Here is a 70,990-nt window from a genome sequence, read left to right on the forward strand (position 1 = left end):
TGTCCTGGCCAAAATATTACCTGGTATAAACTGGCCAAAATATTACCTGGTATAAACTGGCCAAAATATTACCTGGTATAAAGTGGCCAAAATATTACCTGGTATAAACTGGCCAAAATATTACCTGGTATAAAGTGGCCAAAATATGACCTGGTATAAACTGGCCAAAATATTACCTGGTATAAAACTGGCCAAAATATTACCTGGTATAAACTGGACAAAATATTACCTGGTATAAAGTGGCCAAAATATTACCTGGTATAAACTGGCCAAAATATTACCTGGTATAAACTGGCCAAAATATTACCTGGTATAAAGTGGCCAAAATATTACCTGGTATAAACTGGCCAAAATATTACCTGGTATAAACTGGCCAAAATATTACCTGGTATAAACTGGCCAAAATATTACCTGGTATAAACTGGCCAAAATATTACCTGGTATAAAATGGCCATTGTCCTTGGTAAAGCCTGGCCTAATAGTCCCTGGTTATGGCCAATGTCCTGGTATATTGGCCACCAAACCTTTCTAGAATTTATTTTTTCTACAAAGATCTGTTACCTAATCGAAAGTAGCAATTATTATTAGTGTGTGCGTGTGTGCGTATTCCACAGCTTCTGTTAGTTGTGTGAAACGAATCAGCCACATCTAGCTTTAGACTATCACCTTACCTCGAACTAAACTTATTCCTGAAACTGCAAAAGATACCCCCAGAGTATCTTTCAGGCATTTCTTCGAGGTGGCACAAAAGCATATCTCCCCCCCCCCCCACCCATGGACAAAATATTTTTTTAAATACTTTACTTAGAAAATATATACTTCAAGCAGTCCCCACCACTGAAATTTAAGTGCGCCCCCCCCCCACGTAAGTTTAAGCGCCTCCACCACCACAGAAAAAAAGTCTGAAAGAAACCTTTGGTGTCCCCCCCTTTCTCACACAATAAGAATGCTACTGCCACTGCCACAGTTTGAGGGTCCCTGACATGACGTCCCGCCCATCTGTCAGTGTCAGAAGGACCCGCGAGTTTCCGCGTGCAAGACGTTTTATTCATGCAACCTCGTCACAACTAGACAACCAGGGTGCTATTTTTAGACCACCGCGGAACAATAATTACGGTCAGAAATGCTTTGAGTGAATAAACATACCTTCAGTGGCGTAGCTTGGGGGGGGGGGGGAGGTCTCGGGGTGGGCTCAGTATTTTGTCGACCTAAATATTTCCAAGTGGCTTTCGGGCATTTGTCGCATTCGGGCAAGTGTCCATTCGGGCATTTGTCGCATTCGGGCAAGTGTCCATTCGGGCATTTGTCGCATTCGGGCAAGTGTCCATTCGGGCATTTGTTACATTCGGGCAAGAGTCCATTCGGGAAATCGGCCTTCGGGCAAACGGCATTCGGGCATTTGTCGCATTCGGGCAAGTGTCCATTCGGGAAATCGGCCTTTGGGCAAACGGCATTCGGGCTAGTGCCTTTCGGTAGAACGCCCAGCTGCCATAAAATAAACCCCTCCCTAATAATTTTTGTAGGGGTAAAAGTAAAACAAATGCTGCTGATAAGCTTCTAGTTTAGACACCCCACTCCCACATACGTTACGCCCCTGCTTAAAAATTCGGTCAAGATTTGTGAATCAGCGTATTCATATTTATATATGTCGTCCCTTTAAATGTTGGTTTTTAACACATACCACATCCACCTTTATTTTATAATAGGGCTCTATGTTTTCACCAACATATTGTGTCTTCTATCACCAACTTACCTTGCCCGGTTTAACTAACTTCTCATTTACATTTTCAGTTATATTTAACCTTCCTTCGAGTGGAAGGCTGTCATATTCATAAGACGCACTAGTTAGAAATAAAACAAAAATAAAAAACCAACTTTTTAGCAACCAGCTTTTAAATGCACTGAAAATATGAAAATAAAACTAATCTGCCTTCTTATGTCGCTAAAATATGTAAAAGATCTCATGAGGGACCAAAGTTATATCATATTGAATGATAAAATTTTGTTTTCTTCCATTAGTTTAAACAGTTTAATTAATGTTTTAATGACTAATTAAACATTTTATTAAATTTAAAAAAATAGAAAGACGTGTGTTGTCATCGATGTGGAACGTATCTGGAAAGTTTGAACGAAATCGCTGCTTTAGAAGTGGGTCAAAATTGAGTTACAAGATTTGCCACAAACCCACAAACAAACAAACAAACAGATGCTGCGAACCAAATACAACCTTGTTATAAAAACGGGCCTGGAAGGCTCTGCCGAATTGTCATTATTTAGTAATGTACGCTAACATTTAATTATATGGAGAGTTTCGGGTTAACTGTCGTGCAGTCAATCACCCGACCACGTCGTCCATAACACACTTCTTCTAGTTTTTACAAATTATTTGAAATCTCAATCATTTTTATGGCAAACAAGAAATTCACTTTTCAAATTTATTTGAAACGTTATCGAACAACAGTTCAAATAATAAGGTATTTTGATATTTTGTCAAGATAATAGTATATGGTTCTTATTTCAAGTGCACCTAAGTAATTTGTAAGTAAAACTTTTAATCTGTTAACTTTCACTACACTTCCTTCATTTTTATCTGGCAACAATAACAGCAGCAATTTGTCTTCCACGCTCGCTTATCATTATATCAAGGCCATCTCGGGAGATGGTCGCAGGGACTTAAGGCACGGCACTAACAGAACTCGGTCAGGACAAAGCATATTCAGGTCTTTCGCCTGACTTAATTAATTAGACGCAGGGCCGTTTTGTGTGTGTGTGTGTGTGTATCTGTGTGTTTGTGTGTGGTGTGTGTGTGTCTGTGATGTGTGTGTGTTTTTTGTGTGTTTTTATGTGTGCGTGTGTGTGTGTGTGCGTGTGTGTTTATGTGTGTGTGTGTTTATGTGTGTGCGTGTGTCTGTGTGTGTCTCTGTGTGTGTGTCTGTGTGTTTGTGTGTGGTGGTGTGTGTATGTGTATGTGTGTGTGTGTGCATTACCAACATATAAACAAAGTTTATATCAAATGCGAACAAGAGTACAATATATATTTTGGTATTGATCGATGTACGCATAACGTGCGTTGATATTCTAGTGTACAAGGATATGAACTGTAATTAGATAACAATATTTACACATGTACACATTGGCGTATAGAACCTATTGATTGGGGAGCTGGCAGAGGCTAAAATTCTTTGCCTATATATATATATATATATATATATATATATATATATATATATATATATATATATATAGATATAGATATATATAGATATATATAGATATATATAGATATATGTCCAATGCCCCCATCATACACGTAATTTATGTACATGATTAATACATCAAGAGCCTGAATACCAGCATAAACATATCAAAGCCAAAAAACAGAGAACATAAAGGCCGTGCATAGAATAGCCAGCAGGGAACAGATGCACACAAAGATACAACACTGCCAGTTGACGGCCCTGTGGGACAACGCTGTAATTATGTAACGGTTTGTTTTGAGTCAGTCTAGTACCGTCTGAGTGGGACCATAGAGTCCGTGACTGATGTGACCATCGTTAGTGGGAGATAGAGAGAGTGTTGGGATACTGTTGGGATAGTGTTGCTAGAGGAGTGATAAGGCATGGATCGATGTTAAGAGATATACGCCAGCAGTGGATACGATAGGGAGAACGATACACACAGACAGGTAGGTGAAACATTGTTGGGCTCACATAGGATCATATATCAATTGAAGTGTCTAGTCTTAAAATGTTTTTACAACTTGTTTGGTGTGAATATATATATATATATATATATATATATATATATATATATATATATATATATATATATATATATATATATATATATATATATATATATATATATATATATATATATATATATATATATATATATATATATATATATATATATATATATATATATATATATATATATATATATATGTGTGTGTGTGTGTGTGTGTGTGTGTGTGTGTGTGTGTGAGTATATGTGAAAGCTGTCAAGGTCAGATTATTCAATCAATACATTTAAGACCAATGCACATTTCATAAAAGCTCTAAGGCACTAGCTAATCCATTTGGTAGGGCACATCTTGTCACCCCCCCCCCCACCCCACCCCACCCCACCCCTCTCACATAACGATTGAAGGGGAAATCGCTCACAAATCTCACTCTTGTGTTCACATTTTGTTGATTAAAAACTGCTTATCTTGCCAGTTAAAGCAAGTTGACATGTATTGGATGTAAGTCGCAGTACATGTCAAATGGTGACATCAGCTCACTAACCTAATTAGAGAGAATGTTAGACTGATTGTGTAACACTAGACTGGAAAGACGGCATCCTGGATAACAATCAATATAACAGACAAAATATAACAGACTGCATGGATAACAAAATATAACAGACTGTATGGATAACAAAATATAACAGACTGTATGGATAACAAAATATAACAGACTGCATGGATAACAAAATATAACAGACTGTATGGATAACAAAATATAACAGACTGCATGGATAACAAAATATAACAGACTGTATGGATAACAAAATATAACAGACTGCATGGATAACAAAATATAACAAACTGGATGGATAACAAACTGTCTAGTCTAGTGGTGACACACGTCCAGCTAGTGGAGAGTGTCTAGTGGTGACACACGTTCATCTAGGGGAGAGTGTCTAGTGGTGACACACGTTCATCTAGGGGAGAGTGTCTAGTCTAGTCTTGACAGGTGAGCAATCAGCATGCAGGTGAGCTGGTGACGTGTACGGGTGCAATTAGCATCAAGCGTGAGTCAAGCGAATTCAGGTGGCGTCACAAATGGAGGCACAAAGTGAACAGGTGCAGACACGTCAGCGGTTGCTGCTCATTTTCTTCAACGGCTAATAAATAGTCACGTGATCATCTAGCTCAGGGGTCTCCAAACTTTTCAATCCGAGGGCCGCATTAACTATCAAATTTCAGTTCGGGGGCCAGTTTCTTCCAGGTATGTCTTTGGTTTTTCTGGCCAAAGTTCCTCAGCTATCACCAACAAACGATATTTCCGTGGACAAAAAGATCTCCGCGGGCCGGATGAGAGGACTTCAAGGGCCGCATCCGGCCCGCGGGCCGTAGTTTGGAGACCCCTGATCTAGCTTTGTTATACTATCATCGTCATCAACCCCATTATCAGAATAATCCGGATACTTTTGTTTCAAGTTGGTTTACCACACAGCCAGTGCTAATTCCGCACTGTCCACGAAACGTCTCATTGTGGGGGGGTCGGCGTGGTCGAGTCGGTTGCTAAACCGAAAAGTCTCGAGTTCGAACCCTCGGGCAGTTGAGGCTCGTTAGCTGGGGACAGCCACTCTTCTAGGAGAGACAACTCCAAAATCAAACAACTGCTGCCTTGTAGTTTGTTCTTGGTTGGACAAAGGCTATGGAAGCAAATCCAAAAAGAAAAGCAGGCTGAAATCGGAGTCAATGGCATCAATGGCGCATAACAGTTGACACGTAATACTTAATTGTGATGGAAGCATGGTCGAGTCGGCAAAGCTCATGGTTGATAAATTCGAAAAAAAAAGTCTCGAGTTCAAACCCTCTGGCAGATAAGGCTCGATCCCTCCCAACACTAAAAATTAAGAACGAAGAAGAAGAAGAAGTCTCATTGTGGGACACTAAGGCTGTTGGTCTATACTCCATCTATAGTAAAGTCATGCTCATGCGCTTTGTTGTATACGTTCCGATGGCTTTTTATACTTTCTCGTATACGAAGTATTCAGAAATTATTGTAATCGTGCAAAAAAAAATATATAGACGTTTTACACCTCCCTGAGTCGGAAAAACATAGTTTTGCAATCTTGTCCGTATGTCTGTGTGTGTGTGTGTGTGTGTATATGTGTGTCTGTGAACATGATAACTTGAGTACCGTTACAGCTAGGTTGATGAAATTTCTATTACAAGTATATCAAATTTGTAGTTCAGTATCAACTTTTCAGCGATTTCCGATAAGTAAAAGTTCTAATTATATCTGTCTTCTTTCAAATTTTGAGTAATATCCGTTGACCAGAAATAGTAATTTAAGCTATTTCCGATTTCTCAAAAAACTCATGTGAATTTATAAAGTACTAATAATATTCCGCACTATTATACACAGATTTTTTGGCGTTCACTTGGTGCCCAATTTTTTTTTCTACGAGATTCTATTCTACTTGATATCCCGAGGTGCCATCCCCGTTGTGTTATATAAGAATATTCGAGAAAGTTTAAGGGAGATCACTCCCGGTTTATTTTATTTAGTTAAATGTTTGTTATAAAATTGGTAGTGGAGGGAAGGGGGAAGGAAGGGATGAGTCCGATCTGTGTGATGTTGTGAGCGATCAAAACAAAAAATCACAAAGACTCAGGGGTGGACTGTCCGCCGGTCTATCGAAAAAAACACACATTCTGTGGGTCTTAAAGAACGGTCATGTAATAGACCCATTAGTGTTTGTATTTGTAAAAATAAAAATGTTGAAAGTTTGAAACGATTGCCACTGCAAAATAATATTCCAACCAACATGCCCACATTCGAGTCATTCAAAAAACAACCGGATCGGATACACCCTAAGCACACGAGGCTCTTGGTAGACCTTGCCCTTAGATTTTGATAAGAAAAAAATACACAATGAAAATTCGAATCTCGGGTTTGGGCCCCCCTCTAAAAATTTCCCGGGCCCCTTAGACACAGCCAGTCCACCTCTGCGTGGCATTGTATGAAAACATTTAGAAAAACTATTTTAACATTGAGGGATGGCGCCATCGTTAGACCCTGTGTATTGTAATACACCGTTTAATCCTACCAGAAGAAACATTTTAACAATGACACGTTCTTTGTTTCAGCGATGGCGCTCAGGTTCGGCACCCAGCTCAACAAATCAGGTAGGTGGACAAGGCCGAGTTGCTAGCGTCTTAAGGATTGTGTGTTTAGTTAAGGGTTCAAGCTTTGATGAATTTGATTTTTTTTTGTGTTTATCATCGTCAGCTTTTCCCATTCTTGTTTAAGTCACATGGGGCAGATGAAGTAGAGTTCATCTGTTTCAGAGACCTCGGATTATGACGGGATAGCGTAGTCAACACTATGTCAGGGACGTTCTACTGACTTGAACCCGGATTCGAACTCGAGACTTTAGGGTTCGCAGCTATATACAAGATCAAATATATTGGGGAATATGTCTAGGATTTTTTTTTTTGTGTTCTCAATTTATTTTCCAAACTGATTCATGTGCCTCGCCAGCTGCCTGTTGCGTTTTGATCACACGACAGATGACCACTAGACAGATGACCACTAAACAAGCCACCGCGGCATTTGAAGACATTGAGCAGCCACAGATGCGTACATCGGTTCCAGGGCCGAAGACGAAGGAGCTTCAAGCTAGGCTTGGTCGTTACCAGGTTAGTGCTACTGCTAGGTTAGTGCTACTGCTAGGTTAGTGTCACTACCATCTTAATGCCACTACCAGCTTAGTGCCACTAGCATCTTAATGCTACTAACACCTTAGTGCCACTACCACCTTAGTGCCTCTACCATCTCGGTGCCACTACTATCTTAGTGCCACTACCATCTCGGTGCCACTACTATCTTAGTGCCACTACCATCTCAGTGCCACTACTATCTTAATGCCACTACTATCTTTATGCCACTACCATCTTGTGCCACTACCACCTTAGTGTCATACTTTAATACCACTACCATCTTAGTACCACTACCATCTTAGTACCACTACCACCTTAGTGCCACTACCATCTTAGTGCCACTACCATCTTAGTACCACTACTATCTTAGTGCCACTACCACCTTAGTGCCACTACCACCTTAGTGCCACTACCATCTTAGTGCCACTACCACCTTAGTGCCACTACCACCTTAGTGCCACTACCATCTTAGTGCCACTACCACCTTAGTGCCACTACCAACTTAGTGCCACTACCACCTTAGTACCACTACCACCTTAGTGCCACTACCATCTTAGTGCCTCTACCATCTCGGTGCCACTACTATCTTAGTGCCACTACCATCTCGGTGCCACTACTATCTTAGTGCCACTACCATCTCAGTGCCACTACTATCTTAGTGCCACTACCATCTTTATGCCACTACCATCTTGTGCCACTACCACCTTAGTGTCATACTTTAATACCACTACCATCTTAGTACCACTACCATCTTAGTACCACTACCACCTTAGTGCCACTACCATCTTAGTGCCACTACCACCTTAGTACCACCACCATCTTAGTGTCACTACCATCTTAGTGCCACTACCATCTTAGTACCACTACCATCTCGGTGCCACTACTATCTTAGTGCCACTACCATCTCAGTGCCACTACTATCTTAGTGTCATACTTCAATACCACTACCATCTTAGTACCACTACCATCTTAGTACCACTACCACCTTAGTGCCACTACCATCTTAGTGCCACTACCATCTTAGTACCACTACTATCTTAGTGCCACTACCACCTTAGTGCCACTACCACCTTAGTGCCACTACCACCTTAGTGCCACTACCATCTTAGTGCCACTACCACCTTAGTGCCACTACCACCTTAGTGCCACTACCATCTTAGTGCCACTACCACCTTAGTGCCACTACCACCTTAATGCCACTACCACCTTAGTGCTACTACCAGCTTGTGCCACTACCATGGCTAACACATATCTACCACCAGCCCTATCATACTTCCCCCACAGAATACCGACGCCATCCATTTTTTTGTCGACTACAACAAATCTCGCGGGAACTACATTGTTGATGTTGATGGCAACGTCATGTTGGATGTGTTCACCCAGATTGCCTCTCTACCGTTAGGTAATTAATTACTCTGCTAATGGATAAATCTTATTTTTACGTAGATTGGGGTTCGATGTTTAGGGAATTGTATTTTTGTATTTCTCTTTAACTCGATGACAAATAGCCAGCTGGAGTCACGTGATTTAGAATGTAAAACGTTCGCCATATTTCCCCCCAGGATACAATCACCCAGAACTGGCTTCAGCTATGACGGACCCCAAAAATTTGGTAAGTTCTGGCTGTAATGTTGGCTGCAGCTATGAGGGACCCCCAACATTCAGTACGTTCTGACTATAACTCATCTTGCCGCTTTCTTCTACATTTCGTTTTTTAATTTCACATAGATCTAGTTGGTATAAAAATGGAGTAAAATTTGAATTCAATGTTTCCTTATATTCCAGTCGACGTTTATAAATCGCCCGGCACTCGGGAGTTATCCCCCTTTAGATTTTGTTGATCAGCTCGAATCAAGTCTGTTGTCGGTAAGTTCTGAGCTTCAATGAAAACTCTCCTTACTGAATGCATAAAAAGTTTTTTTTTTAAACGTGGAACTTTTATGGTCAAGTACTGAACCAATTATGGATCTTGTCCAGGTGCACGGGCGAAAGTTAAAGTTAAGCCCCGCCACTTTTGACCTATTTTTGAAGTATAGACATTTGAATATTTAAATGCAAGCCGTAAAAACTTCTTATACGACCTTAGGGTTAGTGTTAAGGTTGGGGATCTGCTTGGGGTTTGGGTTGGGGTAAGGGTTGTGGTTAGGGTTAGGGTTGGGATTAGGGTTCAAGGTACCAAACTGCAGACCTTTTCGTGCAAATGATTAATGACATATCCCAATTCCATCCTCTTCAATAAAGTCTATAAGTTTCATATACATTTTTTTTTGTTGGTGTGGCCGGGATTAACTTTTTTGGCGGGGCTTATCTGGACAAGATCCCCAACTATTCTTCACAAGTTACCATTAACAGATACCATTAATTTTTTTTAACCTTTCACACATCTTACAAATGCGCATACTAGACTGTCATCAACTTTTCAAATCTCTTTGAATTACTCGTACACTTTTCAATACAATATGACAAAATTTCACTAGTTCCAACACGTAGCCAACTAGGCAGACGTAAGAATTGTACAATTTGTCGCTATCCAGGTGGCGCCACCAGGAATGTCACGCGTGCAGACGATGGGCTGTGGCACGTGCTCCATCGAGAGCGGGCAGAAGGCTGTCTTCATGGCATATCAGGTGAGGGTTAAGGTCAAGGTCGACTGCGTTGATGATGTCACCAGAGTGGACACAGCCCAAGGCATAAAGCATGTGTAGAGTCTATGCTATAATTGTTGGAATGGCCCACGTGATAGTTTATTGATTCTCGTAAAAATTGATCGAATATATTAGCTATCCAACATGGCGGACGTTTCTGACGTGTCTCTTGTTTTGTTCTAGCGGAAGTTGCGAGGTGGGCGTCAACCGACAGACGAGGAGAAGCAGTCCAGTCTGATGAACCAACTTCCGGGAAGTCCTAAAGTTTCCTTTCTGTCTTTCAAGAACAGTTTCCATGGTCGTTGTATGGGTCAGTATTCGTGGACGTTGTATGGGTCAGTATTCGTGGTCGTTGTATGGGTCAGTATTCGTGTTCGTTGTATGGGTCAGTATTCCAGGTCGTTGTATGGGTCATTCTGAATGGTCATAGTATGGGTCAGTATTCGCGTTCGCTGTATGGGTCATTATGCAAGTTCGTTGTATGGGTCATTATGCATGTTCGTTATATGGGTCAGTGGAGATATGGCTTGCTTTAACATCTGTATTAGATAATATCTAAGCCAGGTATTTGGTTTAACCCTCTAACAGTACTATTATCTGGCAAGTGACAGAGTCACTTTTGAGATACACACATTTCTGTAATGCCAGTTTGGCTTCTGCTACCTCAAATTTCATTGGAGATTCATATTCTTATTATTCATCACTACTAGAGATTCATAATTATTTTCAACGTTTTCTCATCTACTCTACTATATCTTTTGGCCAGGTGCCCTGGCGATGAGTCACGCCAAATGGTTTCACAAGTTAGACTTCCCTGTACCAGATTGGCCTATTGCTACATTTCCTCGACTCCGATATCCTCTGGAAGAATTTACACGGGAAAACCTGGCGGAAGAGAACAGATGTTTGTACGAGGTTTGTGTTCAAAGAGAATTAACAGAGGCAATGTCAGAGACACCAGAAACTCACTGGTGTTGGTAAACATCTCTTTGGTGGAGGCTAGCACGGTGGCCCTCGGGGAGGGTAGCACGGTGGCCCTCGGGGAGGGTAGCACGGTGGCCCCAGGAGAGTAGAGCAGTGGGCCCAGAGGAGAAAAGTACGGTTGCCCCATGGGAGAGAAGTACGGTGGCCCCATGGGAGAGTAGCACGGTGGCCCCAGGGTAGATAAGTACAGTGGCCCAATGAGAGGGTAGCACGGTGGCCCTAGGGGAGGCTGGCACGGTGGCCCTATGGGAGAGTAGCACGGTGGTCACATGGGAGGGTAGCACGGTGGCCCCAGTGGCCCCATAGTACGGTATCCCTAGGGAAGAATACCAAGGTCGACTCGGATGATACAACTATCATAGATTTCGTACTAGATTCCCAAAAAAAAAGTACATAGTGTATGTGATTTAACTTTTGTCCAGGTTTGTGATCTGATTGAAAAATTCAAAGCCCGCGGGGAGCCCGTGGTGGGGATTTGTGTGGAGCCAGTCCAGTCTGAGGGTGGGGACCATCACGCCAGTGCCGCGTTCTTTCAAGGCTTACAGGACATCTGTCAAAAGGTGAGTCTGTTGTCAACAGGTGAGTTTGTTTACATCTGTCAACAGGTGAGTTTGTTTACATCTGTCAAAAGGTGAGTTTGTTTACATCTGTCAAAAGGTGGGTTTGTTGTCAACAGGTGAGTTTGTTTACATCTGTCAACAGGTGAGTTTGTTTACATCTGTCAACAGGTGAGTTTGTTTACATCTGTCAAAAGGTGGGTTTGTTGTCAACAGGTGAGTTTGTTTACATCTGTCAACAGGTGAGTTTGTTTACATCTGTCAACAGGTGAGTTTGTTTACATCTGTCAACAGGTGAGTTTGTTTACATCTGTCAAAAGGTGGGTTTGTTGTCAACAGGTGAGTTTGTTTACATCTGTCAAAAGGTGGGTCTGTTGTCAACAGGTGAGTTTGTCAACAGGTGAGTTTGTTGTCAACAGGTGAGTTTGTTTACATCTGTCAACAGGTGAGTTTGTTTACATCTGTCAACAGGTGAGTTTGTTTACATCTGTCAAAAGGTGGGTTTGTTGTCAACAGGTGAGTCTGTTGTCTGACATCTGTCAATAGGTATGTTTTTTTTTTAAAGTACGTTTAGTTGGCGTCCACGCAATGATTTTAAAAAATATTGTTTGTGGCTAATTCATCATCATCATTATTCTTAAGCTCCTTGCAGAACATAGGGCCTCTGATAAAATTTTTCATGGTCTCCTGTCTTTATTTTTTTTTTTTAAAGTCTAGTTCTGTCCAATCCTTCTAGCTCCCCTCCCCAACATAGTTGCTGTTTGTTTGGGTCGTCGATTAATATATTTAAGTTCCCTGAATCAATTAATTAATTTTTGAACTCTAAATTTAATTCCCGAACCAGTTATAGCTGTTGGGGTATCATGTATTGCACATCTTTCATTCTAGTATGGCGCCTACCTGATGATAGACGAGGTACAGACCGGATGTGGCGCCAGCGGAAGATTCTGGGCCCACGATCATTTCAACCTGAGGAAATCACCAGACGTCGTCACGTTCTCTAAGAAGATGCTGTCGGGCGGCTTCTATTTCACGGAGGAGCTTGTGCCCACTGAGGTCCGTGTGTTATCTGTGCTATGGTATACTCATATCAACGGTTTTATGAAAAATATGTTGTCATGGGTTCCAGAAAAAATACGCAACGGAAAACTGCGCAAACACAAACATCCGCAAATGCAAACAAATTATACTAATACACTTTAATTGTATCATATTTCGAGGAACAGCCTTTTGTTATGCTAAGCAATGTACATGTAGTCACTACTTGTTAATGTCTAAAAATGCTCGATTTTAGAAAACAAAAATGCCCTTGCGCACTTTTTGTGCAAAGTTTTCCTTTGCGCATTGTTCCGTTGCGTGTTTAATTTAATTTTGTCAGTCACGACAGGATGACTTGGATTAACAGCGGTTATTAATTTAATGCAAATTTTTGAAAGGCTCGCGTACTTTTACAACTAATATTAAGATATGCTTCTTTAAGTAGCTAAATTTTGGTTGTGTTGATCTGGTATATTTTATTGTGTTGGCATAGTGTTTTCATTGAAAAAAGGGGGTGAGGCAAATACATGAAACTGCACATTTAGCGTAGGTTTACCGTTAAACATGTAGGTCTACATCTAGATTTATTATTTATTGGTTTCCTTTTAACAAGTATCACTTAGGTAGAGAATATTTGTTTACAGCCCATTTATTTCAAGTTTTGATACAATTTCAACATTGTCCGTATCTGTGCATGATTTTCCCATTCCTAGGCTTACAGAATCTATAACACTTGGCTGGGAGATAACTCTAAGCTAATCCTTCTTGAAAAAGTCATCGGGGAAATCAAACGAGACAATCTGGTAGCGAATGCTGCTAAAGTTGGACAAACACTTTTAGCTGGATTAAAAGAAATGCAGGTGAGTGCCCAGATTTTTTGCCCATTTTGCCCAAGCAGGCTACCACAGTGTTTCTTCCAGACTTTTTTCTCCGATGGTGTTTTTTTTGTGGTGGTGGGGGACGGACGCGAAAATTTATTTCGCTCGGGGGGGGGGGGGGGGGGGGGGGGCGGACACTGTTAAAAGCATATATAAGCGTATATAAATTTTATTTTGTTGGGGGGGGGGGGCTTGTAAATAACGCCACAAACATTAGGCTAAACATTTGACTTTGGATATCTCTTCAAACAACACTTGCTGAAATCATTTATCCTTAAAATACATTGAGTTCAACTGAGTAGGTGACGTCATCGTGGTTCCTTTTATAGCGGGTAGATCATTTTTTGAAATACAATATTATGGGGGTTGGGAAGCAGGGGCGTAGCGAGGTCGGGTGTCGCCCGGTGCGGCACTTAATGGTGTCAAACCCCCCCCCCCCCCCAGAGGCGTAGCGACCCTTCCCGGGGACAAACTTTCAAATTTTCGATTTACACCCCCCCCCCTCAAGTTTTTCTCTATATATTTTGCTATAATTTTGCCTTGGTGTCAGCCCCCTAAATGGTGTCACCCGGTGCGGTCCGCACCCCCCGCCCCTGATGGGGAGTAAAATTTGGCTTAAATCTCAACGTCAGTTATGATCCGTAAATTAACTTCTGCCTCCCTTAGTTAAGAAAATACTTTACCTTCTGTGAGTTAACCTTTTTTTAAAAAACCTCAATGAGTTAACCTCTGCCTTCTCCCACCAAGCAACTCTACCCGGCTCTACTGACCAACGCTCGTGGCCTGGGCACGCTCTGTGCGGTAGACGTCGCCACAGTCGAGTCACGTGACAAAATTATCCACACGTTGAGAAACAAAGGTGGGTCTAAGTCCAAGTGTGGAATGGATTTAATTAATCTTGTCTTAATAGGACCAGCTGAGTTTACGTGCAGCTTAAGTTATGCTATTTATAAACGGAGATTGTGTTTTTTAAAAGGGGAGGTGTTTTTATATGCGTTTTGTAAAGTTAATTTAGTGCTAATGTCTGCTGACTGTTACGTTTCTCTGGTAAGAATTTTGTTTATTTTAATTGATAAATATTGTGGTATCAGGATTTTTTAAGAAATGTTTTGAAAAGGTCCAGGTGTCAATGTAATTCAAGTCAGCCATTTTGTTTTATAACAGGTGTGAACATTGGAGGCTGTGGGACGTCCAGTCTACGCTTGAGACCAAGTTTGATTTTCAAAGAGAAACATGCCAGCATTTTCTTGGACAAACTGGCATCAGTCCTGTCTGAGATGGCCGTGTGACACTAAGGCGTGGCATATGACAGTGACATGACCAACATTGTCAGGGCTGTTACACGATCGTTACATGGCAGTGTGACTTTGTAGTGACTGTGACACATCACAACTGTGTTACAGCTGTATTACACACAGCAATGTGACTCTGCAACGACTGTGTAACAACACATGTCATGATTGTGATATATTCAGCTCCGGCCTGTTGTGACATCATGTCATGGCATGCACCTAAACGTAAACCACCAAGCTCCACACCAACACACAACACAGACGACCAAAATCAAGACAGCAGCATCAATAATTTAATTAACCAGAAAACTATCAAATATACAATATGTAAACATGTCACACATGAAACAAATCCACAAGTAAAACATGTTTTTTCTTCCAATCTTTGATCATTACCAGTGGGCTGGAATGGTATGGCAGTGACTACAACAAACGATGGAAATGAAATGACATAAACTGACAAATGACATTGACATGTAAAAGCAGTAAACCTATTCGCCTTTGTTCCTATGAGGACTGGAAAATATAGAAGACAGGTTGCCGAGGGTAACCAGAAAAACTGACGCCGCCAGGAAGGTGGGCAGGCGGTATAAAGATTCCATCCCATACAGGAGAGTCACTGTGGCCAGGACGAAGTACAACCAGCCAATCATAATGTTCTGGGACCTGGAGACAAAATAGCTACCACAGTTACAAGACTTCAGATTCAGCTAAAAAAAAGGACAGGTATTTGTTACTGTTTCAAGTGCACCCAGTTGCATGAAAAAATGGCTATTAATAATAGGAAGGTTAAGTAAAGCTGGCCATCTAGTTGTTGCTGTCCCTTACCCAAAAGCTGTTGGGTGAGTTTTATGACGCTGTGTAGCTGGGACAAATAAACTATCACAAATTCAACTCACGCACCACTAAAACAGGGTGGAATGTAAGGAATCCATTAATTAATAAAGTTCATGATTTGACCCCAATTGAATCAATACTCCCCTGTAGAACACTGTCCCTTACATTAAAAGATACCAAATTTAAAAAATAAATTGTGTTCCTTGACTTACCCAGTGAGAGAAAAATTTGAAGACAACAAAATGACAGTCAGACAGACGCAGACCACCAAAGCAGGGAGCTGGGATGGGTCAGGGCTAAGTTGGGGCGGGATTAATTGGCTGCTGAAAACAGAGAAGGCATTATCAAATAAATTAGATACCAAATTATACCAACTATATTTGGATACAACATTACAAAAAAAAAATAACTGCATTTAACTTTATAAAAAGAGGAACTGAATACAACTTCACAAAAACTAAAGGGATAAAATACTTCAAAGATAATTTCAACATTGTAAACACTAATAGGATATATTTGAAATTCTCCAATGGGATACATTTGAAACACTACAATATAATACATTAAAAATATGTTACAAAGTGGTAGAGATTGAAATGCAACAATGGAATACATTTGAAATGCTCCATATAGATAATAAGATGCAACATTTGAAACACTACAATATGATACATCATTTGTAAAGCTACATATAAATGCGACAGATGAAACTCTTCAAACATACACCAGCAGCTCTGGCCCAACCTACCTGATGCAGCGTTTGAGCCAGACAATGAAAGAGCCCAGGTTGAGCAGGGTCTGCAGGTTGACCAGCAACATCAGGTGGAAGAACATGAGCAGCTTCTGGTGTGTGTCTTGTGTGTCCATCTTGCTGGCCACAGTGTACAACAGCTGTAAGACCTGGGGGAAACATTTTATACAGTCACAGGCAAGTTAAAAACACAGTGTTGTAGGAACAAAACAAATCATGTTTAGATCTAACTGGGGAAACATTTTATACAGTCACAGGCAAGTTAAAAACATAGAGTAGTAGGAACAAAACAAATCATATTTAGATCTAACTGGGGAAACATTTTATACAGTCACAGGCAAGTTAAAAACATAGAGTAGTAGGAACAAAACAAATCATGTTGAGATCTAACTATGGAAACATTTTATACAGTCACAGGCAAGTTAAAAACACAGAGTTGTAGGAACAAAACAAATCATGTTGAGATCTAACTATGGAAACATTTTATACAGTCACAGGCAAGTTAAAAACACAGAGTTGTGGGAACAAAACAAATCATGTTGAGATCTAACTGGGGGAACATTTTATACAGTCACAGGCAAGTTAAAAACACAGAGTTGTGGGAACAAAACAAATCATGTTTAGATCTGACTGGGGGAACATTTTATACAATCACAGGCAAGTTAAAAACACAGAGTAGTAGGAACAAAACAAATCATGTTTAGATCTAACGGGGGAAACAAGATCAAGTATTTCATAAGTGTGTGGTGATATCTAGAGATGTAACTTCAAAGCTCCAAAGTTTTAACACTAAACTTAACTTAAGATCAAACACTTTTGGTTAACTAAAGATTAAACACTAAACTTAGCAAAAGACTTAACTAAAGGTTAAACAATAAACTTAATCATAGATTTAAATTAACACTAAACTTAACCAAACGTTTAACATTAAACTTAACCAAACATTTTAGCACTAAACCAATGATATAAAACAAAATGTAACCAATGATTTGAAAATAAAGCTAATCAAACACCTACCCTGAGAGTGAGTAAAGCTGAGAAAATAAAAAGACCCAAAGTTCCGCACCAGAAAGTGGACAAGATGGCCGCTACACTGACCAGCAGCTGTAGGTAACTGGCTTGTCTTGAGACAAATCCTGGAACTCTGGAACACACAAATTAATTAGGGTAAGTCCTGTGGTGAGTCCTATCTTTAGTTCTATCTTCAAGATTTAGAGGTGAAGCATTGAACAATTTTACTTATACAAAAACTGCATTAACATTTGTAATCAACTTTTTCCTTTGAAAATTTAACATGAAAAGGAAGACCAGTTTTATTTATGCGCACAACATCTGGCTAAGTAATGTTAAATATAGTAGGGCTAAAGGTTAAGTTACAGTTTGAAGCAGGTAGCTAAAGGTTAAGTAATTACCTGAATCAGTAGGCTAAAGTTAACTGACTATCTTAACCGGCTAACCCTACTTACATGGCACAGCACCTGGCTAAGTAACCTAACACACGCAGCAGCTGGTACACCAGCGCTGTCTGTATGTACGAGGCCAGGTATGCAGTGACGTACAAGAGAGCAGGCAGGAGAGAGAAGTAGACCCCATCTTGACTGAGTGAGACGCTGTCATCTTCAACCGCCAGCAGTTTCCCCACCAACTTTTTAATGATACCAACACTGGGAAACAGAAAAGGGGAAATAAAAATTTGATTGTGCTATACTACAGTCAAACTTTTTATACTGCTAAAAACAATGTCAGAGAAAAGTTGGATTGTGCTATACTACAGTTTTACATTTTATACTGCTAAAAAATTTCAAATTCATGTCAGGAAGGTTCCATACCTGAGTAAATATCTAATTACAATAACTGTAGGTACAATGTAATAAGGTCTGCTGTATATGAACAGCCAATCTGATGGACTAGTTGTTTTTATGTTGATAACTGAAACATTTGAAAAGAACTTTTGTTAGAAAAACAATTTAACTAATGAATTTAGGTTTAAAATAAAATGAATCTACAAGTAAAAAAGCCCACAAACATCCCTATCATGTATCAACCTGCCCTAAGGCTACATTTCCCATCACTAGGCCAGTTTACTAACTACTAAATTTTAATCACTTGCTTTCTATTATGACATTGCAACTACATCACATGATTCTACTTCTATTACCACCACCACACCATGTACTAAACTGTCACATTAACTCTACCACACCATGTACTAAACACAACCACCACCACACCATGTACTAAACACAACCACCACCACACCATGTACTAAACACAACCACCACCACATCATGTACTAAACACAACCACATTACCACCACCACCACACCATGTACTAAACACAACCACCACCACACCATGTACTAAACACAACCACCACCACACCATGTACTAAACACAACCACCACCACACCATGTACTAAACACAACCACCACCACATCATGTACTAAACACAACCACATTACCACCACCACCACACCATGTACTAAACACAACCACCACCACACCATGTACTAAACACAACCACCACCACATCATGTACTAAACACAACCACATTACCACCACCACCACACCATGTACTAAACACAACCACCACCACATCATGTACTAAACACAACCACATTATCACCACCACACCATGTACTAAACACAACCACATTATCACCACCACACCATTACTACCTATGCTAATGAAACCTTATATTTTTTAACCGCCAACCACACACACAATCCATAAAATATTTCTTAAGTTTCTAAGCTGTAAATAGACTCTTCCAACCTTGACCTTTTCCTTGTGTTATGAGTACACCCTTGAAAGACATGAAGAGGACAGCCACAAAGTAGGCAGGCAAGAGAACAGCATAGAAGCGAACAGCCTGTTGACAGTTTGTATGCACAAATACATACTAATTAGTTTCTTAAAATACTTAAAATATTTTTAAATAAAATACTTAAAAAAAACTTTTTAAAAAACCACGTTTTTCTTGTGGACTAAAAAGTAGAAAATAACTATTTACATACATTTGATGACAAAAAACGTGGGTACGTTCACCATCAAATTTCTCGACCCACGTTTTTTGTCATCAAATGTATGTAAATAGTTATTTTCTACTTTTTAGTCCACAAGAAAAACGTGGTTTTTTAAAAAGTTTTTTTTAAGTATTTTATTTTCTCCTTTTTAGTCCGTTGCTACACATGAAAAACGTGGTTTTTAAAAAAAGTTTTTTATATAGTTTATTTTCTACTTTATCCAATGACTTGATTAAGTATGACTTGACTAAGTGTTTATAAATACACGGACTAAAAATCTTGAGCGACCAGGATTCGAACCTGGGTTGTCGCGGCCACAACGCGAAGTACTAACCACTATACGATCACGGCCAGCGCGCTCACATCGATTGGGGCCGAAGTAACTGTGTCAATAGGCCTTCAGTCTTGTCGGTATCTTTAGAAATCATGTCCTCAATTTTATGGTCCTTAGGGCGTAATTAAATTAAGCTAATTACGGTCTCTAATTGCTAGTTTTTATGATTGCATCTGAAATTGTTAGGCGAAAGTAGCCTGCATGCCAAATTTCAGATCTATAGAGCAATCAGAAGTGGGCTAATTTTCGATGTCAATTTTGACAACAAACAAACACACGCGAAGCTGAGTTAATAAAAACGTGTTAAAATGTAATGTTAATAAAAAAAGATTTTTTAGCAGCATTTTTAGAAAGTTTGTCATTTTTTCCTATTAAAACACTTACAATAATGTATATGTCAAATGCTGGACCAAAAATGGTCAAGCCCAACAAAAAAACACTAAAGCTATTGTTTAAGTCACTATAGATGGTCTGGAACACAGCTATTAACACTAGAAACTTGACCAAAAGCTGACCTGGCCTAAAACTTCTGGGGTTGAGATGACCAACCGGAGCTTGTAGTGGCAATATGGGTGCAGGAACATCTCCAGGTGCGGCTCAGAGCTGTCCAGCCTCCAGTCGTAGCCAGCTGGACGTGCTGTCTGTACACGGATGGACAAGCTGGCTTCTTTACCATAGCTGGGGACATTTGCATCATCTTTTGTTTACAGTGGTGTGTTAAGACAAGTTTAAGGTTTTTTACCACAGCTATCTTACACGGATGGACAAGCTGGCTTCTTTACCATAGCTGGGGACATTTGCATCATCTTTTGTTTACAGTGGTGTGTTAAGACAAGTTTTAGGTTTTTTACCACAGCTATCTTACACGGATGGACAAGCTGGCTTCTTTACCATAGCTGGGGACATTTACATCATCTTTTGTTGACAGTGGTGTGTTACAGATATGTTTTAGGTTTTTTTACCAGTTACCCCAAGGCTGGGGACATTTACATCATCTCTTGTTTACAGTGGTGTGATACAGACAAGTTTTACCTTTTACAACATAAATGGGAAAATTTACAACCTTTTGTTTTCAGAGAACTGCTAGTACTTCCTCATACAGTTTTTACACATGCGACATGTATACTATACACGTTTAGAAAAAAAACTGCACCATAAGTTAATTTTATCAGAACTTGTATAGAGGGACCTACTTACTTATTGCGAAGTTTTTTCTATACTTGTATAGTATACATGTCGCAGGTGTAAACACGGTGTCAGACACATACAGATAACTAATTTTAAGTTACTACCACAGATACTGTGTAGTGACATCATGAACAAGGCACCCTACCTGGCAAACGAATAAACTTCCTCATGACTCCAGGGGATGTTCAGTCTTAAGACACTGCCCTCGTACGGTTCTGAAAGTCATATCACTCTGTTAATCTACAAGTTTCAATTTTTACTTATCAGAAAACATTGTCTTTAAATTTAATTCAATTTTTATTTTTGAAATGTAGGGGTGGGGGGGGGGGGGGGGGCGCCTGTATTCACATATGTATAGAGATACTTTTAAGATGACATTGTTTAAAGTAGCTTTTTTAGCATTATTGTAATATGACAATATTACTGTAAAAGAGTTTGAAATCTTATTTTGTTTAGTCATCCTTAATTTTGCTACAGCTACAAAATTTTCAAAGCGTCTAAACTTGCATTAGCTGATTTAGAATAACATGTAATGTGGTACGTCTATACACATATTCCCTCTGATCTTTCATACATGTTCCAGTTACCTGCGCTGTGCTTGCGACACTTGTGAGGTGTCACATACACCTTGTAGGCGTTGGTAGGGAGGGACAGGCCAGCGAGGTGGAGGCTGTAGAAGGTGGAGGCGTTGTTCATCCTTAACAGGGCAGCGCCATCTGTGGCTGAGATGGGGTAGGAGATGATGGTGTCGTATGTGTTGGGCATCTGGTACACCAGGTGGCGCTCATTGCTGTCATACTGGTCAACCAAAATATTCACCTGTGCATGTTCAAAAACAGATATCAACATATAGATGTGAAGTGAAAAAAAAAGTACAATATAATTTTGTAGATCATAATAATCTCTTATTTTTTTAGGCCATTACCATTTTCTCCCCTGCATTGGCCAAGATTAAAATATAAGAACTGTTGGTACTCTCAATGTCCTTGTGCATGACTCGAACATACTGAAAGAAGAAAAAGGTTAAGTAGTTCAGCTCTTCAAAATAATACTGTTAGAAAGGATGCTTGATTTTATCATTTCTATAAAAAAAAATCTCTAAATTACATTTTAAAATGGTAATTTTTTGGAGTTCATAAAGTTAGATGAAAAGAAATGTTTGTGTTTTATTGTTAGGCCAATGTTGTTTTCTTTATTTAATTTTAATTTCATGTTCCCCTACTCTCCAGTGCATGTTTATAAAAAAATGTGTTGTCTACTATGACAAACTGACCTTAGAATTAGCATAGTTTGGCGGCAGAAATCTTGTGGCGGTTGATAAATTGGTACAGGACGTGCTGAAGAAATGTGTATCACACGTTTATTTTAAGTCTACTTTAAATTTTATAGAATGTCAATTTTTAACTGATAAACTAGACTCCTTAGATAAAGTAGGGTGTCACTCACCATTTTTCCTGTCCTTGTGGGATGTTACAGTAACAAACCCAGTGCGAGCTAGTCTGTTGAGAGATAGTAGCATATGTCAAATACAGGCACACATTTCTCTTGCTCTCTTGTATAAACAATAACTTGCAGAACAAATCATATTTAACAACCCAGGTGTTTATGTGATCATGCATAATTTACCTTTTTCACCTTCATTTTTACTTTCTCGTATACAGACTATAGAGAAAGTATTGTAACAAAAACCATAGGTCCTTCATCACATCCGGGATATAGAGGACTTATTTTAATCGGGGAAAAATTATAAATCCAGATTTATCAAAATTTTGGCGTTTTATGCGTAAAGGAGTTGGGAAAACTGGATTATCCAATTCTGTTTGTGTGTGTGTGTATAAACATGATAACTTGAGTACCGTTACAGCTAGGTTGATGAAATTTCATTTATAAGTATTGTATCAAATCTGTAGATCTGTATCAATTTTTCAGCGATTTCCGATAACCAGAAGTGGAACTTATTCTACTTTCAATTTTTCAAAAGCCTATAACTTGAGGAATATTTCAGATAGATAAATGAAATTGCACATGTAAGTAAAAAATCTAATTCACTGCTTTCTGTCAAATTTTGAGAAACTTCCATTGACCAGAAGTGGTAATTTACGCAATTTCCGATTTCTCAAGAAATGCATGTGAATTTATAAAGTACTAATAATATTCCGCACTATTATACACATTTTGTTTGGCATTCACTTGGTGCGCAATTCTTTTATCTACGAGATTCTATTCTATTATAAAAAGTTTAAATAATTAAAAATGGATTAAAATATTGTCTCTATCCCGAGTTGCCATCCCCTATAGTGTTATATAAGAATATTCGAGAAAGTTTAGGGGAGATCACTCCCAATTTATTTATTACTCAATCAACCTATCAGCTATTTGTGCAACACCAGCAAATGAATCCTCAATCTCAGCATTTGGTTAACTTTTATTGTAAACTATTACACATGTTCAATGTTTTGTAAGTTGTAACTACAAAATAGTGCCAACTTACCAAATTACTCATGACAAGAATGGAATCTTTTCCTTCCTCCAAGACAAATGGAATAGCAAAGTAGGTTGTTGTAGTCATCTAGAGTTGAATATATACCAGATGCAAGAATTAAACTTCTAGAACCAACAACAAACTACACTCTATATCTATTGAATTTTGCTGTCTAAATCAGGGGTCTCCAAACTACGGCCTGCGGGCCGGATGCGGCCCGCGAGGTCCTCTTATCCGGCCTGCGGAGATCTTTTTGTCCACGGAAAAAGTGTTTGTTGGTGATGGCTGAGGAACTTTGCCCAGAAAAATCAAAGACATGCCTGGAAAAAACTGACCCCCGAACTGAAATTTGATACTTAATGACTGAAAAGTTTGGAGACCCCTGGTCTAAATTATGAGAAGAGTGGCATTGCAAATTTTGTGAAGGTATTATCAGTAGATTATACGACAGTGAAAAAAGTAGCATGCTCATGGAAATTTATCAATGATATAAATAGAAGGTGCCGTAGAGTGCTGATGTAGGCAAACAAAAATAAATTTACCCTACTAGCAGAATATTTCCACAACCTTTCATCTTTGACCTCCCACTTGACCTTGGGGTCAAGAATGATGTTATCATTAGGTGTCAGGTAGTCAGTGAGACCATTATTGTCCAGGAAGTGATGTTTGAAGACTTTCATCCTGAGATCCGCATCATGGGATATCTGTTCACATAATTGTCTAAGTTCATTACATCAAGTATTTTTACCTACATGTGAAGTATTACTGATTTTGTTTATTATAAAAAAAAATTTACCTGCAAAGTTCTCTTGTCTACAAGATCAAACATGGCTCGTTTAGTTAACAAAACAACTTGACGACACCTGAAAGATCAAACATGGCTTGTTTAGTTAACAAAACAACTTGACGACACCTGAAAGATCAAACATGGCTCGTTTAGTTAACAAAACAACTTGACGACACCTGAAAGATCAAACATGGCTCGTTTAGTTAACAAAACACCTAGACGGTATCTAAAAGATCAAATATAAAGAGCAAAAAAACACTAGAAAAGACTGATTACAAACCAAACAGCACATAGGTGATCAGTAGAGACCCAAGCCTTTGGAACTGCATTTGTCTGGAGAAAAAAATTAATCCTGTTTCAATAATAAAGTCTAGACACACTAAATTGGTTGAACAGTTTGACTAATGTAATGATAGATGAAAATAGCAAAAAAAAAAGTCAAGATAATATAATATAATTGACTGGGAAACAATCTATATACTACTAAAAGTCAAGTTTGTTTACATGTTTGAATATTTATTTGTTTTTTTGTTTGTTTGTTTGTTTGCCTGATCAAGTATCCTGATATGTTCGGCTCTATCTGGAAAGCTGTAAAATAGTATGTAGGTAGAGAATAATTTTTTAATGCAGACAGACTGTTAATCACAAATTTATTTAAAGACGTTAATTAATTTATTGATTTATTCATTGTTAAATTAACCGTATTTTTTAAAAAATGTTAATACTTTGAATAAACTTTGTGGGGATAGTGACGTCCCTTGATAGTGACGTCAGAGCTTTTTGTTGACTCTTTAGTACAATAAAATGGCGGCGCGTCTATCGAAGAAAATTGTGTTCCCATTCCAAAGTTTAACGCGTTCTAAATCTAATTTTCTGTCGGTCATAACTTTAACAATACGTCCGTTTGCTGTATTTATTACGTTCCAACACTTATATCAATTTTCAACTGTCTTTTTTCATTTAGTTTTACAATAAATTTCTCTAGATCTATATCTAAAGATCACCTGTCGAAGGAAATTTATGAATCTAGCCTAGATCTAGATCACTAAACTCAATGTAAATTCTAAATCTAGACTTAATGTAAATTCTACATCTAGAATCTATTTCAGGCCTTAATACATCTAGAATCTATTTCAGGCCTTAATTATTTTATATAAATCTTTGTTTGGCTAATTTAAGATAAAATTTAATTTGAAAGTTACTACTTCTAGACTAGATGCTCGAAATCAAGTTGCATCAAAGTATAGTATAAAAATTCATTTGTGACGTCAGGAGTAAATAGCTAAGTTTGTAGCGTAGTCCGCTCTCATGCGAGTGGTACAGGTTCTAGACCAATATGTCAATGATATTTTTTTTTAATTTTTTTTTTTTTTAGATGTTAATGATAAAAAATGATTTTTTTTTTTCAATTTTTTTTTTTTTAGATGTTAATGATAAAGTTGCCTATCTGAACTTGGCAGGATACAGGGCAGGTGAAGTAGAGTTCATCTGTTTCTTTGTCCTAACCATATGAAAGGATAGTGTGGTCAGAGACATGCTCGGCTGGAATCGTTTTTTAAACGATAAAAACATGTTGTCTGAGACTTGGCGGGACACTGGGCAGGTGAAGTAGAGTTGAGTAGGTCACATGTGACGTCAGTATATGAAGGGATAGTCCGAAATCGGTGTTTTCGGTGTTTTTAAAAGATAAGAAACATATTTTTGAATGTGGGCTCTGTTTTTGTGACGATAAGTGACACTGCAGTAGCGTAGCGAGGAGGGGGGGGGGGGCGGGTGGGGAGGCGGGGGGGGGGGGGGGGGGGAAGGGGAGGCGGGGGGGGGGGGGGGAAGGGGAGGCGGGGGGGGGGTGGGAGGGGAGGCGGAGGGAGTGAAGGCGGGGGGACGTATGTTGGGGCGCCAAAATGGTTTGGAAAAATAAATTGAAAGGTTGAGGGGGGTTCAAATCGAAAGTTTGAGTGGGGGGGGGGAGGGGGTGCACATCAAAAGTTTGAGGGGGGGGGGGGGTTGAAAATCGAAATCTTGGGGGGGGGGGGGTTAAAATCGAAAAGTTTGTCCCCGGGCGCCGGGAAGGCTCGCTATGCCTCTGAGTGACAGACGTGATGTTTTTTGATGGATGACCCCCGAAACCCACAGTTATCCAAGGGATGACGGGTATTCTAGTTACTAATAAAATATCTCTATGACTGAAAAAGATAGTTTTTCAAAAATAGTTAGATAATCAGCTTACCAGAACACTCAATGATCTATTAGGTGAAACAATCTGTTAAAACAAAAACAAGAGTAAGTCTTAAAAAATAGTTTTTTCTCTATAACATTTAAGGGGTGGTTTAAAATTTATCAAACAGTGTGAAATGTTTTAACCAACAGAACCACATATATTCAGCAGGCAATGTTTGCTGTTCAAACTATTGACGACAGTAGATGGCTTTTGGTTATAAATAAGAATAGGTATACATATATATATGAGGGGGGATGGTGTGGTCAAGTGGTAGTGTTAGACTGCTAACCCGAAAATTTTGAGTTTGGATCCAGGGCTCAAATATAATATATAGGACGTCCCTGAGTCCACCCCGCTCTGATGGGTACCTGACTTAAGTTAGGGGAAACAAAGGCGCCTGGGCATAGTGCTGACCACACTATCCCCTTGTAATGTATGCCAAGGTCATTGAAACAGATGAACTCTACTTCATCTGCCCCATGTGACTTGCACACTAACAGGAATAGATGATGATATACATGTGAATGTATCTGAAAGGTATGATAGGAGCCTGCAGATAGTAGTTACACAAGAAAGAGATTATCAGTGTACCCAATGAATTTAACTTACACCATCCAGCCTGCAGATAGATCTAGTAGTTACACAATAAAGAGATTATCAGTGTACCCCATGAATTTAAATTACACCATCCAGCCTGCAGATAGATCTAGTAGTTACACAAGAAAGAGCTTATCAGTGTACCCAATGAATAAAGAGATTATCAGTGTACCCAATGTATAAAGAGCGTATCAGTGTACCCAATGTATAAAGAGCGTATCAGTGTACCCAATGAATAAAGAGCTTATGAGTTTACCCAATGAATAAAAAGATTATCAGTGTACCCAATGTATAAAGAGCGTATCAGTGTACCCAATGTATAAAGAGCGTATCAGTGTACCCAATGAATAAAGAGCTTATGAGTGTACCCAATGAATAAAGAGATTATCAGTGTACCCAATGAATAAAGAGCTTATGAGTGTACCCAATGAATAAAGAGATTATCAGTGTACCCAATGAATAAAGAGCTTATGAGTGTACCCAATGAATAAAGAGATTATCAGTGTACCCAATGAATAAAGAGCTTATGAGTGTACCCAATGAATAAAGAGATTATCAGTGTACCCAATGAATAAAGAGCTTATGAGTGTACCCAATGAATAAAGAGATTATCAGTGTACCCAATGAATAAAGAGCTTATGAGTGTACCCAATGAATAAAGAGATTATCAGTGTACCCAATGTATAAAGAGCTTGTGAGTGTCCCAATGAATTTAACTTACACCATCCAACCTAGTGAGATCATAGCGGACCTGGATGTCCCTGTAGCCCCCACCTGTACTGACCACTGTAACATGTTGCAGGCTTGAAGAGTGCTGCCTCCAGTGCTGGTTCACTTCTTTGTAAAACTGCTGCAGTTGGGGATCAAGGGAAGCAACTAAAACAACACATTTTGTTGATTAAAATATTCTGTAAATTTTTTTTTACCCAAGCAGAAACAAATTCTACTAAAATTAGAATTTTATTGAAACAGTTTAACAAGTTTGTTACATGACATATATTATTTATATAGCATTTGTTTACATCTGTTGACTGTATATTTCATATTAAAATGAGGAGATGTAATTTTGATAACTGTCAACCATTTTTTAATGTAAACCAAGTAAGATTTAGTAAGTAAAGTTCCCTTTCAAACCTGACGGTCTATAGGGCAAGTGAAGTAGAGTTCACTTGTTTCTGTGACCTCGGCATTTGAAGAGATAGTGTGGTCAGCACTATGCACAGCCGCCTTTACTTTTCCTAACGTGAGTTAGGTACCCATCAGAGTTGGGTGAACTCAGGGACGGTCTACTGACTTGAACCCGGATTCGAACTCGAGACTTACGGTTTAGCAGTTCAGCTCTCTACCGCTAGACCACTCCGTCCCCAATTATGATTTAGCTGTTATCTAAATCTTTTAGTGTGAACCTATCAGGTTTTCATCATAAGCTTAAAAGAATTTAGCTGTAACCTTTTGCAAACATACTGTTAGCTGTAATCTTATATGTGATTATTTTTTTGTGAAATAAAATTAGGGGGTTCAATATTTGGTGTGAACCTGGCATAAACCTACCAGGTTTTTGGTGTGGAGTAGCTTGAGTAACTATTGTGTTCACCAGCTGTGGGTCAAATTCAGGAAGTGTAAACAATGCTCTGGCTATCAAACCACCCTGTAGAGATCAGGTCAAACTCGTTCAATTCACTATATTTGATTTAGATGGTGTTTTTTTTTTTAAAGATAATCATGTATCATAAAATTGGATGATGTGTATTTGTTAAAGAATTAACTTAATATGAAAAGGAAAAACTTTTTTATATCTGCTAATTGGATTCACATCAGACTAAAAAAAAAGTCTTGCCATAACAATGAGGAAAACTACTAATGAAATTTGTTGTCAACAGAAAATAAAATGTAAAGCTCTCTGTGTTATTTAGATCCAAAAAATTATGGTTCAACTACATCTTTCCTTTAGCACAGAAATGGTTTAAAATGGATAGATTATTAAAAATAACATCAAAAATAAATACAAGCTTTTTCTATAATTAATTATTTTAACATCTTACTTAAATATTTCATTCATCTATTTTTCTTAAAACTTTTATTGAAACTTATATTTTGAGTATAAGGTAACTCACCATTGAATGGCCCACTAACACAACAGAGTCTGGCTTATGTTGGTTCGTATTGTACAGGGACAAAATCTTTTTTAAGCACAGATGGACAAACTCTGAAAATAAAAAAGTTGATCAACTATTATTTCCTTTACTGTAAATGACAAATTTGTTTCATTTTAGAACTCCAGTACCATATGCAGATGAGTAGTATGTCTTAACATCAAATTCTAAGTACAAAAACAGATGGCAATATATACTTTTTTGTGTTATAATGAGGCTTCACAAAAAAGAATAACAGTTTCTCACATACAATATATACGATAATTATATAGAAATCTAATAAAAGATTTAGAAAGTAGCTTTTCTAGTAATTTGTTACGTTTTGCAATGAATTGTCTGAAATTTTGGTAGAAGCATTTTGCTCATTTCTGAAGGCTTATTAAAATATTTAGTTATTGAAACAAATAAATAGGCAGAACAGAGAAGGAGATTTGCCATGTGGGGTCATAAACACAAACCATGACAAAAAGTCACAGGACATGCACCATCCTGCTAACATGACAATGAGAGAAAATAGTTCAGTTTAATATCTATCCAATACCTAATATTTTAACAGAAAAATACCTGTTTGCTTCCTGAGAACACCACCATAAAGTGCAGACAACTCCTTTAAGAAAAAAAAAGTTAAAGGATTTTATTATTAAGAATTTTAAATGACAGCTTTTGAAATAGCAAGATCCAGAGATAAGGTTTATTATTTTTAAAAATAAAAGTAAATGCATCTATGTGATTCTTAATAGCTTACTGAACATAAAGTACTGATATTTTATACTTCTAATTATTTAATTTAAAAAAAATTATCTATTGAAAAGCAATCTGTTTATAAAATTGTCTTATTTATTCCATATTCAACAGACTATCATACCTCATCAAAGTCCACAACGAAGTAGTTAAAATGTACATTGGTCTTTTCAGACATCCTGAGGGCCACAGACCCAAGTGAGCGGACTGAGATAAAAAATATTAAAATTGTAACTTACATTTACATCAATTTTGAATAGCAAAAAATGACACAGAGCCATGCCTTTTACTCACTTACCTGCCAAATAGGTAATAAAAGTATAAAGCACTAAAAGAAATTACGTACACTTATTTCTTGATGAATACAACATAAATTATTACCCTGTTTGTGGCTGCCTGCATTTCCAGGGATAAACAGAACAGGGATGCCTTTAAGGTTTAGATTCCTGTAAAAAAAAACCCAATGTTTTATAACTTTTAAAATAAATTTAAAAATTAGTTTAGAAAAGTGATTAAATTAAAATTTGTGTATAAAGACATTACATATTACTGTAAAATTTCACTTTACCTTATAGTATTAGCATAGTGCCTGTAAATAAAATTTTAAAAATCTATTATCATTACCAATCTATTATCATTTATCAAAAATATAGAACCTAATGTAAAAGCAGTTAACCCAAATAATGAGGCCACTGTGAATCAAAATAAAGCTTTAAAACATGAAATTGCTTTTGAAATTAAAATTACAAGTATTATTTTTTATCCCTTCAGCCATTGCTACAGCTACATAATGCATTTTCACACCCCAATGCAAAACACAAATATTAACAAGCACTGGACAATATCAAAGTTAACAGAAAATTAGTTAAATTTAATAAGCAGCCTTAAATTTGATCTTACCCTTCTCCATAAATAAATAATCTGTATGTTGGAAACTCCTTTACTGACCCATCAAGTTTTATTTCCTGTAAAAAAAAATCGTGATATAGTTATTGATCTATATTGCATTTAAAAAAAAAAGTCTATGTCAACAATATCTCCATATTTATTATTTCAGCTTTATTGACCTGTAAATATTGATCAATAAACATGAAGCAACATGACAGAGCAGAAAGCACAACAGCTATCACAAAAAAAAGTTATGGCTTCGGAAATTATGTCAGTCCTGGTGTTTTGTTTTTTCTTTACAGCTTAACCTTAACTTAAATGAAAAACATGCATAAAAAGTTGCATTAATTTTTTTTAAAAGCACTCATATTTCTGATAAGTAAATAATGGTTAGGGCTGGCTAGGGTTTAGTTGAGTTAAAGTTAGGGCAGGGTTATTGTGAGCATGTAAATTTAATAGATCTAGAATAATTAAGATTCTAGAATTAAATGGGTAAATGCAAAGTACAAAGAGAGAAAAACTTCTAGAGTTTAGTAAATGTACTATAAATTGCTGAAATTTAATTTTATATTGTGTGAGACATAGGCCTATATATTTATATTAGCATATTATACTTTATAGTATATGACTAGCAGTGTGTATGATTTAAATAATTAGTTAATTCCTATATCATGTCTTAATTGACCTTTGGAGAGGAATGAAAACATGCCTCTAAACTTAATGCTTGGAGTTTGAGGGGAGGGTTACCACACAAATGGCATTTCAAATGCGGCTTTTTACTTTCAGTAAGACTTTCTTAAATCTTTGTTCATCATGAATCATCATGTTTCATAATTGATTTCTTATCTAATATCTGTCTTCGTTGCGTGTGTGTCTATGACTACTAGATCTAATCTTCAGAACTAAGTCTTAGTACTTGGGGCCTACTTATAGACTTATAAGTTTAGTTAGTTTAGTTGTAACTTGTTAGTTTTGTAAAGTTTAGTAACAGTTTCAGAGTTAAGAACATTTGTTAGTAGTTGTTAGGAATTGTTTGAATAGTAGTATTAGTTACTATATCTAGATCTAGTAGCTAGACTAGTAGCAGTAGTAAACTAGTCTAGTAGATCTAGATTCTAGATCTAGAATAGTAGAAGTAGCCGCCTAACTAAAACTTGTCTTGCAACTTTCTTCTATTTATATTTTATATTTTATAACCATACGAGCTGACCCGCGACGTAGCATACGGCGGTATTTAGTTGTTTTATTTCCTTTTTTCATATTTTGTGAATTCAACACTACCTATGATGCGACTGAAAATATTTTGGTTTAATAAACTTTCAGTAGCGAGTGAAGGACAATTAATAATCCTCTTTCCACTCCTCTTCCCCCTCCACTGTGAAAGTAAAGCAGCCATCTGTGACGACAGTTTAACAGATGACAATGAAAAGGTCCAGCAGAACGTGTTATTACCTCCCATTAGTTTCAAATTGTTTAAAAACTACATTATCTGCCCCTATCTATTAGTTAGCTGTCACTAATTTGACCTGATAGTCAATAAGTCATAGACTGGTGGGGGTGGTAGCAATATGGTCTGTTGAGCTTACTTCTTGGCTTGGTGGTGTCTCGCAAAGTCCCAATGATTGAATGACGAATGAGGAAGAGAATACATCTAGATTCTAGGCCTAGGTAGATTATTTTAATTTTATTTGTAACTACACTCACACTGTCTCACACTGCTGTGTAAATTAGTAAATTAGTAAATTGGCTTAGTTTACTAGTGTGCTAGCTATTAATATTATATTATATTGATACATTTTTAATTTTAAAAAATCATTCTGAAGTGAAATTCTCATCAAAATCTAATGCCGACTACTGACTACTACTCTGACTAGTGACTACTGACTACTCAGTGACTAGATCTAGAAGATCTACCAAGCAAGTACCACAACAATCATCATCATCCAATGCTTCTCAACTCACAGTACTCACCTCACACTCACTCACACTGGCAACTCTAGCTTCTAGATCTAGATATCTAAATCTAGTTCTAGATCTAGGATCTAGATCTAAAACATTTTTTTTTACCTGATATTTTGGATACTCATACATGTATGTCATTTCACATCCATTTGTTTCGAAATTTGTTAACACATCATAAAATCCATAAGCAGCAATACTTAGAACTAATATTGAGATACTCATCGGTATGGAGGCTGCCATCTTTCTCAAAAGTTTGTCTGAAGGCGGAACAAAAGATCTCAAAGACATTTTTTTTTCATTCAGCTCAGCTTTTATCTTTTTCAAATATTTATTTTGTTGAAAAATAGCCTAAACATCTTTGTATTATAAAAAAAAATTACTAACATCAAAGCCTGATCGTGGCATAAATGACGTCACTAATGTGAAGGATGATGGAGAGCTTTGTCTTTTGTGACGATATGATTTTGATTTGATATAGACTATAGAGACGAGTCTAGATCTAGATCTAGATCTAGAGATCTAGATCTTAAATCTAGGGCTCTACTCTAGGGGGATGATAACTTTGTATGTGAATGTTTTATTTAGAAATTGAATTACTTTAAATTTGAGCGTATGCACTCAAACTAGGTTAAGTCATTTTAGTTTGGGTGGGGGTGCCTAGTTTGAATTTTCATGTTGGTATGTTAGTATGTTTTATTAAAATTTAAATTGTTTTCCTTATTTAATGTAATAGAAACATTTCATTAAACGGGGCGGGGGATGGGGCGCCAATTTTAAAGTTCGTCCCCTAACGCAAAATATCATAGCTACATCTCTGCCTTCCTATTTTAGTCGGCGAAAAAGTGCGCTCCCCCCCCCCCCCCCAACTAGGAAAAGCTGTTAAGCGGTTTTTGTCGGTCACTGTTTCTTAGGGTATTTGTTTTGCAGTTACACAGTCAAGATAGAAAACAGTTAAATCAGTATGTAAAGGCTCGTAGCTGTTAAATTTCTTGACTTTATCTGTTAATAATTCAAAACTGCAACTAAAATCATTTTAGTAAAATGAGCTCTTTTAATTTTTTTCCCAACCCAATTTGGCGCCCCTATGATGGACATATGTACCCCCTCCCCCCCCCCCCCTCGCTGCGCCTCTGCAACAAATCTAGATATATGTCTACATCTCTAAATATTAAATGTCTATATCTAGGTCAATAAAAAATGTATGATTTTTTTAAACTTGTTTATTTTGTTTTTCTGTAATTTCCAGTAGTTAGTAGAATCTTCTTTAAAAGTGTAAACAGTTAAAATGGCGTCTGATGCAGAAAAGTACGATGCAGCTCTGTTAGGAATTTTACAAAACGAAGGCAAAGTGGCCCCTTTTCTCGATGTTATTTTAGGATTTCTTTATAGAAGGTAAAATAGACACTATCTAGATCTAGATCTCTTAGAGTCTAGATATCTTAAAAAAAACTTCCATTTGTGGGATGATTTTAGATACCGATGTCCCATTGTCCGGTAAAAATATTTGGTAATCTATCGTTTTGGGTACGTAAAATCGCCCGCGGCTATTTATGTACGAAAACGTTACCTCATTGTCAAGGCTTTAATAGAAGTATATTGTCATACTTTTGTGTCAAATATTATAGATAAATGAATAATAAACCTAAATCAATGGCTAAATATATCGATATAGGCCAGAAATTAACTTTAAACAGCAGTGTCTGAGAGCAAGATTTGCTATATAATATATAAACAGCAGCCATTTGTAAAATAGTGGCTTCCCCCTGAATCTGGCGCTAAAAGCTTATAAAAATAAAACTTAGACAAGATGGCTGCTATAGTAAATGAGCATGGTTGCATCTGTTGGAAACATCGCTAGTCTTCATTTATTACTGAACAGTTTTAATTCAATTGTTTAAAAACAGGTACATAAATGAAACAAGGAAACATTTTTGTATTTTTCAAAACATAAATCCTCCTCAAAATGTGAAATAATTATTAAAATGCAAGGAGTCACCTGTTTTTCACATTACTAGTCGCGGGCGATTTTACGTACCTAAAACGATAGATTACCAAATATTTTAATATTTTATTTTGTTGCCGATTCTGGGGATTCACGTTTACCTCCAGTTGAGCGTATTATTAGTATTTTATTATACCTAAAACGATAGATTACCCTAGAATCTAGCCTTTACTATACGCCACGCTAAGATTTCTAAAATGGAGTTTTACCCCACCAGACTGCAGACCTGGGACCACCATCAAATAAATTTTTTGTTATGTACCCAACTGAGAAAAGCCTAAAAATTAAAAATTATTCGAAAAGCCCATTAAATAATTTAGAAATCATACACGGTGTTAGTGTTATTAAAATGGGGCCTAAATAATTGTAAATAAAAAAATATGGTTATAAAAATGTTACTGTTTGATTTTACCTTAAAAAAACCTTGATACGATACAGTTTTACTTTGTAGGCCTATATTATATATAATTATATATTATCTGACTATATCTGACTATATCAAGTTATCCTTCATTTCTCATTATGTTTATAAAATATAATGGCATGGTTGAGTGGTAGAGTACATATGATAGTTAATAATTACTAGATCTATTGTGAAATAGTAAGTTCAGTTTTGATGTAGGCCTATAAATTAAGTTTATGGGTTTGAAACTGTACAACAACCCTGAGTCCACCCAACTTAAAATAGTACCTGGTTTTGTGCTCAAGAAAATAGTTGAACTCATTCTAATTTGCTCATGGGTGTACTGAGATTTTATTTTGCACTACTGATAATGTAAAAGTTAGTTTGCAATGTTATTTAGGCATAATGGGTTAGAAGTATGATTTATTTTTGGTGGTAAAGCTAACCAAAAATACTGTTCATGGTAGTTTTCTTTCAAATTCTTTTTAGAACTGATTTTTTTCGCATAATGAAGGCCGACACAGATAGCTTAGGTTTTCCACCTGGTATTGCTTTCAAGCTGTTGGAAAATGTAAGAAAATATTTTTTTAAAATATTTAGTGCTTGTAAACTTAAGTCTTAGTAATAGGAATACAAAATTGAAAATGTATACAATTTTCTTTATTTCATGGTGTTGTAAAATATTAAGATATTTTTGTTTTAAGAAAGGTATTATTTATGTATGACCTACAGATTTTTAAAAAGTATGAGTCTTTGGCAGCAAAAGACTCCAAGAGGGCTGAGCAAGTGAAGAAATCAAGAGAAATTCAAGCAGCCAGTGCCACTGAAAACAGTCAGCCTGTACAGATGGATATTACAGAGGACGCCAATGTACCACCTCTGGGTAAGAATTTTTTTTCTCTCCAGTCCCGGTGTTTTTAAGAACTATTTTGTAATTTTTTAAATAACATTTTCATGATTTATTACTATGCTGCTTAACATTTTGGTTGAAAATTTTATATATCTTAGAGGCAAAAAATGATCAAAAAGTTACTAAATCTCAATCAGAAGGAGAAGTTAAGGGAGGGGTGAGTGGAATAGAAGAAACACATTCAGCAGAGCGACTTGAAGATTGTGTTGAAGAAAAGGAAAAGGAGGACCCTGAATTAGCCAGGTATGCGTTAAAACAATGATATAAAAAAAAACTGGTACTAACTAAAAGTTTGGGGCGGTACCCACTGTTGTAAGTAATGTAATTTTACCCCATCAAACAAACATGTCCCTCTAAAGTGACCAGAATTCTGACATAAGCAAGATTTCCTCCAAACTTGAAGTATTTTTTAAACTCCCTCCCCTCCGTTGAAGCACATTCAAAGCTAGAAACGGCATTTACACTACAGACAACCTCTGATAAATAAATAATTAGTGTCAGAAATAAACAAAAAATTGTAGAGTTATTCTCACAAGTAATGCAGTAAGTGTTAAGTTTACAATAAGTAAATATTAAAGTTAATTGCTTTAATAAAATTCTGTATATAGGCAGCGCAGAGAACTCCAAGCTAATCCACTGACTTACAATGGTGCGGAATATGATGCATATTTTTGGTCTCAAACCATTACAGAGGCTGATGTCAGGGTCAAAGTAAGAACCTTACAGTAATAGCTGAACCATATTTTTATTACTTTAGTTATTGACACTGTAATGGGTATATTTTACTTTTATAAAAAATAACCTTTGCACTCTTTGTTATTTTATCTCAAAAAAATTAAAGATGCTTCTATAAGTATTCAATAGAAATAATAAAATGAGTTACAGAGAATTATGTATATTCTATGTGACAGGTTCCTAAGTCAGTAGTGAAAGGCAGACAAGTGAAAGTGGAAATCCAAAAGAAACACATAACAGTAAAAAAATTAGAGCAAGATGGAACATGGTCAGATCTGGTAAACGATGATCTCAGTTGGGAAATTAATATGGAAGATTCTATGTGGACTCTAAACCCAGGAGAATATGTCCATGTAAGTGTTATCCTTTTTTAAAGCCATAATACCTGTCCCTTGTACCATATTTAACTTATAGCATCACAATTTTTAAACAGCACTATTAACTTTATACTAGTTTCTTTATAATTTGAACAGTTTGTAATTTTAAGTGCATTTTACATTATTTCTGATTAAACTAAATGTCAGTATATATTTTGATGTTATTTTACTTATAATTTATAATCAACCTTTTTAAGAAGTAACTATTTAGAATCTGGTCAACATTGTTATAATAAATATACAATTAAACTATACTATAATACAATTATTCATTGTATTAAATTAATTGGTTTAGTTGTGTAAATATTTTTGATTATATAGTCAGAAATTTCTCCTGTATTGTAAGAATATATATATATAACAATTTTATTTAACTTGCTTATCATTAAGAGTAATATAATATCATTCTAGATTAATTTAGAGAAAAGACAAGAGCGATGGTGGGAGAATGTATTTGTGGGCGAACCAAAAATAAACACCCAAAAAATTGATTGCAGTCGACCAATGACAGACTTAGATGACGAAGCACAGGCAAAAATTGAGGAGATGATGTACAACCAGCGGCAGAAACAACTGGGACTACCACAGTCCCATGAGACTGTAAGTATTGTGGATTTAACTAGAACACTAGAACAGAATTTACTATACCTGCTAAAGCGTTAAGTAAGCTTTTTTCAATTGTAGTCACAGATAGGAGAAAAATGAACTTACATGTTTGTATTAATATTTCTACTAAAACTTCTACCCACTAAGTAATGCGTAAACAACACTTTTAAATACTTTATGTATAATAATTTTTGGTTTTATGTATATGGTATTTAAAAATAGCCTGCTCGTTGGTTAATAAAAATATTTCCAATTCTTCAGTTTTATGGCATAACTAAATGTATTTAAGTAGATACTATTAATTACTTTTTTAAAACAAATAACTCATTTAAATGTATACATTTCACAACATAATGTGTGGATCTCCCCCACCCCTCTATTATTTCATTAATGGATGACCACTATATCTAAGATTTTCTTTTATTTGCTTTTAGAAAACACAGGAAGTACTTAGAAAGGCCTGGGATGCTGAAGGCTCTCCATTTAAAGGCCAACCCTTTGACCCAAGTCGTTTTAATGTAGACCCTAATGGAATTATTAATTTTAAAGATACATGATTCAGTTTTTATTTTTAAATGAATTCCAGAACTTTGTACATTCACTGATTTAGCTCTTCATTACGCTATAAATCACAGCTATGCATATTCACCCAGCTGATTGAAATAAAAGATTTTTAAAATCTTGGCTTTTTGTACTATTTGGACATTTTTATTTTATGAGTATTAGTTACTGCTGAGATGCCCAGGACTCATGCACTTTTTAAGTGAAAGAAACATTTCATTGAGATGTTTTATTATACAGGGGATGCAAAATTTCAGGAATCTTTTAAAGTGGTGCCTAATTGGATACGGGAAAAAGAACCCAAAACACACTTGCTTTATGATGGTAGCATTGGCACTGTACAGGACGGTGTTGTCAAATGGTAGAGCATTTGTCTGTTATATCTGGCTCTAGACTCCATCATGTTGTCTGAAAATTATGTGTTGTCTGGCATCTTATGTGATTGGCTCCTCAGTCTGTGCTTGCTAGTTTTCTCAGTTTATTAAGTAGTTTTATTCCTTTAGTTTGGGTTTTTTATTTTTTCCAGTCATGTAAAATACACCTACGCAAGCAGGATAGTAATTTTTTATAGCACAGAGTTGTCTGGGGTTGGCTTTATTGTGGTTGGATGTGAGATTTGTTTTCTGTGTTAATAGACAAGCCCGTTTTAGTCAATTTGTTCAACTTCATGAAGCCAGAATCCCAACATTATCTTCAGTGCTGATTAGTTAAAAGTCATCCGTGTACATACTGCATTTTACTCTTGATAATGTCATTTATATGGAAATATGGGGGGGCAAGACTACTCCGAGTGGGCTTCAAATATTATATGTTACTGTAAATCAGGGGTCTCCAAACTTTTCAGCCTGAGGGCCACATTAAATATCAAATAACAGTTCGGGCGCCGAATCAAAACATTGATTTAGTTTTTAATTAATTATTTAATATTATTTTATTCAGTTATTATTTAATAACACATTGCTACAATACACATGAAAGCATGTCATTGTATTAGTAGAATGGTAGAATTGTTTCATGGATGACAGAAATTTCTGGCTTTAGATTTGATGTCTCTAACATCAACAGTGACCTGAGATTATCATCGGACAAGTTTGTTCTCAAATGGTTCTTCACATATTTCATTCTTGAAGTTTGCTCACACAGGTATGTTGCTCAAAAAATTTAAAGGTAGATCTACCTTGATGGAAAAGTTTTGGCATTAGGAAAGTCTTCTTTGGTATAAAACCCATCAGTTCTTTGAACGTGCCCCTTAAGAGGTCATTTGCTTGCAACTCAATGACCTCCAGCTGAGTTCAACATCTGGCTACATTTGCTTCTCACTTCTCCTACCTTTGAATCCAAGTCACAAAAAAATCGCTGCTAAAACTGCAATTAAAGGTCTTTGATGATCTTGCATGCAAATGACATGGGAAACTCAGCTGTTACTTCAGGCATGAAGACCTTGCACTGTTGAAAGTGAGTCCAGTTGTTGGTCTGTACTTATTCCAAAAACAAGACAAGTTTGGATCTTAAGGCCTTTAGGTGGGTGAATATTAACAGAAACCAGATTTTCCTATCCTTGTAGTTTTAGAAAATTTAAATGACTAGTTATGTCTTCAACTTCAACAAAGGCCAATTTCCATACCCACTATTCATCAGGCATTAATGGCTGTGGCTTGCCTTTACTTTTCCAGGAAGTCACCTGTTTCCTTTAGTTACTTAAATACTCTGTCCCACAACTGCCATCTTACTGCTGTGTAATAATATGGTCAATCTTGTGATGATGACATCATTGATGTGACTGGATCTCTCAACATGTCACTGAACTATCTATGATATTGATAGAGCCCACATGATCTTATTAAATTCACCAGCTTCACCACAGGATTCAGTACACTGCTTGTATCCACATATTTAGCAGACAAAGCTTGCTGGTTAATAATACAGTGCAGGACCGTTGGTTGTAGAATTAGAATGTTTTTCTCATTACACATCTGCTTCACGCCTCAGCCTACAACCCCCCCCCCCCCTCAAAATTGCAGTTGAAATTTTCTTAAAACATCGATGTTTTCCAAAATCTTGGCTGGACTCAAAATAGGGTATTTTAGTCAATTCCTATTGCAATTTATTAAAACAGTTTTCTAAAACGCGAAATTCGTTTTCTAACATGCATAAGTGTGACCTCGCACCATCTGAACCTCCCCTCACACCGTCACAAAATTACGGACTCCCTCCCCCCTGTGAGTGTGACGTCATTTATGGACCAACCTTTAGTCCAGCCCATGTTACATCAGTAAAAAAAATGTCAATTGAATATATCGTCTCCGGTAACTGTGCCATACATGTTATATAGGGAAGCCAGCTCTAGTGTTATGTACACGTCTTCATCCACACAAGCAGTTGAGAGGTGGAACATCTGTCTAGCAACTCATCCATTGCAATTGAAAAACTTGTTAGCATTTTTCGCTATTTGTTGAGTCACAAATGGCTGCAACGCAGCAGGCAAATGTATTTGCAACCAAAGCTACTTTTTCAAATTGCCTTGACTATTCTGGGTTAAGTTCCTCAGCCACCTCCATCAAACTTTTAGCAATCATGTTTTGCGCTGCAGTGGAAGTTTGTAAAGCATAACGAACTACTGTTTTAATTCGGTAAAAACATCTAAGAAGAGGCTGATCTTGCAGAAAGACATTATTTCCATAATTTTTTCCGTAGGTAAAATTATCTCGGGCCTCCATATTCTGGCAGTAGTTTGGAGACTCCTGCTGTATAACATCCTTGAGTCTACCCAGCTCGTTGGTGGCTGGGCATAGTGTTGACCAAGAGTCCCTCCCAGTATCAATTGTATTTTAAAATACAAACATTAAAATTAAAGGCAGAACACTGTACCTTGTAGTTCATTACACTATTCCTCTATGAGTTCACCTACACTTCAAGGCCAAAAAGGTATTTTTAAAAAAAAATATTTAACGTGGGGCTGGTGGTGCAGCCGCATTGTAATTAGTTGACCATGATTGATAATTACTAGCGTGATAGCCAAATCTTCACAAAAACCTGGCTAAAAGGTGGGGCAAGTAGTAATCAAGTGACACCTTTAATCTAATATTAGAAAAAAACAGGTCTGAATGAAGTGCAAGTTATATGTTTAACAAAATGGACCACAGGAACAACAAACTTAAAAAAAATGTTACACCACAAACAAAAACCCAACACTTGCATACACTAACAAGTGTTTATTTAGTCAGAAATTAAATTATTCAACTAGCGGTCTGTCTGTCCTTCCAATCAATAAGTGGACCATGGTTTGGCTTGTACTGGACACCAACGCCATCAGGGACTAGTTTACCCTCAGCTCGCATACGTTCATAATCAGTACGTGGCCACTTTGTGAAACCCCACTTCTTGGAAACAACAATCTGTAAAAAAAAGTTTAAAAAATATAATCAAACCAAGGTTAATCAAAAGTAAAAAAAACCCCCATAAAACCAGCAAGGATATTGTACACAAGGCAAACAACCATTAACCTATATCACAAACCCACCTTTTGTCTGCCTGGGTATTTGAATTTGGCACGACGAAGAGCTTCAATTACTTTAGTTTCATCAGCCTCACGTGCACGCACTGACATAATAGGCTGTCCAATGTTTACTCTAGCCACTGTACCTTGAGGTTTGCCAAAAGCTCCTCTCATACCAGTCTGGAGCCTGAATATTGATAGAAAACAACTTATAACAGCTGTAACCAAAATAGGACTATCTAAATCAAAATAACACAAAGCTTCAGCACTTACCTATCAGCCCCAGCGCACGACAACATCTTATTGATTCGGTTGATGTGAAAGGGGTGCAACCTCACACGCAGATGGAAAGCATCTTTGCCACAGTTTTTAACCAAATATTTGTTAGCGCAGATGCGTCCAGCTTCCAAAGCTTCAGATGAGAGCTGTTCATATTCATCTGAGATCATGTGGACACACAGTGGAAACTCATCTACTCTAGCCTTCTTGCGGCCCAAATCAAAAATCCTAATCTTGGGATCTGAAAAAAAAGTTTATAATGAACTACAGCTGTTTCCACAAATCAAAGGAGGCTGTCAACTAAGTAGATTCTATGTGCCAAACAAAATGGTTTACTTACCAGGAACACCACGACAGAAACGAGATTTTGGATAAGGTTTATTTTTACAGTAACGGTAGCTGAAAAAGAAAGACTTTGAATTAATTTTTAACCTACACATTTAAACAAATTAATGACAATACAGGCAGTCAAGAAATCACAATTGGATCCACCCAAATACAATATATCATGAATTGATCATAGTATTGGTTGATGAAATTTTCATGCCACTTCATTACCTAACCTAAGATTGATTGAACATAAAATGTGACACTGTCTTTCCTAAAGAATTTGATCGGTTTGCTGAATTGCAATGCAAAAAACTGATACGTAGACATTAAGTCTTTAACACTAACAGTGTCCACCAAATAAGACCTTACCAAGCTACGTAGAATCAAGAACAATTTAAGCTGGATACTGAAATTATTGTAATTGTTATGTCTGGTTTTATGTAGGCCGTTCGAATTCGCAGCTTCCGGGTTTGTTGTTTTGAAGCCATCTCACGGCTCATGCGCTTACCAAAAATGGCGACCAGTTTCGCTTTCACTAATGGGTAGAGCGATAAAACTAATGATTACGAAGCCATCGTTAATTTAAGAAATCGGAACTATCCGTTTCTATTTAAGTCTGTTATTTAAGAATTGTCGGATCTACTTTTGGCCTAATTCCTTTGTTTGTCTCGCAAGCGGCGCCTTAGTGAAAGTAGCTCTATGAATTCTTGTCTTTTATATCAAATAACTCTTACATATCGCTTCCAGATGCAAACCAGCTTATGTCAGATGTAAACTTTAAAGTATTAATTTTACACACATTACCATTAACTGGTAATAATTTGGCGTGTTAATGAGATATGTGCGTGGGAAAACGATCACCCCCCAATAATGCCATTTTATTATAATCTTGCTTAGTGAAAACGAGGCGCGGGAAAATGTGTGCTGCGCAAGAATCCAATCATTTGGCTAGATTTATGACTGTTTTTTTATGTCACACCTAAAAATAGAATGTTTACGCTTTCTTCATTGATGATCGCTTTCTTCATTGATGATCGTTTTCATTATTTTTTAAACTGAAAGTATGAATTATTAGTTAGATTTCAGGTTTTGTAACTTGGTATACTTACCCTTTATCAAAATTAAAAGCATAGCATGCTGATTGTGAACAAATATAGTCATAAAACACAGAAATATAAAGTTACAAACAATGCGATGTCAGGATGTGCCACACCCGGGCCACACCCCCTCAAGAAAACACGTGTTTATTAAGCTGTTTATGTCACTTTACACCAGTAATTAAAATTAATTTTCAAATTTTTATCACTTATTGGGTAAGATTAAGCACATGTATACTGAAAATTAAAAAAAAAACAAAAGCAAATTCTGTTTTAATGAAGGTCACGGGTCAAGTTTTTTTTCCTTCTGTCAAGTTCATTGGAGGTTGCCACAGACTGACCTGACTTTGGAATTTTTTTTCAGTAATAATGACTTTACACAGAAAGTTAAAATATGCTAAATTAGCTTAGTTTACTAGTGTTCTAGCTATTATTGATACATTTTTAATGGTAATCTATCGTTTTGGGTACGTAAAATCGCCCGCGACTTGTAATGTGAACACCAGGTGACTCCTTAAATTTTAATAATTATTTCACATTTTGAGGAGGATTTATGTTTTTTAAAATACAAAAATGTTTCCTTGTTTCATTTATGTACCTGTTTTTAAACAATTGAATTAAAACTTTCCCGTAATAAATGAAGACTAGCGATGTTTCCAACAGATGCAACCATGCTCATTTACTATAGCAGCCATCTTGTTTAAGTTTTATTTTTATAAGCTTTTAGCGGGAGATTCAGGGGGAAGTCACTCTATTTTACAAATGGCTGCTGTTTATATAGCAAATCTTGCTCTCAGACACTGCTGTTTAAAGTTAATTTCTGGCCTATATCGATATATTTAGCCATTGATTTAGGTTTATTATTCATTTATCTATAATATTTGACACAAACACATGACAATATACTTCTATTAAAGCCTTGACAATGAGGTAACGTTTTCGTACATTAATAGCCGCGGGCGATTTTACGTACCCAAAACGATAGATTACCTTTTTAATAAAAAAAATCATTCTGTAATTCTCATCAAAAAGCCTATTTTATGGTTAGAAAATTGGGTTAGGACTAATCTAGAGTAGACCCAATTGTTGACAACAGCAAGCCTACAATTATAGGGATTTTGGTAAAAAAACACTAATCATCATATAAAAATAAAAATTACATATTCTTGTAGAGCTCAACTATATGAAAACAAAACAAAAAAGATTTTCTGTCTAGCTCAAATAGATTTTTTTTAGCGAATTTTTTTGTGAGGGGTGGAATGCCCTTGCTTTTGCATTGGCCAATTGTGACAAGTCATGGTATACCTGAATAAATTGAGCATAGTTATTTTACTTGCAGTTGTATTTTGTTCATATTTGCAGAGTTGAGCTAGAATGATATATAGAACTTGTATATGCTGTTGAAATAAATAAAAATAATACAGAAGTATATTTTTGTGTTGGCTTCCTTCCATAACCCCAAAAAAACTGTGCTGCGCAAATATGAAAATGTTTCTAAAGCAATGTTTTACAGTGAATGAAAGAACTACAAAGTTAGCAATCTAAAGTAAATGACTTGAACACTGAAATGTGCATATAACTGCATATAACTGCCCCATTATTTTGGGCAGGTGAAGTAGAGTCCATCTTTAAGACACTTTGTTATAAAACTGTGCTGCGCAAATATGAAAAAGTTTCTAAAGCAATGCTTTATATAAATACAGTGAATGAAAGAACTACATAGTTAGCAATCTAAAGTAAATGACTTGAACACTGTAATGTGCATATAATTGCCGTATTATTTTGGGCAGGTGAAGTAGAGTCTATCTTTAAGCCATTTTGTTAAAAGTGAACTGAAGTTATCTGATCAATGTTTTTATGTGTGTATTGTGTATGAATTCTGATTTTCAGCATATAAATATAACTAAGTAAGGGTAAGTAGAACTTGAATACTTAAAATTACAGTTAGCACATAGCTAGTGTAGTGTATTCTAGCAACAGACAGGTAACCTATGTCTGACTCAGCAAAATTTTACTTCAAGCAAAACTAGAACTAGAGTTGAAAAAATAAAAGACAGGTAGATCTATATTAAAATATGTTTAAAACAACAAGTAGGAGATTTGTTTGTACATTACATAAGAATACTGTTGTTAGTGTATCAAAACTAAAAGCGATCGGGATGAAGAAATATAACATTGGAGTCAATGGGGGCAACGTGACCTACTTACGGTGACTACTTTCAAATGAGTATTTACTAATGTCAAAGTCAAAATATCCAAAAATAAATATCATTTCTATAAAAATGGGATGTATATGCTTTGGAAACTTTCATTATCTAAATGGAAACTTTTCAAAAATCGCGCTTTTAAAGCATTTGAAGTTAACCTTTATACCGCGGTAAGACCAAAGCAGAGACAGCATGCAATCAGATCGCTAAGCCATCAAAACAACTGGAAAACCATTCTACTTTTCATTTAACATTAGGAAATGACCTTTTAAACTTAATTAATAACCATAAATTAAAAACTTATTAGTATGCAAAACTAAATCTCGTGCGCCCGGTATCAGAAAGTAATGGGAGATTTCGGGTCATGTTTTTACCGCGATCTCGGCCGATACCGACAAGCCTACTACAAATTACCAACCTTTTTCATTGATTTTATTACTGTGCCATTATCAGACACTGGTATGAGAAATCCAGGCTTAGGGAGCTAAATAACATTCTAGATCTAAGCAAAATTTGGTTTCGCCCCTGATGTTGGAGCCTTGGTTATTGAACGCATATTTTAAGTACTAAAAGACGCGAACAACAAAACTAGCTATTTCGTAATAAATAAGACCTCTACGTGACGCTTAAAACAAAAACACTATAATCTATAGAACTGAGTTCGTTTCGTTTTAGTTCACGCTGTAATTATTGACTTATTTACATTTTAACACGTTCTTCGTGCTTACTTACCATCGAGCTGGTCGGCGACCCATTGTTATCTGAAATAAAATATCCCAAAAGACATATATTAACGTCTACTCTTGAAAATAAGTTTCTACAAGCTTATATTACAAGTTGACATTTAAATTTTATAAACACTAAATCACTAAGACAAGGATTAAAACCGATTTATTTACGCAGACAGCAAACTTACGGGTTGTTGTTTTCCCGACCCAGAAAAAGAGGAAGAAGTTAGCCTAACCGGAAGGACTAGTCATGTGACCAAAGAAATGCAAGAGTTATCTTAGGCCTACCTGCTTTTGGGGTGGTATTATTAAAGAAGGGGGCGAATGCAGTCTGCTAAAGAAAATACACTACAGACATGTAAACAAGGAAATCATTCTGGTAGAACACAAATCCAGAGTAACCTTTAGACAATGCTTTTAAGTTGTAAACAAAAGGAAAATGAATGGTAAGAAAAATAGTTTAAAATTTCAGAAATTTGATCAGAGTAATGATAAGAATTTTATGATGATGTGCGTGTGCACTCAAGTGTTTTAGTCTTTAGTGACTCTTTAGTGTACTGTGAACTGTGTCTGTAAAAGTAAAAAAAAGTAAAGTTTCCCTTTCAAACCTGACGGTCTATGGGACAAGTCAAGTAGAGTTCACTTGTTTCTGTGACCTCGGCATACGAAGAGATAGTGTGGTCAGCACTATGCCCAGCCGCCTTTACTTCCCCTAACGTGAGTTACTAGTGTTAGGTACCCATCAGAGCTGGGTGTACTCAGGGACAGTCTACTGACTTGAATCAGGATTCGAACTCGAGACTTATGGTTAGTTTACTTTTTACTCAAGTGTACTGTACTAAAAAATAAATATTATTAAATAAATATACTTTTCTAAATATAGTATTAAAATAGTACTAGATCTAGAATCTAGATCTAAATAACTAATATAACTAGTGTACTAGTACTATCGTAAGTAGATCTAACTAAGATCTAGACTAGTTCTAGTTAATAGTTATTCATGATAATTCAGTTAATACAGTTAGTTAAGTGTGTAGTGTACTATTGCTAAAGTACTTATTTAATATTTAATAATAATACATTGATTGTATTCTCAGGTTTAGTGTTATAGTCTGAAATTTATGGTTGGTTTTGGGCAAGTGATTGGGTTAGCCAGTGGCGTAGGCAGGGGGGGGGGTCATAATCCCCCCCCCCCCCCCATAGACCCCTCCTCGGTATATAGAAAAAGTATGAGGGGGGGGGGTGCAAATCGAAAGTTTGAGGGGGGGTGCAAATTGAAAATTTGTCCCCGGGTAAAAATTAGAACCCCCCCTTGAGACGATCCTGGCTATGCCACTGGGGTTAGCATGCCATTGACAATAGCAAGTTATAATGCCATGGCATTTTTAAAAACTGGTATAACACATACACCAAATACAAATGTGTTCTCTGTGTAATATATTTATACCAGGCTAGCTTTGATCTGTGAAAAGAATCTTCTAATTTTTTATAAATCCCAGTAGAGCATAGATCATGTACATATTTTGAGTTTTGCTACTTTCCCCCCATTTCTTTTTTTAACTCTTCCCAATAATTTTCATGTCTTTTTAATTGTTTTTAAGTGTTTTTCTTGATCCTTGTCATGGCATGCCTTATCTGGTAATATTTGTTGCCAGTTTCCTCAACATACAGCCTATCCATCTCCATCTTTTCAAAATTTATTACTTCAATGAAAAGAATGATTTTTATTTAAAAGTTGTTGGAGAAATGTACTAATTGACTAAATTATTTAATTGTTTTTTATGTTGTTGACATTTTGTTAGGCATAAGCAGAGATGGACCACAACATTGTTGGATACTTAGAATTGCATTTATTGTGTATTAGCATAGATGATACCAAGCCTGATAAACGCTGTTGTTTCTTTCTGAGTCTGACATGTAATTGTTAAATAGGTTGAAGATCTAGAAGTAAATTACTAAATGCACTAATTTAAACTGTTTAGGCAATGACCCTCACCAGAATGAACGGCAGTCCATCTTAACAAGGTTGCTAGATGCAGTGAAACAAGTAAGATTTCACATTTTATTTGATCAAATCTTCTTTGTTTTTCTATTCTGTAATGTCTTTGTTAATTATTTTTTATTTTCATAGTCTTAATTTTAGCATAATGTCAAACAATTATTTTCATTTAATTTTGTTTTATAATTATGTATTTAAATTAATTTCTCTAGCTTAAGCAAGCCAAAGTTTGAACACAGATCTTAATTTCTTAACTTGTTTGTATGATTTTAGTGTCAAGTCAGGTTTGGAGGCAGATCAGAACTAGCAACAGATTCAGATAGCAGGTTGGATATTATTGATTCATATTTTGTTCATTTTATATTAGTATGACATATTTTTTAATTTATTGGTCACAAACTGTCATTTTACTGGAAATTGCTCAGGCTTTGTGGTAGTTAAAACACCTCCTTAATTTTATGATACATACAAGATCCATACAGTTTTATTTACTAGTTCTAGTTTGTTAATTTATTAAAGTTAAGCGTAGCTTTTTTTTTTGTTAGATAGTTTAGATGGCAAATAACATACAGTACATCAGTTTCTTGAACAACGATTTATATGGGATTGTATCATCAGCACTAATTACACTTGTGATTTATCTGTTCTACCAGTGAACTATGCTGCCCAATTTGTACTGTTCTAATATACATATTAAAAATTTGAGCACCCTTGTATTGAAATGTTCTGTGCTCAATTATTGTCCCTAGGATCTCATGCTTGTGTGCAGCGTGGGAGACAGCCCTGCAACATGGCATGAAGAAGAACAACAAGGCTCTGTCCGCTTTCAAGTAAAGTATTTTAATCTGTGCATTTCACTATGGAAAAAACCTATGTTTTATATAACTGAAGCATAAAACTTGTATAATCACAATGTGTATAACATGTGACTTGTGTAACTTAGAGGGAGCTCCTTGTGATAACAATCATTGATGTTCCAGACAAATGACAGAGAGAGCTGGGTTAAGTAAAGTCACAGATCTGTTCTCAGACATTAAGCGGATTGAGGTAGAGCCAGGTAAGTCATTCATTCACTTTGTTGATACATTTCATCTTGATTGAGTGGTTTTTTTAATAAAAGAAACTGCAGACAATGATTTTTGTACTCTACTTATTGAAAAACGACTTTGTACTCTTATTACTATGGTTTGTTTCAGTGTTTTGGCATTATGCGAAAGAACATTTAACAAAACATGAGTTTCAAAGGTTTAATAAACTGAAGCTGGTGAACACAGATACAGGAAGAGGGAGAGCATGGCTGAGAGCATCACTCAATGAGCACTCTCTGGAGCGGTACATGCACATGCTCATAGAAAGGGATGAAATGTTGGCGTAAGTGCTGTTTTTTTCATAATAGTAGCAGGCTTCTTAGTTAATTCTTTTCTGGGGAAGAGAAAAAAATGTAAAGTTACCCATTTTGAATCTGCTGGTCTGTGGGACAGATAAAGTAAAATTCATCAGTTTCTGTGACCTCTGCATGTAAAGGAATAGTGTAGTGAGCACTTTGCATATTTTGGGGAATAAAGCATTATTTCCCCTTTATTCAATTGGCTCAAAATGAGTATTGTATTTTTAAAAAATTATTTTAAAATTTATTTTTAAAATAATTTTTTTTAAATACTATACAATACAATTAACTATTTTTCTAAACTTTGGAACATAAGTTGATTTTTAAAACTGGTTATTGATATTTTTTTTCGTAGGCAGCATTATGAAGACTGGGCCTTTTTAAGAGACTTAGAAAGAAGTAGCATGTTACCCAATATGGCAGCTGGTGAGTATCAAAGTACTTCCTGTATGCTGACTTTTTATTTTACTGAAGCAGATAAGGGTTTCACTATTGTCATGTGGTGTATTTAAATGTAACTTTTGTTGTATCCCTCCAGGGTTAGGTTCCATTCTGTTCGCCATCACAATAGATAGACCAGAGCTCAACAAAGGCTACACTCTGCCCAATTCTAGACAAATTAACAGCACCATAGAATCTGTGGAGGCTGTAGATAAAGAGGACGAGCCAAGTCCGGTGATATCAGAAAGTGTTTCCCCAGCATCAGGTCATTGTTTACACCTACTACTAATATAAAAGAGAATTGAAAAACATATAACTACATTATTGATTTAATACATTAATTCTTTTAATTCTTGTGGTGAGATTTAGTAAAATGGCAGTATTGAAAGAGCTTAGAATATTACTGTAACCACTTGCTAATTGTTTACGTTTTTAATTAAGTGGTAACTAACAAAAATGTCAGCATTACCATAGTTCAGTTACAATACTGTTGGAGGTTTTAATAAATGGTTTAACATAACAATGATTTAGCAAAGAAAAAAGAAAAGAAGAAAAAGAAGAAAATTCCGAATGTGGTCAGTTTTGATGAGGATGAGATGGTGGGCACTGTGATAACAAGGTCAGGGAGCAGCAGTGAATCTACAGGCAAAGGGAAAGACATCATTATCAGTAAGTCTTATCAATCATGATGGCCAGATTTTTGTCAGTCAAAAAATAACTTGCCAAAAGGGACAAACTGTTAGCCATAGTTTCTCTAAAAAAAATTCCTAGAAGTCAATTTTTGCTAGAAATATTTTTACTGATCAGTTGTCTTAAATTAAGTTGTGTATTTGAAGAATTAAGGTGTTGTAACTGCCTCTCGCAGATATTATCAATTTTGAAGTATATTTATTACCAAAAATGTTTCTTTGCAGGTGATGAAATACATGATGATAATGTATTTAGCTCTGACAAGGATCCCTCCACTAAATCAGGAGGAGACAACACTGTGATAGAACCAACACTACCTGCTCTTGTGCGTGTCTCTAGTCAAGTTAGTTCCCCTTCACTGCGCTCACTCAACTCAGACCAGTTGTCAAAGTCAAGCATTGGATCATATAGCGACTTGGACCATGACTCATCGTTAGTTCTAATTTTTAACTGGGTCTTTTGTAAACATATTTATTTTTTAACTGTTGGTATTTCTTGAGAAAAACATTGTTGGTGTAATGATATTTATGTTTATTTAAAACTAATATTTAGCAAATTGTTTTTTGTCATTTACATTGCTAGCACTTGAAGAGATAGTTATTAAATTAACAAAATATCAGCAAGACCAATTAACAAAATATCAGCATGACCATAATTCAGCCACATGTATTATTCCTTTTATGTATTGTTGGTATTTAATTCGGAAACCAGTTGTTTGTGTAGTTGCATCCATGTTTTACATACAATTGTTTTCCAGCTCATTCATGAGCCCAGTGGGGGCAGATGGAATGGTCATGTATACTGAGATGGTACCACTCAGCAGGGATCTATCTAGTCAGCTGTCCGACCCCTATGCCACCCATGATTACCCCAAACAGAAAGATATAGAAAGTGCATCTCTTGCTCTTACACTTGCTCAAAATAGTCTTTCAAATAGGTATGTTGTTTCATTGATATAAAAGTCATTTTAATTATACAGGAAGTATCTTTTGTATTTAAAATACTTTTCCGATGGATGTTAAATGTGTATTAACTATGCATGAAATGTAAATTGGTAGCATAATTATTTGTTAATTCAACTTATTATTACAGCAGTAAAAAATTGGTAGAAGGAAATAAGGAACCAAGTCAGGATTCTAAAGACTCCATGACCCCTGGTATGTAAACAATGATTGTTTGTGTTAATTAACCAGTTAATTATGATTAGTTTGTCTGCTGGCTGGGTTATTTGTTTATATCTGATACAAATTATGACGTTACAGATGAACTTAAACAGGCAGTGGTGGCCATGATGCTGCGCAAAGATTCAGTTGAGGAACAGAAGAAGTGAGTTTAATTCTGTTGTATACCATGGTCCCAGTGGACTTGATTTAGTTTTCTCATATTAGATGGGGTGGGGGACTTGTTAAGTGGAGACAGCAACACATCAAGGAGAGGAGTATTAGAGACATTACTCAACCTTTAATTTGATTTTGCTCTAGTGTATTAGAGACATTTCTCAACCGTATGTGCTGTAGTGTATTAGAGACATTTTACTCCCACTTACAGGAAACTAGAAGGTATGTTGCAGCATGAAATGGAAACCTCCTCTACTTTAAGAGCAGAAATTGAAGAGCTAAAAATGCACCATGCAAGCAGGCACGAAAAAGAACAAACAAAAATTCAGGTTTTGCAAAAGTGAGGTTTTTTTTTGTTAAATTTAAATTCTAGTAACCTGATTTTAAGGTTGACATTTTAATAGAATTGCTACTTTTATTTTGTTTTAAATTTCCTCTTGCATAAAAAACTACTTTTTTTTTGGCTACCATTAGAGAAAATGAGCTACTGAAACACCAGCTCAAGAAATATGTCAGTGCTGTACAAATGCTGCGTACTGAAGGAATCAGCAAGGAAGGTGAAGACATGTTTTTTTTAAATTTACTTTTGGGTCCTTTCTTTTTAAACAAGAACAAGAGAAAAACACAATTTTACACTTAAGTTTATGATATAATTTTCTTTCAGGTTTAATAGGGTAAATTACTGCAGAAAACAATCCAACTCATTGTTACAAATAAATGTGCACTATCTATGTTTTTATTTGAAAAGATTCTTTAGGAATCCATTTGGAAGAGCCACAACCCAGCATTCCACCACCCAAACCCATGATAGACTACAGTCACGAGGCTGCTGAGTATGAGAAAAAACTCATTCAGGTGTGTGGTTTATTTTTGCTTACTCAGCACCTCTTTGGAGGTCATCCAATAAGTTACATAACACATTTGTAGCTGGTTGGTACTCCCATGGTCCTCCTATCCACAGATTACAATTTTTTACTCACACACCCCCCCCCCCCCCCTTCACAAACCAACAATTTTTCTTTAATTTATTATACTTACTCTCTTTACTTAAAAATTCCTTGAACACCCCATTTCCCCCCTGTACCATTCATAGCTTAAAGTCACACATGTATGCACCGTCCCCCACTTTCACAAACCCACAATTGCTCTGTAATTCATTGTAGTAGACCTACTTACTTTCTGTACTTTAAAATCCCTTGAACACCCACCTTACCCCCTCTCCAAGATGCTGTACATTTATGCATGATCCCTTATTAGAACATAAACAATTTGACATTAAGATCATTATTAGATTTTTTCCTAGGAAAACTTTTATTATACGGTATCATAATGTTAATTTTTTCTTAGGAACTTTTATTATAAAGTATCATAATTTTTCCTTAGGACCTTTTATTGTTACAACATTGAAAAGTAAACATTCATAATAATTTGTTTTCCTTTTGCAGGTTGCTGAGATGCATGGAGAACTGATGGAGTTCAATGAACAACTTCATCGTCAGATTGTGGCCAAGGAAGCTCTGCTCAGGCAGCTTAGAGAGGAGTTGATTCTTCTACGTGGACCAGTAAGTCTTAACTGTAATATTCCTTGTACTGGTTTTAATTTGAATCCGACTCTAACCCTTTGTGTTTTTTAAGCAAATGTTTTTTGTTTTTCATGTCTAATTAGTTTTAAGTTGTAAATTGTTCTCTGCTTCCATCTTAGCTTCCATATGACAGACATCCTTCAGTTGACTCAGGACATGAAATAGAAAGGTACACTTTTTTAAAAAAAGTTATATTTCCACTGTTTAACTTAGTCACATAGATAACTAAATTCAGGATTTATTCAATTTATTCATTTATCATGATAGATAACTAAATTAAAGGAGTTTATTCAATGTATCATTTATCATAATAAACTAAATTAAAGGATATATTTGAAATATCATTTATAATGATAGATAACTACTCAATTAACGTTTTATTGGATATAACGTTATCACAACAGCTTAAACCTACAGAGAACTCTAATCAACATATGGATACCTTCAGCCTTTCTTAGAGGGACTTCCAATAACACACATCACGTTTATCAGGTATCTCTTTTTCATACAGTCATGCAGAAACCTGGTAGTCTTGTTATACTCTACCCTCCCTTCTTTTTCTTCCTATATGCCAAGGAAGAAAAATCTTAATAAACTTAGTATAATTTTTTAAAGATTACAGAATTATCATACACTGTACTTGTATTACTATACAGTTGCTTTACACTGTTGACTTCTTTATTTCATGTAAATTGAAATTTGGAATAGAAAAGGTGGTCACCAAAACAATATGTAATAAAATACTTAAAAAAAACTTTTTAAAAAACCACGTTTTTCTTGTGGACTAAAAAGTAGAAAATAACTATTTACATACATTTGATGACAAAAAACGTGGGTCGGGCAGATGGGTCGGGAAATTTGATGGTGAACGTACCCACGTTTTTTGTCATCAAATGTATGTAAATAGTTATTTTCTACTTTTTAGTCCACAAGAAAAACGTGGTTTTTTAAAAAGTTTTTTTTAAGTATTTTATTTTCTCCTTTTTAGTCCGTTGCTACACATGAAAAACGTGGTTTTTAAAAAAGTTTTTTATATAGTTTATTTTCTACTTTATCTAATGACTTGATTAAGTATGACTTGACTAAGTGTTTATAAATACACGGACTAAAAATCTTGAGCGACCAGGATTCGAACCTGGGTTGTCGCGGCCACAACGCGAAGTACTAACCACTATACGATCACGGCCAGCGCGCTCACATCGATTGGGGCCGAAGTAACTGTGTCAATAGGCCTCCAGTCTTGTCGGTATCTTTAGAAATCATGTCCTCAATTTTATGGTCCTTAGGGCGTAATTAAATTAAGCTAATTATGGTCTCTAATTGCTAGTTTTTATGATTGCATCTGAAATTGTTAGGCGAAAGTAGCCTGCATGCCAAATTTTAGATCTATAGAGCAATCAGAAGTGGGCTAATTTTCGATGTCAATTTTAACAACAAACACACGCGAAGCTGAGTTAATAAAAACGTGTTAAAAAAAGTAAATAAGAATGTGCTCTAGTCTAGAAAGTATCTAATTTTGTTGTGAGAAAAATTAAAATAGACTTATCATAATAGATTTCTCAGGTGTGCTAGTTAATGTAGAGCATCAAAATAAGCAGGAAAAACTAATAGTTATAAAAATGATCACCTACTTTCATAGTGTTTGTCCGATTGCTGTTAAATAGACAAATGTTTTTTTCCCAAGGTTTATGTTCGTATCAGAGATGAGGAATGGAATGTTTACAGGCGCTACTCCCAGTTTCTAGATCTGCATATGAGACTGAAGAAAGTTTATCCCATTGTAGGCAAATATGACTTCCCACCCAAAAAAGCAATTGGAAAAAAGGTTGGTGGATCTTAGTTTAGGTTGCTTCAGCTTGCTGTGGTGTTGTGTGAATGACATGTTATAATTTTGTTCTGCATTTTTTTTACCTTTATAGAAACACACATAAAATACACTATATTTTAAAAGAGACTCTTTATTATTCCCTTTCTAAACTACACTATTGTAGTTAATCACCATAGTAGTAAAACACACAATTTAATGTAAAATTTACTCACTTAAGATATTTATGTGAATATGGCATACAAATCGCTTTTTGTCAGACAGATATTGTAATAGATAGTTTTAAGTATTTACTTATTGATAATGAATTAAACAAATGGACTAAATATTTATTTATTTAGGAAGCAAAACTGGTGGAAAGCAGGCGCCAACTATTTCAGGCCTATTTACGCAACATAATCAACTTAATGACAGAAAAAAATGACCAACTTGCCAATATGGCCACCAAGGAAAAGCTTATATCATATCTGCCATTTTTCAAGTAAGGTGTGGTGGGGGGAAATTGCTTGCTTTCTCTATTCTTGTTACTTTATTACTTTCCTTCTTATACACGAACATATATTTACTACTGTGACGAGGACGAGAACTCTCATATCCGTACAGTAAATAATACAACTCGAATATCAGTTTGATTCACAATATTTTACTTATTATACATCCGATGCTTCACACAATATATATTTGTTGCCTACACCTACTGTTCAAGGTTTCCTACACTATTGTCCCTACACTGTTCCCTAACTCTACACTTGAATCCGTCCTCTCACTACAATGGTCTCAACCTCGACTGCCTAGATTCCACTGTCTCCTAACCCTCATCGTCCTCACTTCTTTGTCTTCCCCATCCGGTCTAACCTAATTTGCATGTCGCCACAGTTCTGTCGTACCTGATTAAAATGTCAGACCCTGCTAATAAACTACCCCCATTCCGGTCACCAAGGCTAACTAGATACGTGTCTGCTACACCTACCCCCCACAATGATGTCGCCCGTAATTACAATCTAATTCTAACCCGTGCTTCGTCGATCGTCTCCGTCACGTACACTGTCTATCCTACACCTGCATCTACGCCACCACATATTCCTCCCCCCTTTCAAATAAAAAGCTAATTATATTAGCTTTTTTTTCTATAGTTAGTAACTTGTATCAATAACTGTGTAACATACAACGATGAATAAAGTACATATTATATCAATACACTCATAATATAGTAATTCACATAGTAATACATTTCAACAATCAAGTAATGTCACAGTTCTTAAACATCCGTTGTTTTCATTAAGCTTTGATTGATTGATCCCTATAAATTTTTTTTTTTTTTTTTTTTTCACTGATAAACACACTTAATTGACCGTTGCGGCCTGGTCGAAAAACTGAACGCGACCGTGCGCAAGGATTCTCAGGCTTAAAAGATATTTCACAAAGTTCTGTTTCTGCTTGTCCAGTCGATGTGTTGATCTGCTGACCTGCTCCTGTCGATGTGTTGATCTGCTGACCTGCTCCTGTAGATGTGTTGATCTGAGGAACTGCTCCTGTCGATGTGTTGTTCGGCTGATCTGCTTATGTTGTAGTGTCCTTGATGACGTTATGTGTATTTGTCCTTGTAAATGTGTTGTCGTTTGCTGTAGCAAATTTAGAGACTTGGTATTTGTTGTCGACGAGTTAGTTTTACGATGACATTGGCGAGGGCGGCAGCGCAAGGATACGTCACATCAGACTGTCTCTCATGGTTGTTTCTGAGAAAATATGAATTGACACGTCGTCTTAAACATATGCCTCGTTAGCGTTGTTTGTGCCCGTCAGACAAATAACCTTCCTCTTATAAAAATAATCCCACCAAATTTTGATGTGCTGGTTATTTGTCCACGACACACTACATAACAACAACAATGGTAACTACATTATAATCATCAACAATAATACTAACTACATTATAATAATCATCAACTACATAATGGGTCTTCCAACAGAATTATATTAGATACAAATAAAGAAAAGACATGTGTGCTTTGCGTGTCACATATCTGTAGTGCAGGAGCAGCTCTCTGCCTGTGACTGTAGACTGTGCATAATCATAAATATTCAACTTCTCATGGAAACTTTAAGACATTCTTCTCTTTATGGTTATAATGGAGCAACTCTCATTATACTATGTAATGACAACATCTTTTTTCTGTAACATCAAAAGTGACCCATCGTTTCACGCCGATATTTTCGACGACTTATATCATACTGTTTGATAACTTGAATTTACTTTACTTGTTAATCCTTGTGTAAACGTTGTTCAAAACCGTTCGTAAGGGGGTGCGCGTGGTCCAAGTTCTATCCGTCATGGGGTAAAGCACATGGGGCGCTAGGTTAAGGTTAGGGTTGAACAGGTCCGTCGTTTGTCTTGTACTCGTGTGCAGGTCATTTCTTTAGGCTCTGTAGTTTCTTGTACTTCTGACATTATCTGATTAAGTGCTGACCAGGAATAGTAGTAAGCTCTCTCACCAATTGAATTATTTAGGACATATTCTTCATTTTCATTGTTGACTTTTTTCTCTAATCTGAGCAATCTGTCATTAAGTTGATCATTCTGTTTTCTCAAACTGAGAACAACTGAGCCGATTTCTGTGATTTTTTTAGACAACTCTTCAATAACTGTGTTCATGTCTAACACCAAATTATTACTTCTTTTCTGTAGATCGTACATCGTTCTGTCTACCGGTTCGATAGAACTTTGTGTGTCGGCCTGTTTGCTTCTTACTTGTGTTGTATGGTTCATGTCATTCTCAACTTGAAATTGTTTGACACCTCTGATGTTGCCTATGATAAGATCGTGTGGACCATATCTAAACACAACAGCTTCTACTGTTCTTGTTGCTGATGGCGTGCTAATCTGGATTATAGCTGTTGGCCAAACATATGTTATGCCTCGTGAACTCTGGACATGTTGTGTTCTGCCTGTGTATTGATGTCGTCTAACAAAGCAGCTTCTAACCGCTATTGTAGAGCATCTTGTGTCTCTTATAGCTCGTGAAAATCTGTTATTAATCTTGGCTGTAAATGTGTCTTTCCTGTTGCTGGCTTCACTAAAAGATGTCATGTATGCTGATCTATAAATTGGTCTCTTGTATTGACGTCTATTCTGCTCTATATTCCGCTGGAGTCTATCATAATATAGTTTTTTACAATTTATCTTTTTATGACCTGGTCTATTACAGTAGTAGCATCGAACATTGTAGTAGTTCTTTTGTCGCAAATAGTTCATCTGCATGTTGTGGTCTGTTGTGGTATCTTCTTTAACTGAGTGTGGCGTATCAATTTTTGTAGTAGGCTTGCTCTCTGATTCACTGTATGAGTCATCTGAATCGTAGTAATATTCATAAGTAGATCTAGGTAGCTCTGCTTTTTGTTGTAGCGTTGACTCATGGTGTTTAGGTTGCTGTGACCGATTCTCTAACTTTAATTTATATTGACGTAGTTCTTCTTCTTTATCCTTCTCTATTCTAGCCAATTGAATAGCTTTGTCAGCCTCTACTTTTGCTTTCTCAGTTTCTTTGTCTGCATCTATTTTTGCTAGTCTCTCTGCATCTTCTTGATCAGCTTTATGCTTCTCATTCATCCACGCTTCTAGTTCAGCGCCGCTTTTTTCTAATGACTTGCCTACTTTGCATAGTTGGGCCCAGTCGGTCATGGTATATGCTAAGCCTAACTCGGGCTTAGTTTTATTTAGAAGTTCATTAAATGGAGGCATGTTTTAGTGTGATGTAATATAGGTGATGCGTGGAAAAAAAAGAGATATCAAAATAACTCTAACTGAACAGGACGATACACATAAATGGACGAAAGTAAAAATAAATGTAGCCTACCACAGTAGTAACACGTGACAGGTTATATAGAAGACATGAGTTACACTATAGACTATAGACACGATAATGCGAACATTACGTGATACAGCTAACTATAAATATGTACCTCTTAAATAGCAGGCCTACACCCAAAGTGTCCTATAATTAGGAAGCCTCAGCCAATTTAAGAGTAACAAACCTATAAAAGCTAATTACTGATAGACAAATACAAAACAATAAACAAAAATACTGGTATAATATCCAGCACAGGATCTAAAATCCCTGTTATTTGAATAAAATTAGAGGAAGGTACTTATCTTTGCTTCCTTGCAATAACTTGTAGCACTTCTGATAGACACAATATGTTGCAACCATCACTTCTGGTCAGATCAAAGTTCAAACAACACTTCTGTACGGATTACGAACCACTGTGCTCCACCAATATGTGGTGGGGGGAAATTGCTTGCTTTCTCTATTCTTGTTACTTTATTACTTTCCTTCTTATACACGAACATATATTTACTACTGTGACGAGGACGAGAACTCTCATATCCGTACAGTAAATAATACAACTCGAATATCAGTTTGATTCACAATATTTTACTTATTATACATCCGATGCTTCACACAATATATATTTGTTGCCTACACCTACTGTTCAAGGTTTCCTACACTATTGTCCCTACACTGTTCCCTAACTCTACACTTGAATCCGTCCTCTCACTACAATGGTCTCAACCTCGACTGCCTAGATTCCACTGTCTCCTAACCCTCATCGTCCTCACTTCTTTGTCTTCCCCATCCGGTCTAACCTAATTTGCATGTCGCCACAGTTCTGTCGTACCTGATTAAAATGTCAGACCCTGCTAATAAACTACCCCCATTCCGGTCACCAAGGCTAACTAGATACGTGTCTGCTACACCTACCCCCCACAATGATGTCGCCCGTAATTACAATCTAATTCTAACCCGTGCTTCGTCGATCGTCTCCGTCACGTACACTGTCTATCCTACACCTGCATCTACGCCACCACATAAGGCTCTACTGTTATAACACTTAGTGTAAATGATTAGAACTTCTAGCAAGTTGTAATGTCTTAAAAACTGAAGATAGTTACTCAAATAATGTCAAATTGGTGTTAGATATCTTTACCATACCCAACTGTCCCATTCCACTATTACATTTTTTCAAAAGTTCTATATACATTTGTGGGTATAATAAAAATGCATACTGATTAATAAGATTAACAAATATAAATATACTTATGTTGCATTAAGTTTTAAGAATGATGGAGGATTAAAGCAGTTTCTTTAAGTCTCAAACAATTTCTTGTATGCATTAAGAAATAAAAAGCAGTTTTTCTTTTTTAATGCAAGTCTTAAACAATAGCTTGTTTGTTTTATGAAATTTTAGAGACAAGGTTGAAGATGAAGGTAAGAAAGGAAAAAAAGGAAAAAGCAACTCTACAACAACAGTGCCGATATCAGCCCCTGAAAGCCCTGCAGTAAGAACAGATGAAAGTGGTCATGTGCATTACCAAGGATTATAAATCAAACCTTTCTTATGTATAGTATGTAAACTGCAACAGTTTTATGTTGAAAGCTGTGAAAATCCGTAACTTTTTACTAAGTAAATAATGAATGCTATGTGGTTGCTATATAAACTAGACTTGGTCTGTTAGTTAAATTGTTTAGCTGCACAAAACATCAAACATGTTTGTGTTGTGAAAATGTTATGGTGTCCATGTTTTGAATCACTTACCTTGTTGAATTTTTTAAAAAACTGTGCTACTCTTTGATACACTTTATTTTTTTATACTGATTGGATTGAACATGCTGACAAATTTTTTTATCTTTAATAATCTTAATGGGCAAGTGCCATCACAAAGTCAGCTGACTGCTCTTAGCTTTTTGAGACAAGTAGCTTTGTAAATTTTAGCTCTAAACTCTAAACATTAACCATGATAAGTTTTTTTGTTTTTTTTTAATCTAAAAAATTAATACTTACACCCATCACTGGATAAAAACATTTCAGTGACATATTGGGGACCAAACAATACCGGCTCGTTAACAAATAAACCACATGCACAAACAATCAAAAAATGGCTTTTGAGTACGGGCATGATATGAGTTGGAATTACATTACATTATTACATATTTTAATGTACCATTGTAAAAACAATATTAAACCTTTAATTTGAACAAGTTATTTCCCTTGAATGTTTTCTAAAGTGAATATTTTTCAGTGATCTTCAGCTTCTTTATTTGTGCCATAATGTTTAAACTCTATCAGAAATGACATTTATTAAACAATGTGTGCTTATAACAGCCAAATATTAGTTTATTCATGTCATGAATGATATCAGTTATATAATTTATTATACAATGTGTGTGATATTTTAAAAAATCTCAGTTATATAATTTATTATACAATGTGTGTGATATTTTAAAAAATCTTAAAGTTAAACTGTGCTACTCTAGCCACAACTAATGTAAGTAATGATCAATGTCTTAATGAAGTACAATAAAAACAAAAGTTTATCACTTGGCTGTGAAATGTGTACATTAGCTTTGAAGGTACGACTTTTTTTTATAACCCCTCCTTAGATAATCATTGTATATTCTTACATTTTAATGTAGATTACATTTGTGTTTTGTACGATGTGTTATGTAAACAAAAGAACACACTGTTAAAATAAAAGTAATTATTTTCTAATTAATATCATCCAATGGTTTGTTTAATTAAGGTGTGTCCAGCAGTTCAGTGTGTTAGCCCAGTGACCAAGCTTTGTATCTAAAAAGTTCTTTCTTTAAGAATCTATCATGTGTAAATGTCAGAGTTGTGTAAATAGCTCAGGTCAAGTGGTTAGATGTTCAGTGTTGGATGGAGACCCAATAGCTCTGGATATTGAACATAGCATGGCCGCACAAAATTGTTGAATACAACAAACCAAAATAGTGATGTCAGGTTTATTCTTAGAATGTACTGATGAAGAAACATTTGTGTATATTATCACAATACATCACTGAGCCATTCTTCATATCTGATTACTGTACCAAGAAATAGATGATGTTAGAAAAACTAGGAAAAAACATGGCTTTAGTCTTAGTTAATGTTAACTACTGTATGTTCTAGAAAAGATTACCAATTGACCTAACATCACCTGCCTTATTATTGTCAATACAAAGAATATCAATGGTTCCTTTTTAAAGGTTAAAAAATATGGTAATTTTAAGGTTCAATGTGCACAATGAACATTAATCACTTTTTGCTTTATTAATCTCAATTTTAAACATTTGAAATATTTTAAAAGTTGGCCAATTTTTAATAATTCCCTTATGCTGGCATTAAAAACTGAAATGTACTCATTATATTAAATATGTATGAAGTAAGACACTGTGCAATAATTCTGCTCGTAATTTGGAATAAATAAATTCAACTTACAGGAATACCTTTTATGTCAAAGTTCCTACACTTAATATTTTCTTATTTACCAAAAAAATGTATTATTTATTAAAATAAAGGACTAGATTATAAAATGTATAATTTTTATTGTTACATTAGGCAATTTTTGAAATTTGCAAATTAAATTGGCACGTTGTGTGATTCACAGTTAGAGGAGACTCACTCAGCACCATTATACCGCGTTTACACTTGCAACATGTATACTATACATGTCTAGAAAAAAAACTTCTCAATAAGTGAGTAGGCTCCCCTTTTATCTTAGGCCCTATAGCGAAGTTTTTTTTTTTCTAGACATGTATATTATACATGTTGCAAATGTAAACGCAGTATTAGATTGTCAAAGTTTATACAAACGGCTGGCTAAAGGTTTATTTCATCAGTCCCTGTTTAATTTAGACCATGACACTGTACTGTGTACTTTGTATTTTTGTTCTCCTGTTGATTGCCAGCATGTTATTAATACTTTTAATTGTAAGATTTCAAAATAAAGGATGTAGAAATATTTTTAGTCTTTATGCTTTGATGGGACGGCATGGTCGAATGGTACAGCATATGACTGCTGACCCGTAAGTCTCAAGTTTGAATCCTGGTTCAAGTCCACTAATGTACCTGAGTTCACCCAGTTCTGATGGGTTCCTGAATCACAATAGAAAGGACGGCCGGACAGAGTGCTGACCACACTGTCCCTGCCAAGGTCACAGAAACAGGTGAATTCCGTGCATAGTCAGATTCAAAAGGGAACTTTAAAATATCAGTTTGCTTCTTATTTCGTAACTGCAGGAGATCGATATGAAATTTTTCTCTTTGCAAATTATTCTGCCATAACTAAAATAGCAAAAAGGATCAGCAGTTGTTTTTTTTTCTTTCTCAAAACTACAAAAGGAAATTAATTAAAAGAGAGCAGGGTACGTCTATCAATGAAGTTACAATTTTCTTACCCAACCAAGTTCTACAAAACAAATAATAAAAAATATATTAAGCAACAGAAGGCCAACACATTTTAACTGAATTGAAATGTATAAAATTTATTTCAAATTAGTTTTAAAAAAAAATTATATATACATACACTATGTGGTTAAAATAGGTAGAAAAACATTTCTTGCTTATCACTGAGAGGTACGTCAAACAGAGGTTCCTACTTTTCATCTGGTTTAAAGCTGTTATTTCACATTTCCCTCACTACTCCTAGGAAGGCACATTATTCCTTTACAATTTTAAGGCACCTCATTGTTTCTAATCTAAGGAACCTCTGTGCTAATAGAAATGCTGCCAGAAATAAGGACAATGCTGACATTTGTAAACAAAACAAAACATGAAGAAAAAGTTCAGAGGTCATCTCACACAAATTTAGTGAATTTTTACCCCTTATCATCAGAAAGAGTTCAATCTCCAAAATTACATTAACATCCCCCTTCCTTGTAACAAAACTTCAAAAAGAAAAACACAATTTTCAGCACTAATATGTTAAAAAATTTATATTTGTCAGTAATTCCCCCCAAATACTAGTGAATCCACTGCTCCAAGATTTGTGTTGTCATTTTGAGTGAAATGATCCATTCTCTGCTCATTGTTACCATACCCTAACTAGTTGTGCATATACTAATTAACATAATCTTAATTAGAAGGTCAAGGCAAGTCATAATGAATTTTGTTTATTAATCAAAACATAAGGTCACCATAATTAAGTTTCAAAAGAAAGTGTTTGATGTAATTGTATAATGTAAAGTAAAAATTAAATGTTATCAGTTGACATTCACTTAACTTTTCACAAAATGTTATTTTTAGAAATTAATTGCATCACTATTCATGATCACCATTGTTAGTAATTTTATGGTGTGTTAACTATTACATATAAACTAAGTCTGAAAGAAGGAGACTCATTAAATAAACCACATCTAAGACTTTTTGTTGCCCACCCTTTAAACCAAAAAGGAACTAAACAAATAGAGGATTATATATTATTTTTAATGAACAAGAATAATAATAAATTGCTAAACTTTTTCATTAGCCAATAACTGTGAAAGCATAGTGATGCAATCAATGTAATATAGTAACAGTGTTTGTTTACTTCATATGCAGAACTATATCCTAGGTATGAAGCAAAAAAGTCAAGCCAAAACCGTATGAAATAACAAGCTACAGTTGACAAAATATAACTCAATTGAACCAGCCATCACGCAGTTGCAATTAACATTTAGGCTGAGAATAAAGCACTTAAAGATAACAACAAGCAGAAATTTCCCTCATCCATTGAATGCTGTTATTATGCAAAAAAAATATACATAAAATTGTTATATTTTTTTCAATCTAGTAGCATATTTTGTTTGGAAGAACTGCACATTAAATAGTTACTCAAGCTGAATATAAACTACACAAGAGAAAAAAAGCACTTATTTTTACAGATATTTTTTTCTAATTATTACTTATTCAATGTTTTACTGACCTAAACGAATGAATCACATAAAAGTGGAAATGCAAGAAATCAGTTTTCAAGTCCTGAATCTTTTTTTATAACAAATACATTTAACACAAGTTTCTAAAAAGAGACAATTGTCAACTTGAAATGAGAGTATTTATTGGTTGTCCACGTAATTTTGTATCACAGCATAATTTTGAATTGCTATCACTATCATGTACACCACAATGAGAACCATTAGTGCCATTGCACGCAGCAGAATTGTTTGAAGTGGGTAATCTAGGCGCGGAGGATGAAGAGTACAAAGGGTCTGAATTAGTTAAACTATGACTATCATTACGCCACAAGGAATCTTCATAAACACTTTTTTCTACGACAAGTAATAGTTCCTTTTCCCCATTACTCAGCTCTTTCCTTAAAAATTCAAGCAAACTATTTTGATCTCCTATTTCTGAAGGTGAATCAAGTTTCGAATCCAGGTTCATATACTTTCCTTGAAGCCAGCGAATAGCAATCCAGTGCTTGCGATGTATTGGAAGTTTCACAAATCCCAGTTTATAATCTGTAGGTGTATTGAGGATAAAACCCATTATTCTCTCAGCAGCTAAGATGCTTACATCCCTGTTAAAATAAATAGTTTTTATACATTAATAATTTAAAATAAACCTACACATTTTTACCACACAACATTATTAATTCGAATGCACGGACTGCAAAAATTAGGGTCTAATGGAGACACAACTTGAAAATCAAATAAAATTACAAGTCATTCCAGCGCTATTAATATTTTATTTAGATTGTAGGCAACTCACTTCCTTTTATCAAACCAGATTGTTTCATATCCTTTTTCTTGTAATGCCGCCATTAGAACATTTACATCATAATTTCCAAGTCCAAGCATACTTCGATGAGGGTTAATAAAAGTTCCGGGGGATAACCTGGGCAATATAGAGAACAACATGATTAATACAAGACTTAAAGTACACGTAAGTTACGATGTAATTGTAAATAGGTAGGTTTGTTTCTATTTCTGTGGTTGACACCATAGAAAATACCTAGCTATCTTAACTCTCCCTAAATATGTCAAGCACCCCGTAATAGCTGGATGGTTTCAATTACATTATCTAAAGACTCAAGTTAACAATTGACCTTTAAACGTAGTCAAACTCTAAAATTAAAAACATGAGTGTTTGTAATTACAAACTTTACTTATTTACAGCAGCATAGCTAAAACCTTAAGAAAAATAAAATATTTAACATAATTCTCCACAAAGAACACTGATTTTTAACTTCTTTTTACATCCAAAACACCCTAATAATTTGAATTAGGATGCTAAATTAGCTATACACTATGATGAAAAGAAGTAAATTTATTCTGGTTGGTTAAGCTCCTAATACTAGTCTTAATGTTGTGATGATTTACATACCTATTACATATGTCATCAAGATCCTTTTTGGTGAAAGCTTGCTTGGTTTGTAAAAGATTGTTCAAAGCATGCAAAGCACACAATTCTTTAACTTGTCTTTCATGATACAGTTTACCATCACTTTCTACTGCTTTCTCTCCCATTTTGCTAAAACAAAGGAATTACTCTCATTTGATAACAGAATTAAGTTCAATGTAACATGTTGTTCACTGAAAAAAATAAGTTAAATCTATCAGCTCTAATACAAAATATTTTATATTAATAATATGAAGGCCTAATGAGTAATGATTATATATTATGACAGGGAATTCATGTAAAATATTAAAGTAACAAAAAATTAACATCTAATTATTTAGGCCCTAACTATTTTAATAGTTGGCTACAAGGTTCAAGATATTGTCAGTATTTCAAATTGCCTACTATTTGCCTAGCCTGCATGATCTGACAGGAATTTAACTGGGGTGTTGTATTAATATTATATATACGAGCCGACCCGCAGCGTATCATACGCCGCTATTTAGTTGTTTTATTTTCTACTTTTCAGTAATTCATATTTTGTGAATTCGACAGTACCAATGCTGCCACTGAAAATATTTGCTTTAAAACACTAACACCCCCCCTTTTCCCTAACCCCGACCCTACACCCCCCCCCCCCGTGAAAGCAGCCTCCTCTTAGTTATTTCTTAGTTACCTCCTGTAAGTTTAAAGTCAAACTAAATTATCTGCCCCTAATAGAAACCCGACTCTACTGGTAAACATTTACGTTTAGCGTGACCACAGCTCACGCCAGACAATGTGGGGGTGGGATGGGGGTGGTAGTGATAGTGATAGAGAGAAAGAGAGGGGACTGCAAGGAGGCGCTTGCAGCTTGTTTCCTAACGGCTCCCAGAAGAGAATTATATATATAGATAATCAATAGACAAAGTGAAGAGTAGTTCACAATAAAACAAAGTTTAGCATGAGCATCAGAAGCATTTGGGGGAGGGTTTATGAGTTTATGTTTTATATCATTTATAGGCCGATTCTAGCCGGAGAAGATGCGCATGTGTATAATGTTACAATGACCTGTTTTCTCTTAATTATTTAACTTAATATCTAAATGTTTGTTGTTTAGGCCTGTGTTGTCTTGATAAGACAGGAATTAACTCGATAAATACTTAAATAGTAGATTTAAATAGGCTATTAAAATAGATTTTCAAAAAAATTATACTTAACTATAGTCTAGAGCCCTTTAAAAGATATACTACACAACTATACTAGGAACCCTCATCCAATGACAACCCCCCCAAAGCGCAACTGCTTGAACACACGGTACATCTAGTTTTGTCAGAAGAATTAGGATAAAAAGGAAAATTGCTCCCATTGTGCAGCTATAAAAGACTAATTAAAAATTTCATTAACTGCACAGCTGTTAAGTTAATAGTATTTAATTTGAGACAATTGTGCATCTATAGGTCATTGTGTTTTGTATCTTCTACCAGCCAAACTAGCCCTGGGGGAAGAAGCTTCGTCTTCTGAGTAGTCACTTTGTTATTTAGGCCCTATTGTTATTTAATATTTACAACATCACGGCTACTAGCTTAAAAAATTTTTTTTAATTTTAAACCAATACTTTTCTTAGGCCCTTATTATTTAGTAATTATTCATTTTAAATTTTAAGTCTAGGCCCTAGGCCTAACTCAGGGGGTTAGGGAAGGGAATGTGTGATTGAGAATTCTGGATTTGACATTTGTCTAATTATAGTCTAATCTACATGGGGACCATGCGAGACACCACCATGTAAACGCATGCCGTTACTCCCCTGCTCTTTAGGCATATAGCTTCTACCCCCACCATTCTGGTGAGCTAAGGGTCACCAAGAATGTTCACAATCGTAGAGCCGGCTATTAGGGGCAAATAATTTAGCTTTTAAACTATTTGAAACTAATGGGAGGTAATAACAAATTCTGCTTGATCTTATCATTGTCGTCCATAAACTGTCATCAAGGATGGCTGTTTTCACGTGGGGGGGGGGGGGGGGGGGGGGGAAATGGAGGGAAGTGTCACTAACTATGAAGTACTGAAAAGTAGAAAATAAAACAACTAAACAGCAATGTATGATATGCTGCGAGTCAGCTTGTAGTCTAATAATATGAATTTAATTTCTTACTTATTTAATATTTATTAAAATTAATTTTTTTAATGCCTAAGGCAAGGGATGCCATCATTGTGACTTATCAATCATCTCATCATGTATTAATTAGTATAGACTAAGTAGATCTATAGATAGATCTACAGGGATTAGATAGATCTAGTATTTTTTCTCAGTGTCTTATTATAAGAAATAGAGTAGGGTTTGTTTATATAATGACTTAAATTTATTTTATAGTTGCCACTGTTTTTAATCTTTCGCAAAAACTAAAGTAAATATTAAATACACGCAAATCGCTAAGACATATTAAACGGATCAATGTCAAATATCATTTTAGTTTTGATTCCTAGAAATAGTGGATACATTTTAATAATAGTAGGGTCGAATTAATTAATTAATCTGTTTTGTAATATTGCCAAGGGAGGTAATTTAAAAATAAATTCAACTCACGCTAATACAAAAATGTGAATGCAAAAACTCCAAGAGGGAATTATTGTTGGAATAATATAATTAGCTAAATGTGAATGCAAATTTGCAGATACATATTGTAAGAGGACATTATTGTTGGAATATTATAATTAGCATGGATTGATAAAACGCTATCTTTTATTTATTTTATTCACTAAACATCCTGTTTACTAATTATAATTTTTAATCAACTATTCCACACTGTTATAGACGCATCAACACTTTCATTAGGTGCGCAATGGTTTTAGTCATGAATCTCTATAGCAAATTTTTTAAATTTAAAGTAGTGACAAAAAATGCATGAATTGATAAAGTGCAATATGGTAGGTAAAACACGGATATTTTAAATAATGCCTTTTATTTATTTTATACACTGAACATACTGTTTACTAATTATTAATCTAACTTTCCATTTGCTGACAAGCTGGGGGTTTTATAGTCATTCACTGAATCAGGTGTGTCCACCGACGCTTGGACAGGGTGCCATTTAGCGCCACGGGCTAAACTGTGAGCACTATGCGTTTATGTTTGCATTTAAGTTGTGTTTATGTTGTGAGTGTTGTGCTTGTTTTTTTGTTTGTGTTTTTTCACGTTTGCATTTGCATTGTGTTGGCTTTTTCATTTGTTTTTATTTGTGTTTGTTTTTTCTTTTGTGTTTGTGTGTTGCATTTGTGTTTTCTTTTGTGGTTGTGTTGTGTCTTCTTTTGTGTTGTGTTTAGTTTTGTTCTGTTCCCAAGTTGGCTTAGTTGGTACATTTAAAAAAGATTTACCGAGGCGGAGCACGGGTATGCAGCTAGTAATAATAGAATCTATCTAGACGTCTAGTCTATATTATATCATTGTAAATCAGAATTATTAATAAATGTGAATCATTGTGTAGTCAATGTGTATGTGCAGTGAACTGTTACTGTACTGTAGTGTATTCGTTCGTGTAAAAGCAAATATCTTTAATCATTAATCTAGTCTAATAAATTAAATTACCTAAATTCTAATGATTATAATTATATAAATATATATGAATGATAATCCTAGCTAAGCTAGGCCAAGAAATAATACCATTTGTCAAGTATTTTAACAACATCCAAAAGGCTATCTGCTGGTTTTAAACATTTAGAATCTAAAATTATTTAATCTGGAATCTAATTTTATTATTTTCTAAGCTAGGCTTTATATTATTCAATTGGAAATAGGTCCGTAATTAATCGTTTTCTGGAGAAAGAATGGTTAAATTTTCGGTACAACACTTTATTGCTAGAACTAGTTATTAGAGCTAGTCTATATAACTATATAATGATTCAATTGTATAAATTTCAAAGTATTGTCTGTTCATTATTTAAAATCATAATATTGTATTATATTACGTAGTTTTATATCAATCGTTTTATATATTTTAGGTATACTTTTGTTTGTTTATTTTACTCGGTACTACATCTACTTCCTGAAATATGTATGAT

At 35.7% G+C, this 70,990-nt stretch overlaps 7 protein-coding genes across 10 annotated transcripts in view; 4 read left to right on the plus strand and 3 right to left on the minus strand.

Moving 5' to 3' along the window:
- Window positions 1-3,415: 3,415 nt before the first annotated feature.
- On the plus strand, window positions 3,416-15,181 carry LOC131958571 (4-aminobutyrate aminotransferase, mitochondrial). Its single transcript, XM_059323668.1, has 14 exons — window positions 3,416-3,685; window positions 6,869-6,907; window positions 7,263-7,420; window positions 8,726-8,843; window positions 9,004-9,053; window positions 9,227-9,307; window positions 9,976-10,068; window positions 10,270-10,396; window positions 10,853-11,001; window positions 11,493-11,630; window positions 12,516-12,683; window positions 13,379-13,525; window positions 14,291-14,402; window positions 14,708-15,181. The coding sequence occupies exons 2-14, from the start codon at window positions 6,871-6,873 to the stop codon at window positions 14,830-14,832; spliced, it is 1,503 nt and encodes a 500-aa protein (XP_059179651.1). The 5' UTR covers window positions 3,416-3,685; window positions 6,869-6,870; the 3' UTR covers window positions 14,833-15,181.
- A 145-nt stretch (window positions 15,182-15,326) lies between these two features.
- Window positions 15,327-33,055, minus strand: LOC131958570 (GPI inositol-deacylase). Its single transcript, XM_059323667.1, has 27 exons — window positions 32,908-33,055; window positions 30,853-30,917; window positions 30,521-30,541; window positions 30,334-30,398; window positions 30,077-30,159; window positions 29,776-29,818; window positions 29,173-29,264; window positions 28,610-28,706; window positions 27,780-27,934; window positions 26,471-26,503; window positions 24,524-24,576; window positions 24,253-24,319; window positions 23,999-24,160; window positions 23,466-23,543; window positions 22,421-22,473; window positions 22,248-22,311; window positions 21,900-21,980; window positions 21,562-21,793; window positions 21,120-21,189; window positions 20,302-20,464; window positions 19,202-19,298; window positions 18,253-18,352; window positions 17,890-18,087; window positions 17,441-17,567; window positions 16,421-16,572; window positions 15,885-15,995; window positions 15,327-15,501 (listed from the first exon to the last, which is right to left on the minus strand). The coding sequence occupies exons 1-27, from the start codon at window positions 33,040-33,042 to the stop codon at window positions 15,327-15,329; spliced, it is 2,772 nt and encodes a 923-aa protein (XP_059179650.1). The 5' UTR covers window positions 33,043-33,055.
- Window positions 33,056-34,067: 1,012 nt separating this feature from the next.
- On the plus strand, window positions 34,068-38,519 carry LOC131958569 (nudC domain-containing protein 3). Of its 2 annotated transcripts, none has more exons than XM_059323665.1 (8): window positions 34,068-34,194; window positions 35,697-35,778; window positions 35,940-36,090; window positions 36,216-36,360; window positions 36,726-36,828; window positions 37,029-37,205; window positions 37,641-37,829; window positions 38,270-38,519. In XM_059323665.1, the coding sequence occupies exons 1-8, from the start codon at window positions 34,088-34,090 to the stop codon at window positions 38,390-38,392; spliced, it is 1,077 nt and encodes a 358-aa protein (XP_059179648.1). In that variant the 5' UTR covers window positions 34,068-34,087; the 3' UTR covers window positions 38,393-38,519. The 2 variants fall into 2 exon arrangements, with proteins under 2 accessions (XP_059179648.1, XP_059179649.1); XM_059323666.1 differs by having other exon boundaries at window positions 36,255-36,360.
- Window positions 38,520-41,593: 3,074 nt separating this feature from the next.
- On the minus strand, window positions 41,594-46,795 carry LOC131958576 (large ribosomal subunit protein uL16). The gene is made up of 6 exons (XM_059323675.1): window positions 46,722-46,795; window positions 46,538-46,566; window positions 42,512-42,570; window positions 42,166-42,412; window positions 41,917-42,079; window positions 41,594-41,791 (listed from the first exon to the last, which is right to left on the minus strand). Exons 2-6 carry the CDS (start codon window positions 46,558-46,560, stop codon window positions 41,633-41,635), a joined length of 651 nt encoding a protein of 216 aa, XP_059179658.1. The 5' UTR covers window positions 46,561-46,566; window positions 46,722-46,795; the 3' UTR covers window positions 41,594-41,632.
- Window positions 46,796-46,805: 10 nt separating this feature from the next.
- LOC131958572 (sorting nexin-29) lies at window positions 46,806-61,324 on the plus strand. The gene is made up of 22 exons (XM_059323669.1): window positions 46,806-46,979; window positions 48,516-48,580; window positions 48,806-48,858; window positions 49,282-49,362; window positions 49,513-49,589; window positions 49,729-49,903; window positions 50,275-50,345; window positions 50,458-50,625; window positions 50,892-51,029; window positions 51,275-51,482; window positions 51,808-51,987; window positions 52,143-52,207; window positions 52,313-52,376; window positions 52,599-52,727; window positions 52,862-52,944; window positions 53,136-53,242; window positions 53,833-53,949; window positions 54,090-54,139; window positions 54,375-54,462; window positions 55,655-55,795; window positions 56,137-56,276; window positions 61,043-61,324. The coding sequence occupies exons 1-22, from the start codon at window positions 46,973-46,975 to the stop codon at window positions 61,176-61,178; spliced, it is 2,343 nt and encodes a 780-aa protein (XP_059179652.1). The 5' UTR covers window positions 46,806-46,972; the 3' UTR covers window positions 61,179-61,324.
- A 2,784-nt stretch (window positions 61,325-64,108) lies between these two features.
- LOC131958575 (josephin-2) lies at window positions 64,109-70,703 on the minus strand. 2 transcript variants are annotated; one of them, XM_059323673.1, is made up of 4 exons: window positions 70,593-70,697; window positions 66,938-67,146; window positions 66,323-66,448; window positions 64,109-66,131 (listed from the first exon to the last, which is right to left on the minus strand). In XM_059323673.1, the coding sequence occupies exons 2-4, from the start codon at window positions 67,078-67,080 to the stop codon at window positions 65,648-65,650; spliced, it is 753 nt and encodes a 250-aa protein (XP_059179656.1). In that variant the 5' UTR covers window positions 67,081-67,146; window positions 70,593-70,697; the 3' UTR covers window positions 64,109-65,647. The 2 variants fall into 2 exon arrangements, with proteins under 2 accessions (XP_059179656.1, XP_059179657.1); XM_059323674.1 differs by having other exon boundaries at window positions 64,110-66,131; window positions 66,938-67,084; window positions 70,593-70,703.
- Window positions 70,704-70,960: 257 nt separating this feature from the next.
- The window catches only part of LOC131958573 (GTP-binding protein 1), a 5,634-nt gene continuing 5,604 nt past the window's right edge, over window positions 70,961-70,990 (plus strand). The window contains exon 1 of one of the 2 annotated variants that reach the window (XM_059323671.1): window positions 70,961-70,990. This exon is cut by the window's right edge and continues 76 nt beyond it. The gene's annotated coding sequence lies outside the window, so the exon portion shown is untranslated. The other variant, XM_059323670.1, reaches the window with a different exon arrangement.

The sequence above is a fragment of the Physella acuta genome, unplaced genomic scaffold, assembly GCF_028476545.2.
Source record: "Physella acuta isolate Inbredline_101_S28 unplaced genomic scaffold, ASM2847654v3 ptg001337l, whole genome shotgun sequence".
NCBI classification, from domain to species: domain Eukaryota; kingdom Metazoa; phylum Mollusca; class Gastropoda; family Physidae; genus Physella; species Physella acuta.

Coding starts and splice junctions, on each gene's coding strand:
- LOC131958570 (XM_059323667.1), bottom strand. CDS start 33,042: ATGGCAGCCTCCATACCGATGAGTATCTCAATATTAGTTCTAAGTATT. Junction 22,474..23,465: donor TTCTTGTCATGAGTAATTTG/GTAAGTTGGCAC, acceptor ATCTCTCAACAG/ACTAGCTCGCACTGGGTTTG. Junction 22,312..22,420: donor CCACAAGGACAGGAAAAATG/GTGAGTGACACC, acceptor ACATTTCTTCAG/CACGTCCTGTACCAATTTAT.
- LOC131958572 (XM_059323669.1), top strand. Junction 50,626..50,891: donor AAGTGTTTCCCCAGCATCAG/GTCATTGTTTAC, acceptor ACAATGATTTAG/CAAAGAAAAAAGAAAAGAAG. Junction 51,988..52,142: donor CAAAATAGTCTTTCAAATAG/GTATGTTGTTTC, acceptor TTATTATTACAG/CAGTAAAAAATTGGTAGAAG.
- LOC131958575 (XM_059323673.1), bottom strand. CDS start 67,080: ATGGGAGAGAAAGCAGTAGAAAGTGATGGTAAACTGTATCATGAAAGA. Junction 66,449..66,937: donor CTTGATGACATATGTAATAG/GTATGTAAATCA, acceptor TATATTGCCCAG/GTTATCCCCCGGAACTTTTA. Junction 66,132..66,322: donor ATCTGGTTTGATAAAAGGAA/GTGAGTTGCCTA, acceptor TTATTTTAACAG/GGATGTAAGCATCTTAGCTG.
- LOC131958576 (XM_059323675.1), bottom strand. CDS start 46,560: ATGGGTCGCCGACCAGCTCGATG. Junction 42,413..42,511: donor TTTCTGTCGTGGTGTTCCTG/GTAAGTAAACCA, acceptor CTTTTTTTTCAG/ATCCCAAGATTAGGATTTTT. Junction 42,080..42,165: donor TCGTGCGCTGGGGCTGATAG/GTAAGTGCTGAA, acceptor ATCAATATTCAG/GCTCCAGACTGGTATGAGAG.
- LOC131958569 (XM_059323665.1), top strand. CDS start 34,088: ATGGCGTCTGATGCAGAAAAGTACGATGCAGCTCTGTTAGGAATTTTA. Junction 34,195..35,696: donor TTAGGATTTCTTTATAGAAG/GTAAAATAGACA, acceptor AATTCTTTTTAG/AACTGATTTTTTTCGCATAA. Junction 36,361..36,725: donor GAGGACCCTGAATTAGCCAG/GTATGCGTTAAA, acceptor TTCTGTATATAG/GCAGCGCAGAGAACTCCAAG.
- LOC131958571 (XM_059323668.1), top strand. CDS start 6,871: ATGGCGCTCAGGTTCGGCACCCAGCTCAACAAATCAG. Junction 9,308..9,975: donor TCGAATCAAGTCTGTTGTCG/GTAAGTTCTGAG, acceptor GTCGCTATCCAG/GTGGCGCCACCAGGAATGTC. Junction 10,069..10,269: donor CTGTCTTCATGGCATATCAG/GTGAGGGTTAAG, acceptor GTTTTGTTCTAG/CGGAAGTTGCGAGGTGGGCG.